The sequence below is a fragment of the Diadema antillarum genome, unplaced genomic scaffold, assembly GCF_040938485.1.
Source record: "Diadema antillarum isolate AM-2024a unplaced genomic scaffold, OU_Dant_1.0 seq00000383_RagTag, whole genome shotgun sequence".
NCBI lineage: Eukaryota > Metazoa > Echinodermata > Echinoidea > Diadematoida > Diadematidae > Diadema > Diadema antillarum.
In genome coordinates this window covers 1,534,060-1,606,148 of record NW_027271381.1, presented here as the reverse complement: position 1 = coordinate 1,606,148, position 72,089 = coordinate 1,534,060, and the positions used below count along the sequence as shown (strand labels likewise).

General features: G+C 38.4%; 1 protein-coding gene across 1 annotated transcript; it reads right to left on the bottom strand.

Annotated features, from left to right (window-relative positions):
• Positions 1–23,391: 23,391 nt before the first annotated feature.
• LOC139731731 (uncharacterized) lies at positions 23,392–51,356 on the bottom strand. Its single transcript, XM_071642610.1, has 5 exons — positions 51,066–51,356; positions 29,190–29,456; positions 27,355–27,387; positions 25,748–25,820; positions 23,392–23,983 (listed from the first exon to the last, which is right to left on the bottom strand). The coding sequence occupies exons 1-5, from the start codon at positions 51,184–51,186 to the stop codon at positions 23,392–23,394; spliced, it is 1,086 nt and encodes a 361-aa protein (XP_071498711.1). The 5' UTR covers positions 51,187–51,356.
• Between the last annotated feature and the right edge of the window lie 20,733 nt (positions 51,357–72,089).

Here is a 72,089-nt window from a genome sequence, read left to right as displayed (position 1 = left end):
GTCGCCTTGAGCTGTTAGGGGTCTTCAGAATCACCATTCTTATAACTATTGCCTAGTTATCAAGATATCAATACTTTAATTGGCAAGACATTTTGTTGTTCTTCCACTTTACAGTGGCCTACAGAAAAGAAGCAGCGCATGCACTTGTATAGCTAGATGTCAGTCTTGTCAACGTGAGAGGCGTATCGCCAACTTCGGTCCAAGCCACAAGCGTGATAAAATATACATTTAGGTCATAGTAAGGATAGTGTGTTATTTTCCCTTTCAATAGCGTGTACCGATAAGTTTGAAAAAGGATAAAGATGGATGTTTTACCATTACTAGTGTAGTTGTCATTTTCATTACAAGGTTAGTAAATAGTAACAATGGTATCACACAGTAAAGGTTTCTCAAAGTGTTCCATAACAGTTTTCCTGATTGATTATACTTTCTTTTTCTTTTCTTTTTTGTAATTTCATCTTTTTGATTACCTAGCCCACAATTGTCCAGCAGCTTGAAAAGTCTACGAGTCGAAAATTCAGGAAGTTTGGTGACATTGACCGCACATGGGCATATGCAGAGTCTCCTCCGGAGTTCCCGCAATATATCTGCAGAAATCGAGCAATCAGAACATCGGTATATGAATGGTCAGCAATACGCATATAATACATTATTCATACCAACATAAATGTACACACACACACACACACACGCACACACACACACACACACACACACACACAATGTTCACATACACACTATGGTCATGGTAAGTGTAAGGAAATTAATGTTTGATCAAACCTTTAACCTTCAAGTCAAATTGACGTTCACGCTGATGGATCAGGTCGAGCCGTTGGGATTGGGTAATTTTTATATTCTTATTAAGCATCTTTTCAATACTATATGTATCGAAGACATGACAATTTTTACTTTCAAATAGGTAAATGGAAAAACATGACAGTATATCAATGGTAGAAATAGTTTTAGATATAACTGGAATGAAGTACATATTTCGATAGAAAGTCAACAGAAGTATAATAACTTACCTAATCGCTTTTGATTTCCTGGTATAAAACAAAACATAAAAACAAACAGAGATCTCGTATTAGTTAACTACAAATTGCAACATATATATTCAGTTAGAAAATTTGTCCCAGAGATACCTGTAAAAATATCTTCTCTTATAATATTTTGTCTACTGCATGAAGATTGAATATATAACACAATATAGACAGCATCCAACTTCATTTCAATAAACATGACATGCGTTACTCTATATAGGTAAGAGTTGCCCATTCCAACGGATAAATCTTCATAATAATGCTACATGAGCCACGGCCACGATTTTACGTACAGCTTGTTAGGTGTATGATGGGTAAAACTTTATAATCATATATTAGACGACAAATCAAAGTCACAAAGACAGATGAGGTCAAAAATTGATAATGAATATGTACCCCTTCAATCCGATTTCAAATGCGATTAGATTGGTAAATATGTCTACTGTTGTTAGTTTTTACTTTCAATATTGATATTACCTTTACGTGCAGGTCTATCATTTCAATTTGCAGTTGCACATGAAAATACGCACTTTTTTCAGATGAAAAATGAATGTCAACTTTTAAGTTTAAGATCATCCATGTGACAAAATCAGTGAATAAGAACAAAGAAACGAGGTGCCACTTCGCAAAAAAAAATGAACGAAATAAGAACAAAACTTATACAATTATGGCGACTCACTGGCAGTACTGCACCCCACAAAAGACGACGCAATCGACGATGCATTAGCAGACCATGTACCAATGGAGTTGCTGCTGCAGTGAAGAGTTTGGCTATAATCTGAAAGTATCATACAGAATAATGTAGTACAGCTGTATACCACTAAAATCCACGTGACGATAAATTGATCCTAAGAAAGGTAACATATGGAAAATGTTTAGTCATTTCACTACTGGACTATCAAATGATTTTAAACCTTCTGACGCCTGCATATTGTAGGATACTGAAGAGATACTACAGTCATATTATGTAAAAATACTGTTAAAGTAAGTAATAATGAGCGTTCTGGGAGCTCATAATTTACGATCTGATATACCTTCCTGCCTATTTGATTGATCAAGGTAATTAAAGCATTTTATAGTGCAAGAAAAACACATTGCTTATAAAAACAGCATGTGGTAAATGGTGTTCATTAATGACGTCTTGTAGGCTACACAGATGTGACGTGATCGATGGTCATTGTTTCATTTCGTCAGGATTACTGCAAGATTATTCATGTAGGCCTATAAGAAATTAGTATGGTAAAACGTAATGCATGTAATAGATAAAGGAAATAATGTACATACTAACAAAGCAGACTTAGTTGATAAAAACAATGACCAGCACCCCTGCATAAATTACGTTATATGTGTTGTATACGTTGTGTGTTTTTCACTTCTTCTTAGCATGCATTTACATTCAAAAGTTCCTGTCAAAGATTTAATGTCTTTATACAGAGTTGATGGTGACCTTGATCTCCCGTGCGTGTGGTGCATATCTATACATCATAACGTCGAATTGAATAATGAGTAATGTTGTTCATAAAACTATCAATGTGTATGATTATGCAGGGGCGTCAATGCCCCCTCCCCCAACTGGAAATGTAAGTTTCGGGGATGTGCCAAAAATGACACCTAAACGGCTAAACAAAAATGGCATTTTGTAAGCAAACGTTAAGCTATTAAGCTGTTAAAACTTATCAAATGCTTTATGATATTCCATGTTTTATTACACCGAAAGAATGCACCAGATAGTGTTATAACAATTCCAGAAATGGAAAAGCTCCCTTAAGTAGGAGGGGGATCGAGACGCCCTTCCACGTATGCACCCTCTTCCCACCTGTCCCCCTCTATGGACTTTATACACATATTTAGTCAAGGCGCACACGCATGCAGAACAAGGGGTGACAGATATCATGATTTAGCCATTCACAATTTACCTGAATATTCATTTTTCTTATTTTTTTATCGAAGTTTCAAAACATTTCACTAAAAGTATGCCCAAATCGTAGATTCTCAACTCTCACATCCTCCTCCTGGTCGCCTCGCTCCCTCACACATACCCGCAAAGGTTTCGCAATCAATCGTGAAAATGGATCGACGCTCCTGGTAATTTGCACAGTGCTTCGAACAAAAACAAACAATAATGTAAAAAGCCCTTCATGGGGGTAAAGAATGCCAAGATACAGACTGTGACATCGCTTCACTGCCCGGAATTTGAATAAATGATGATAACTTAATGATAATAACTTTTTACACTTACCCAGTCCACACTTGTTCAAGAAGTTAACAAGCTTTGCATTAGACAGTTCTTCTATATTGTCGATATTGACTGGACAGTTGCAAGCGTCTACACAAAGACAAAAAATAGTAATAGCAGAACAGAGGAAATTCAATAAAAAATGTGCAGTAAAGAAATGAGTGATGAATGGATGACATGGATTACGAAATCTAGAAGAGTTTGAGCTGTTTCATGTTTCTACACCTACGATAGTCGTAACGTATGTCACGATCTGACGAGTCTTCAGTACGAGAGTTTCTATCTGTAAAGGGCATGGGCTTTTAAAGACGTATTCATTTCTTTGCATGCAAGAGAATGATTGAGGTGAGGCTGACCTATTTAATTTGTTCACTTATTTCTTATTGTTGATGGTAGTTAAAACAGGAGGCGATGAAGCAAGGAAGAAACAAGGAAGGGGGAGCTATTAGGAGCAAGTACCACAAACATCAACGAGAGGCGATAGATAAGGTCTTAAAATTCAAAGTTAGACCAGGTTCGATATGAGAACCAAATAAAACACAAAACCCCCCAAAACAAACAAAATCATAGACATGTATTTTAGCCTTCCGCAGTCATAGATATATAATAGAGGCTCATCCTCTGTGGCTTTAAGTAAGATAAGTCAACGTATTTTTGCGTAGACTATAGGAACTAGGTATAGAGATAGAATACAAGATATGATATCTCGCCTTCTCGACTTTTACTGGTCCCAGAAGACGAGAGCCGATGACGAGCTCTATCTCACCTTCACCCAGCCGAAAAGTTTGAGAAAGTGAGAAAATATCTCGTCTTGTCGCCTTCTTGGACCAATTAAGGAGTTCGAGATCACGAGATTTCGTATCTCGCCTTCCCTGGGTCACCTTCTCGGACTGTCGGACACAAAAATGTCCGGAATGCGAGGAATATTATCTTATCTTCTCTGTAGTACTCGTAAGCTTCCGTAAGCAAAGGTGGACCACTTCGCAAATCAGGAGTCATTTGGATTGCATGTTATGATCTGTCACTTTTAATCATTTTGATATGGGCTGATCCTGAAAGTGGTTACTGAGAGCATATCAAAATACCAAATTATGCCTTACTTGTGCCTTGGAACGGCCCTGCCGAAACAGCAAGAACGACCAACGTCGTCACGATGGCTGTCCAACCCATATTTACCGGAATGTTGAATGACCTAACCCTGCCAGTGTAATGGATCAAACAACAACAGTTCAAGTCTAAAACTCTAACTAATTTTTAGAAGCATGTATACAACTTGCAAATGTCTAAATTACAATGTCTTCAAACTTCGAAAGTATGATCTTTCGCGGTTATCGACAGATGAACGTTAAATTGTTAAATAGAAGATTGTTAATATTTGGAATTAAAAGAAATAATTTCTCAAGACTGTCCTACATTCCACAACGATAAAGAGCATATCTATGACGATAACGCAGGCCTCTTAATGACATGAAAAGCGACAAACATTTAATATTGCATAATTACAGTGACTAAAATGACTTCCTTGCCAAAAGACATCACGTATAGCCGAAACATTGTACAAATAACAAAGCGCTAGCTTAAGCGCTAGCTTTACTATTCAAACAATTCTGCAGTAATGATATTTTCGTTACAACACCCTGCAAAACAACGCAAGAACGACACAACCCATCAGTTATGAAGCTTAACTCCTTTCGTGCCAAAAGCGTGACTGAACATTGACACCGAAGAAGAAGAAGAAAAAGTAAAGATCTCGTAACGAGTAGACTGTTTTAAATAAAGAAAGGTAATCAGTCTTACGTGAACAGGCGAGTGTAAAACGTCTCGATAAGCGTTGAATTCTTCACTGATACTGGTATTGGTTTCTCAGACAATATACTGTCGTCCTGCTCACAGGGACATTATACAGTAGTCACGGTGCTTCCCACATTTATAACTCTGCTGCATTTACCATTTGTTCACTTGCATATTAAGAAATGTATTGATTTGCTTATGTAGAAAACATTTGGGGGAAACAATAATAAGCAATATTGATGTATTAGATTAATAAATTTCTGGCATCTGAGAGTACGAGTAGTGGCAATTTTTTGGATGAATGAGTAAATCTATATCACGTGAAACCTTTAATGCCAGATCAGCAAAGATGCTTATTTTTGGTCAGAGTTATTTCAGGCAATGTCTTATGGTAAAGAATTCGAAGTGAACAGTTTCTGGGAAACAATTGAGAATTCCATGGCTCTTTACATGACACAAATGAAATTATTATTAATATTATCATCTTCATTGTTATTATTATTATAATTATTATTACTATTATCATTATTAATATTATTATCATTATTGTTTTTATTATTATTGTTATTATTATTACTATCATCATCATCATTTATTCGGTATTTCCAAGACAATACAAGTGATAACAGATATAAAACAAACAAAACAAGCAAATACAAGGATTATGTCAGGCTTTCCCTGGTGCGCTTCCTAAGTTGCCGAGTTGGAAAAACGCAATCAAAATTACTATGGCCCTTTGGGCCTCTCCAACCAACTTAAGGAAGCACATTCGGGAATAGTTGAGACACACACTATAAAAAAAAAAAAAAAACTTAATACAAATAATTTCACATTGAGCATGTACACCAGGTAAATTATTGTACACAGGAACTAGAAATATCACTGTGGCGAATGGTATTCGTCCCCCCCCCCCCCCAAAAAAAAAAGTCAGTCCAGTGTTAAAAAAAAGAAGAAAAAGATGTTATCACGGTACATCTCTAAAAAAGACTGCAGTGCTCTATTCCCGCAGTGTCCGTCGATATTCGAGAAATCTTAACGAAGGCTTTGTACCCTCTATCGTGTCTATGAAATGGCGTCATGTTTCACTGTCTCTTCCAAGAAGCATAGGCCACGTAATAAAGAAACCAGGACTTCAATTTCAACCATTCACCAATGTACATCATGATTATATCACAGTGAAACATATCAAGTTCTTCTTCCTTTCGTTACTTTTATTTTGGGTTTGCTCTTCATTGTCCTTATGATATTGTGTCTTCTATAGTTTTCTTGTATAAATAGCGCCAGTGCACGTATAAACACCCGTGGAAAGTGCCATATAAATGCGAATATTGGTATTATATATGTAATATATATCTTATACATATATATATATATATATATATATATATATATATATATATGATATATATATATATATATATATATATATATATATATATATATCCCAGATGATATACCTTTGGGAGACAGTATGCAAAAATATGGAACATACTATGGTGTCGATTTGATTTTTTCTTTGAATTTATTACAGTAAGTCTGCTCATCAGTGTTACAAAAAAAATGGATTAAAACATTGAATTTTTTTTCTATCAAGAACAATCAAAGGTGTTAAAATATTTGACTCTGATAGACAACTTGCTAATTTCATTTTTGTCTGAATTGAATATTCTAACTCCCATAGAAACCTTACGGAGAAAAATGGAAGAAATATCATCTTAAAGAGAAAGTTCATCCTGATATGTTACTTTGCATGAAAACAGACAGATCAGAGATATAATCATGAATCAGTAAAAATTGGGGGAAGAAATATGACACGTTGTGAACTGCTGTCGCTTAGAGAGTGAAACAAATTGTCAATTCTGTGTGATGAGCATGATGAGAGCGTGGAGCAGCTCTCCGTTTGTATCATACTAAAAATGTCACCAATTTTCGTTTTCTCCCGAAAAAAAAGGAAATTAGCCAGACATGTTCTTGGTATTTGATAACAGTAATGTGTTTTTTTTCTCTGTGCCCATTCTATACTTGAGAAAATTAAAAAAGTGAAATTTTTTAACAAGTGTTTGGCCTTTATGTGTTTCTTATTATTATATTCGATATTACTGGTTAGGTTTGTGATTGTTCTTTTTTTTTAAGTGAAGGTCCAAAATTACATGTAACGTTTTCAGTCCTAAAAACAAGTCGTTCTTATTAAAAGAATATATATAATATCGGCTCTCCCGTCTTTTGCGCGCGTCACTGTGCATACTAATCGATTCTCTTAATCGATGAAAAAATTGAGTGGCGGATGTTGTTGTTGGTTTGAAGTAGTATCAAAATACAGCTGACTCTCAAAGAAAACAGCAATGCACTTCCAATTTATGCGCGACATCGAATAAACGTGTGCAATGCTATATTTTGAAGTACATGTAGTATGTCATACACGTTGTTGTGTTCTGAATGCATGAAAGTTAAAGAAGGCAGAATTTGCTTGTCACTTTCGACCAAACAATGACACTTGTAACTCTTTCAATTCGAGACGATATCCAAATTGAGATATCCACGGCATTATGACTGAAAAGAAAGTAATATAGGGAGTTTAAAAAGACAGTTGGTCGCTTGAGCTTTGTGGGCATAAGTTAATAATGATAATTCACAATATTTATAAAGCGCTTGTCACATTCAAATGTCTCTAAGTGCTGAGAAAAACCGTCTGTTGCGACATAGATTGTCGACCCAGTCTGCAAGAATCTTCAGTCTATTGAAGGAGGCAGACTTAATCAGAAGAAGAAGAAGAAGAAGAAGACCCGTCATAAATTGTCGCCTGGCGACAATTTATGATGTCGCCCGCCCTCGAAGCACATTTTTCTGGGTAATATTATTGTTGACATAGTCATTGAAATACCAAAACATAACTTACATGGCTACATCCATGCAAACAAGCCATGTAAAAAGTCACGGTGAGGTTTCAAGGAAGTGTGTATGTGTGCGCGCACATGATAACGGGGTGTCCGTTTGTGCGCGCGCGCGTGTGTGTGTGTGTGTGGTTAGTGTATATGATGGAAGAATGTGTTTATTATGTGTTTTGGCTGCGCATGGGGAGGTGTAAGCTGTTGCTGGCATAAACCTTATACACGTATTGATTTTATCAGCAGCTTTGAGTTTGATGAGTTTGTTTGACAGATTTGTATTAGTAGGCAGCGTACATGAATTCGGAGTGGTGCTTGCGAGCGGGTGGATGCTGCTTTTATGCATACGGTCCATTATGTCTTACGTATATCAACATTGGGAAGTCATTTCATCAGGAAGGAAGGTGATATCGGTTTGGGTGGGTGTGTGTGGGGGATGTGTGTGTGGGGGTGTGTGTATGTATGTGGGTTGGTGAATGTGGGTGTGGGATGATTAAGTTTTGGTTAATCGGGGGTTGGTGGGATGGGGATTTGATTTGAAGAAGGATAGTTATAAATGGTATGACAGAGTTTGGTAGGATTTAATATTTAGGATAGATGTAGATTTTTTCGGTGGGGGGGGGGGGGTGGTCGGGTTTTTTATGAATGATTTCATTCTAGATTTGTATAATGTATTTGTTTTTTTTTTATGTATATGCCCTTGTAAGTAAGAAGGAGTTACGTCATGATCCAAACCACGATATTCAAGGGATATAGGTTTGGTACATGTCAAAATATTATATAATATAATAACTTAAATAATTACTCCCCTTACTTATATCTTCAATCAATCTTTGTTAACTGGAAAAGTCCCTGAAAAGATGAAAATTGCTAGAGTCGCTTCAATATTTAAAAAGGGTGCTAAAGAATCGGTTAGCAATTACCGTCCAATATCTCTTTTAACTTCAATTTCAAAAATTTTGGAGAAGCTTGTTCACAAACGAACTCTTAGATTCCTTGTCAATTGTAATATTCTTTCAAATTCTCAGTTTGGATTCAGAAAACAGCATAGCACAACCCACGCTTTGTTAGCTTTCATTGATAAAGTAGCACATGCTTTAGACGACGCTTCCCATACCATCGGTGTTTTTCTCGACTTCTCGAAAGCGTTCGATACGATAGACCATGATATTTTGCTTTATAAGTTAAGCCATTACGGCATTCGTGGGACAGCTCTAGATTGGTTTAAAGACTACCTTACTAATAGAAAGCAATATGTTTATTTAAACGGTTACGAATCTCTCTTGAAAACAACTTCTTGTGGTGTCCCCCAGGGTTCCCTACTTGGCCCATTATTATTCATTTTGTACAGAAACGACCTCCAAAATTCGTCTCAGATTCTTTCTTTAATATGCTTTGCTGATGACACAAATTTATTTCTTTCACATCGTAACTCTAACACGCTTATACATAATTATGTTAAACAATGAACTGAAACTTGTTCAGTCCTGGATCCACGCAAATAAGTTGTCACTAAATATTGATAAGACGCATTATATGCTGTTCAGCAATTCTCTGCACTCTGTTTCTGATTATATTAAGATCAATGGTATCAATTTGAACCAGGTAGATAGTATCAAGTTTCTAGGACTTTACATTGATAGTGATCTATCCTGGAAAACTGATGTTTTTCTTCACATGTTCAAAAGAAACTACTCAGTTCACAATTATCCCACCTAGTCTTGGTGCCAAAGCCACTTTTTGGGCCTAACCTTGTTTTACCGTCCACCCACTGTTTTTAGATGGTTTTGCCCTATTTCGAGGGTGCTGAATCCGAATCTGGATGATGCAACTCTTGCATCCTTGAGGGTTTTGAGATATTCAAGATGGCCGCCAAAATGGCCGCCCAAACCGGAAATTCCCACGTAATTCCTTGTAAATGGTGAGAAATTAAGAACAATTGATGGTTTTACCCTATTTCGAGGGTGCTGAATCCAAATCTGGATGATGCAACTCTTGCATCCTTGTGGATTTTGAGATATTCAAGATGGCCGCCAAAATAACTGCCCAAACCGGAAATTCCTATGTATTCACTTCTAAATGGTGAGAAATTAAAAACAATTGATGCTTTTACCCTATTTCGAGGGCGCTGAATCCGAATCTGGATGATGCAAATCTTGCATCCTTCAGGATTTTCAGATATTTAAGATGGTCGCCAAAATGGCCGCCAAAACCAGAAATTCCCATGTATTTCCTTTTAAATGGTGAGAAATTGAAAACAATTGATGGTTTTACCCTATATCGATGGTGCTGAATCCGAATATGGATGATGCAACTCTTGCACCGTTGAGGGTTTTGAGATATTCAAGATGACCGCCAAAATGGCCGCCAAAACCGGAAATTCTCACGTATTTCATTCTCAATGGTTCAAAATTGAGAACAACTGATGGTTCTATCCTATTCCGATTTCAAAATGGCCGCCTAAACCACTTTCCACGTATTTCAATTTTAATGTTTCGCAATTGAGAACAATTTTATTGATGATTCTACCCTATTTCGATCACTGTGCTGAATGCGAATCTGGACGATACCACCCTTGCATCATTGAGAGTTTGGAGATATTCAAGATGGCCGCCGAAATGACCGCCAATTAAAACCAGATATTCTGATGTATTTCCTTCTAAATGGTAAGAAATTGAAAACAATTGATGGTTTTGCCCTGTTTGGAGGGTGCTGAATCCGAATATGGATGATGCATCTCCTGCATCCTTGAGGATTTTGAGATATTCAAGATGACCGCCAAAATGGCCGCCAAAACCGGAAATTCTCACGTATTTCATTCTCAATGGTTCAAAATTGAGAACAACTGATGGTTCTATCCTATTCCGATTTCAAAATGGCCGCCTAAACCACTTTCCACGTATTTCAATTTTAATGTTTCGCAATTGAGAACAATTTTATTGATGATTCTACCCTATTTCGATCACTGTGCTGAATGCGAATCTGGACGATACCACCCTTGCATCATTGAGAGTTTGGAGATATTCAAGATGGCCGCCAAAATGCTTGCCAGAATGGTGATAAATTGATAAAAATTGATGGTTTTACCCTATTTCAGGTTTTCGTCAACGGCAAAATCTAAACCCAACCATACTCTGCTGATAAACGAACGCATATATTGTACATCCCAGTTTGAACTTGCTGTACAGTGAAACCAGCTTTACCGGATATCTTGCAGTTTGTAAGATACAGCTGTGCCAGGAATGAATCCTGCAAGACTACAGATGAGGTTGAATATTTGAAAGATTACACTGTTTCATCTACATATCATGGATATGTTTTGAACACTAACAATCAGTGGACAAGACATACCCATCTCGATCATATTGTGATAGTGATGTAGAGAAGTTTACTGAGATTCCCAACATTACCTGTTTTAATCCATGAACAGTTTTAATCGTTTCATCCATGAACACTCACATTGGTTAATTGGTTTATATTGGTGGTCTAGATGACATTGTTGAAGACAAGAGTTGGACATTTTTTATAGTTCTGCTTTAAATTTTTCTTCAATATGATGTAATATCATAACAAACCTCGTATCTACAAAATGTCACATGTTCAGGAGAGAAAAACAAAAACAGAAACAAAAAGCAAACAAACATCGCAGCCAAAGCACTATAACAATTGATGAGAGAACATAAAATATCGTCGTGCGCATGGCAGATTGTCGTTAGCGCGCTTCCGTGCGCATGGCAGATTGTTGTTAGCGCACTTCCATGCGCATGGCAGAATGTTGTTAACCCTATGCGCACTCCCACACCCTAACGACAATCTGCCATGCGCACTCCCACACTGTAACGACAATCTGCCAGGCGCAGGGAAGCGCGCTAACGACAATCTGCCATGCGCACGACGCATTGTCGAGGGTGCTGAATAGGGTCTCAAAAATTTCAATATTGACAGTTATTTGGGCGGTCATCTTGGAATTCTCAAAACCCCCAAAACACAAGACTTGCATCAACCAGGTTCGGATTCAGCACCCTCAAAATAGGGTAAAACCATCAACTGTTTTCAATTTTACACCATTTAGAACGAATTAGGTGGCCTACATGGGAGTTTCCGTTTTTGGCGGCCATTTGGGGGCCATTTTGGCGGCCATCTTTACCATCTCAAAACCATCAAGGATGCAAGAGCTGTATCCTGCAGCTTCAAATTCAGCAAACTCAAAATAGGGTAAAACCATTAATTTGTTTTCAATTTTACACTATTTAGAAGGAAGAAGGGGGTCTACATATGAGTTTCCAGTTTTGGCGGTCATTTTGGTGGCATCTTTATTATCTCAAAACCCTTAAGGATACAAGAGTTTTATCAAGATTCTGATCCAGCACCCGCGAACTAGGGTAAAACCATCAACAGTTTTTCAATTTCTCACCATTTAGAAGGAAATACAGGGGAATTTCCGGTTTTGGCGGCCATTTTGGCGGCCATCTTGAATATCTCAGAACCCTTAACGATGCAAGAGTTGCATCATCCTGATTCGGATTCACCACCGTCGAAATTGCTTCGAACTATCAATTGTTTTCAATTACTCACCATTAAGAAGGAAATACATAGGAATTTCCGGTTTTGGCGGCCATTTTGGCGGTCATCTTGAATATCTCAGAACCCTTAACGATGCAAGAGTTGCATCATCCTGATTCGGATTCACCACCGTCGAAATTGCTTCGAACTATCAATTGTTTTCAATTACTCACCATTAAGAAGGAAATGCATAGGAATTTCCGGTTTGGGCGGCCATTTTGGCGGCCATCCTGAATAATATATCAAAATTCTCAAGGATGGAAGATTCGCATCAGCCAGATTCGGACTCAGCACCCTCGAAATAGCTTAGAACCATCAATTGTTTTGAACTTTTCACCATTTAGAAGGAAATACATAGGAATTTCCGGGTTTTGGCGGCCATTTTGGCGGCCATCTTGAATATCTCAATATCCTCAAGGATGCAAGAGTCGCATCAGCCAGATTCGGATTCAGCATCCTCGAAATAGCTTAGAACCATCAATTGTTTTCAATTTCTCACCATTTAGAAGGAAATACATATGAATTTCCGGTTTTGGCGGCCATTTTGGTGGCCATCTTGGATATCTCAAAATCCTTAAGGATGCAAGAGTTGCATCATCCAGGTTTGTATTCAGCACCCTCGAAATAGGGTGAAACCATCAATTGTTTTCAATTTCTCACCATTTAGAAGGAAATACATGGGAATTTCCGGTTTGGGCGGCCATTTTGGCGGCCATCTTGAATATCTCAAAACCCTCAAGGACGCAAGAGTTGCATCATGCAGATTCGGTTTCAGCACCCCCGAAATAGGGCAAAACCATCAAAAAACATTGGGTGGACGGTAAAACAAGGTTCAGCCTTTGGCACCCAGACTAACCCGCCAACGGGACGCTTATCACCTTCCACGTACTCGAACAATTTTCGCGATGAAAACAATTATGTATGCGGGACCGAAATACTGGGACGATCTCCCCTCTGAACTTACAGGTTGTTTATCACTATCATCCTTTAAATGCAAATTAAGACAGTATTTATTGAATAATTACATTAATTCAGCTCATTGAAATCTGTTTTGTGCTGTACAGGACTATCTCGCTGTACTGTACTCCAGGGTTGTTGTCATGTTAAACCAGCTGTTTGTGTCCTCAAATTCTGTCACTGTGTTTATGGCTTATTGTATTATTCTTCCTTCTTTAAGACAGCTGGGGCGAGGTAACAGCTGGTATCATAATTCTCTCTGCACTGTAACTGGTTGTTGAATGTCTTTTTTTTTGGGGGGGGGGGGAGGGGGGGATTTGCAGGTGCATGTGTTCCCTCCTTAATACACGCAATGTATAAATTTCTAATACTTTCTAAACCGTATCATTGTTACTATATATTGAGTCATATTCTTATTATTGCCAGAACGACAATGGTTCACCCGCCTACAGCATGTGGCTTATCCTACCCCAAATCTGCATTAGAGAAGAATTTGTTATGTAACTGTATAAATGTACTTTTTTTCTTTCCTCTATGTTTCGGTCATTGTTGTACCCGTGCTCCCCATCTTAATCTTTTACTCGATTTTAACTGGGACCTATACGCTCAACAAGCTCGCTTTTAAGTAGGTTCCTTCATATTTCTTTAGCATTCATTCACAGATTCCAAACTACATAGATCGACCACTATATATTTTATATATTTGCAATATTTTATGTATGTCTCCAGCTTGATATCATGTACTTCATTTAATTTTGTTATATTTGATGTATTTTTTCATCGAGAAATATGAAAATAAATTGAAATTGAATTGAAATTGAAAACTTTCTCGTGAAGAAATTGTTAGTAGGGTTGATTTATAATCGAGTTATCTATGTTGAAGTGAGATTTTTTGTAGTATGAATTGACAATTGTTTGTGTTTTGAATTGCATTTGTAACGTTTTTGTTCGTGTTACACCCAGAATGGGTTGATTTATAAATGATTCGAATGAAATCAATAAATATCAAGGAAAAAAAGTGTTGAGGTAATTTATTTGCATTATGAGAATTTGTTTGAGTGTTTGTTGGTGTTTGTTTATAATACGTACATGTATGTGTTGGCGGTGTGCATATGACAAAGAGTAGTGATATGGAAGCTGTAGTTAAGACTGATGGAAGAGTATGACTGCAGTGAAAAAAAAAATGAACAAAGACAGATAGCATTTAGGGAGGGTACCTCCCTTGTATGCCTTTTCTCTCGGTCTCTCTCTCTCCTAGCCCGCCTCACCGCTGAAAGTGACACCAACAATATTATTTTGAAATCAACGCTGCTGTGAACTCTATAAACACGTGCTCATACACGTTGAATGCATTTTCATTGCCACCAGTAGTGCCTGCTGCTAAAAAAAAAAAAAAAAATCGTTTGCACAAACATCAAAACACAAACACAAACAGACACACGTACACATACAGGCACACGTATACAGACAGACAAACAAACCACTACCACTATACAACCACCACCCATGCACATTTTCCACATTGTCTTATTATTATACTAAGTACTCCAAAAACACACACACACTGCTATACGCAACGCATACACAAGTCGCATATACACACCTACAAATCATACACAGCACATACTATGCAGCCCCCAACACACACACACACACACACACACACACACACACACATACTCATACACACACACACACACAAACACACACACACACACACACACACACACACACAATCACACACACACATACGCATAACTTACCAGTCATACCCACCCCACCAAAGCATAACACCGGAGCAACCACCCCAACCACATAATTCACAGAGCATGGCCGGCGACATTTTTTGATGGGGCAACAATTATTTTTGCCATCACAAATTGTCGCCATCAAGGTCAAAAATTGGGAACTGCTCAAGCATCAAAAATTGTCGCCAGACGACAATTTGTGACGGGGCGACAATTTATGCCGCCAACTCCGTCAAAAATTGTCGCCCCGAGCCGGGGGCGACAATTTATGTCGCAACAACCGTCATTGTAGCTTTCGAATATTGCAGATCCTTTATACTACATGTACTCATTCCACATGCTTTGTAAGGACAAATCCACCTTCATAAACATGTGGATTGAGAGACTACAGCAATTTTAACAGAACACATTGGTGAAAGTTTAAGTAAAATTGGACAATCCGTTCAAAAATTATGAATTTTTGAAGTTTTATATGAGGGATCGCTGGATGTTAAGACCACTACAGCTCGTGATGTCGTATGTAGGTCAATGTAAAAATATATATATATATAAAGAAAAATCAACATATTTTCTCTTTTTTCGCACAATAAAAGTGTTCATGACTTATCTCTTTCAGAAGGCAGTGGAGTAATATTACAAGCTGAGGGAAAGTGTACTTCTTCATGAAGTGAAATTTAGTGAAATTCTCTTTATATTTTCCTTATATCGTTCTACGCGTGTGACATCTTAAACTGTAGTAGTCTTCTCATCCAGCAGCGACTACACAGAAAATGAGAAAATTCATAACTTTTTAACGGATTTTCCGATTTTCCTCAAATTTTCGTTGATAAGTTCTATACTTATATTGCTGCACAATCTCAATTCACGTGTATAATATGAAGGTGAGCTTGTCTTTTAAGAAGTTGCATGACTGTGTGTTCCTGCGCAAATTTTACGAAATAGAGCGTGTAAGTGACGTAAAGATTTATGTCAGTATGAACGTTTGTGTGTGTGTGTGTGTGTGTGTGTGTGTGTGTTACTAAGCCTACATGCACAGCAAAACTTAGGAAAGAACACGAGCTACATCTCATTAGAGATCTAGACGTGATCTTTGTTGGCATTGAACAGAGGGGATGGGCTGTTATGGTTTAGGTAGGATTAAAGCCGAGTATAACATTAAAAGGTTGGAGTGGTAAAGTAAAATTTGAGATTGTTCATGGAGCCAATATTGTATGAAAAGTAATATTAATGTGCGGCTTCCACGAATGTTTGCTATCGATTGTCAGACCTAAGAACTTTGTTGATATAACTTTATCTAGAACTTCATGTTTCATACTCTTTTTACTGAGGAGACTTTTGGAGGAGTTACTGAATAATATGCACTTGAGAAGAATTAGAGACAATTCGTTTGATCTTATCCAGTAGAGCATGACCTGAAGGTATCCATCAAAGTATGAGAATCTGGAGTCGTCTGCAAACTTTATAAAAAAGACACAATGGAAGCATTTTCATGTCATTCATGTTCGTAATGAACAAGAGAGGTCCCATAGTAAATCGCCCTGAGGAGCGATGACGCAGTCGATAGATTGTTTGCGAGAAGACTGACCAAGTAGAGAAACATAGCTCCTGACGTTACAGTTCGTTATTCCGTATAGGTTCATTAATGTGAAAATGAAATGTAGTCCGTAATGCCAAAGAGCACCCTCTTTTAATTTTCGCATGAACTAACCTTTTTTTTTTTCTTTACAGATAAACGGTTCTTCAGAGTAATAAAATTTAATTTTGGATTAACAATCCCTCGGGATAACGGTTTTCTTATGTTTCTTGATTTTCATTGATGTCATTTTCAAATCATCCATAAAATATGCATTATGGATTCATAGTAAATCTTTCAAATACAGTTGAAGACAAAGTCAACATCATCTTGCAGTATTAACTGCCATTATTTCATACTTAAACATCAACATATCAATTAAAATCCCACCATCTTAACTAAAACATCAACAATTGTGATAAATCATTTTAAATCCAATCAACTAAACAATACATGTACTAATAAAACAATACTTTTGTGAATGCATCATAGTCCAAATAATATGTTGACATATGAAACGATATTTCACTTGAATGTGTAACCATGTAACTCACATTCCACCTTTATCAAAGTATGGGAAAAATGAATATATAACTAAAAAATGAAATCATTAGATAAGAGCCCTACACTGTAAATACATCGGTGTTAGATTTAACACCACGGGTGTTAACTCTAACACCGATCAAACTTCAATAGAGGACCACACCCACAGGTGTAGGATTGTGACGGTGTTAAAAAGTGTTCGCCTGGCACTTTGTGGTGTTAATTTGACACTGTGGCTGGTGATATTTTTGACACTGCGCTAGAGTTAATTCAATAATGACACCGCATGGTGTTGATTTGATATTGGTGGTGTTAATTTCAATGGTATAACACCCGTCCAGCTTCAATAGGGGACCACACCAACTGGTGTTATTGTGGTGTAAATGTCTTCACAGATTTTTTTCAAAAATCAAGTACTTTATGGGAAAATTCTTTATCGTCTTGCTGAAGTTCAAAATTAACAAAAAGTGCAGTAACTAAGAAACTATTCAAAAAACAATTTTAAATTTTGAAATGACACCCGGAGGTGTTAATCTAACACCATGAATGAGCACCGGAAATTTAACACCAGCTCGGTGTTTCATATTTAACACCGGACTTTTTGCAGTGTATAATCAACCCCGTCCCAACCGGAACAAATAATTATGTCGCATATGTGAATAAGAAATCTAATCCCATCCCCACCCACCCCAACACACAAAAACACCAACACATATACTCATACGCACAGACAGAAAGACAGACACACACACACACGCACACACACACACACACACACACACACACACACGTGCACACGCCACACACTCACCCGAAACTGTCTTCAATCCTGATGAAACACTTTAATACCAGTTTCCAAATTACCATAAATAATTAAGGATAACATAACTACACATCATGATATTAACAACGACAAAGCCTATCTATAAAATGGGCTTTATAGAATCTTAGCAATCTGACTAGTAAATTATAATGCATCGAATTTATAGGTTCACATTGAGCCATGTATATAGTCTTGTAGGTGTAACGGACGCATGACGGGGAAAAGGTTAAATTTCATGACTGTATACGGGCCCATTTTTACGAAACGAATGATGCACAGTCCTTTTTCGTGGATCTGTTGGATTTGGATGCTCTCGTTGTAACTTTGGAAACAGTCTAGAACCTACTCGCTTCTCACCAATCCACTCTGTCCTGCTCTTCGTTTGTGTAAAAATAATGTATCAAAAGAAAAAAAGTATTTTTCCATTTTATGAAATGTAATTTTAAATCATTTTTTAAAGCAATCCCCCTTTCCTTCATCTTATCTTCTTATGAATTTCCTCAATAGTAGGAATAACATCATCTAAATAGAAACATAATACATTTATTTCAAATTAAAATCATTGTATGTTAACATTTGATGTTTTGATTTTGTTTAATTTTCCAAATGCTTTATTTCATAATGTCTGATGTTCTCTCTAGTTTATTAATGTAAATGCAAATGCCAATGTTATTTTTCTTGTATGATATAGGAATAAATGTATTTAAAAGAGAGAGAAAAAAAGATTTCATATTAAGAAGGGCCTTCTCCTATAATCCCGATATAGATATCTTTCTACTTTGCATTTCGAATATCTGTCAACTCAAACGTGTCAATGATAATGTACCATAAAGGCTTGATATACGCACAATCTCAGCATGTAATGTTTATAATGTTTCTACCATTTGCTTACAAAAGGGAACCTTAATTTTTTTCCAACAAAGAAAAACTTAAAAATATTTTCATTTGTATGAATGATTTCATTAAAAAAAATGTACTGAAATTCTCTTACTTTTGTCAAGCGTTGTACTTCTCGGCTTAGAAAAATATTTGAAATTTCCTTCTTTTTTTAATGCAAATCATTGTGACCATCCTTAAAGTGTATAATTGCTGTGTGATTTTTATGAAAAGTTTCCTTGTGAATGGGACACCTTGAAACAAAATAATATTTTCACAGATTTTTCAACGAAATGCTGTAATCTTGATTAACCCAATAAAACATATATTTTTACCTCTTATTTCCCACTTTTTAAAATGGTATCACCTATCTTTCAAATTTTAACTACATTTTCACTAATCATAATCCTAAATTATAATATGTCACTGCTCTTGAATGACCGCTTTCCAAAATTTGCTTCACAAAATGAATATTTTCCCATACAAATCTTGATAAAGAAATCTCTGAAACTACTGACTTTGGAACCACCAAAGACTAAAGGCACTCACACACACGCGCATGCACACACACACACATATATATATACACACACACTCACACCAAGCACATACACACACAGACATGTATGAACACACAATATACCCAAGATGCACGTATACCTACTGACGAACCGGAATACAATTGTAATCTGTAATTCTGTTATTGAAGAAAAATAAGTATTTTTTGTCCTCCTCCGTATGCCACCTTTTCCCCTGTTCTATATACATTATCATTAGGATGAGCGTGTGTTTAGGAATGACGGGTCTTCAGAATAAGGAGCCTGATTTCACTTTCGGATTATCGATTATCGATTAGAGAACAGCACCCGAGGTGACTATACCGTCATGGAGCGTGGTCTTGCGTTCTAACTTGTTGATTTCGGCTGATCCTCTCTATAAACTGAAGCTATATCAGCTCTACAGGAGAGTCTTACACCTATTCGGTCCCTCAACCCTTCGATATGATTGTGTCACATCTCACTCCTCCCTTAGGAGCAATCCCTGTCTTGACTTATCGTGGGCCACAACCACTGAACGAACATGACGCAATTCCTTTGAAACAAATTGTAAATACATCAATTTTTATTTATTGGTTTATCATTGTCATTTTCATCATAACTATTGAATTGATACCACTTTATACAATCATCGTTACGCTTTTCATCATTCTTTTTACCAAAGAGTAGAATGTTGAGGCGGGGAAGCTTGTGACTGTCAATAGAAAATATGCTACATCAAATTTTGCTTTGTTTGTTTCAATTACCAGTGAATCGTGTAGCTAATTGGTATATACAGCGTTATCATCATCATGACATTACATAATACAATTGTACACACATCGACCGCAAGGTTATACGTACGATACACAGAACACATTATACCCTGTAGTTTTATCTACAATGAACCTACATGTTATTTCATGCATTCTACCGTAAGCATCATAAACGTTATATTCATTAAACAGCCATAATACTGGTTTATGGATGATGCGTTTTTCAAAGTATGTATATATTTCAAAGTGTACATAATGGATCATTTAGATTATTGAATAATTTTTATGACTTGACACGTCCGAAACACTTGAATGCTAATCATTGTTGTATATACAATAGTCGAGTGGTGCAATAAGCACTGACGCACTATAGTGCATGGTAGTTAAGGGATGGTATAGTATTGGGGGAGATGAGGATTCGGCTTTTAACTTTTTGCGAGATACCAAGAAAACACTAATTAAATATACTGCAGAGCATACCATTCTAAGAGGAATTCAAAGTTTATTTGATGAAAAACAGTTTTGCAATGGCAGAGGCATCTAAAAACAAACTAAAACAAAGCGATATTGATAAAAGATGGGTCCCACCTTTTATTAGGATTGCTCTATTGTGGATATCTCAGCCATTCCAAAACCAAATTTCATCAAATAAACAATGGATTCCTGTTGGAATTACATGCTCTTTCATATTTCATGAGAGGTTTCTTGTTATCTCACCCAAAAAGTGTTAGAAACGTTAAGTTAGGTCTTGACCAAAACTATACGATCCCGTTAAAACACTTTTGATCATTTATTTACTTATTTCGGACATTTATACAAAGGAGTTTGATAGGCGATAAAAAATGAAACAATACATAGCTCCATTGATAGTCACACATTAAAAGAGTGTTCAAAGGAACACATAAACATAATGATGGGTTGGTACATTAAAAAAAAAGTTTTGGTAGTCTTCCTCAACGTCATTTCATTAACCCCTTGCTTGCTTTCTTTGAGCGCCCATTGGCACAGAAAACCATGTACACACTGTCCGAAGTCAGTGGCACAGAAGATTGACCACAACAGTATTGGGTGACTTGTCACCAAAACAGCCTGATAGCGTCGACAAGTTTGATGAGGTGCATAATTTTGAACGTCAATGTTTTTCAAGTACATCATTGTATATTGATTGTGAGTTTCGGATCACAAAACAACTAACAAACATATCTCGGGAAATTTGTCGAAATCAGTCAAGAATTTCCGTACTATTCTGTCCAATTCGTTAAAATTATAAGAATCAGGCATTATGCCTTTGCGCACATTAACCTTCTGTTGAACTCTGGACGGGTTTTATGTAGATTTGGTGACTGTTTTCAGCAGTTTAAAATGTTGCGTGATCTCATTTATCCCACTTCAGATGAAACTTCCTGTATACGAACGCTTAAAAAGCATGATTAAGAAAAATCAGAAATGTTTGTTTTAAATATAATGTGCTTATAAGAGAAACTGAAGGCAGTTGACGAATACCATGTGATATTTCAAAAAAAATAATCACAATTCTTATAACAAAAAAATTCCATCAAAATCATCACTTCAACTTAGGAGTCTGTGACATTTTCACAGTACTGTGGCGGAGGGCAAAAGTTTTGAATTAATTTTCATAGTGATGTCATCGCCTCCAAGTCCCCTGTTAAATTGCACACTGATTTTCGTTTTTAAACCGACCTGAAAAAGAATATTTCTTATCGTTACTTCACGATCATATTAACCTATACACACCTTGTAGAGGTAAAGTTACGATGCTTTATTTCTATCATTTTGAAGACCAATCAGAGAGAAGTGAAACAATGGCATCACCGTTGGATTCGGTGTCCATGATGTGGTTTAGAACTAGATTGAGATTTCTTCCATGAATTTCTGATTGTGCACAGACCAACCTGCGTCCAGACATCTGTGTGTTGTTGATAAGCTTGCATAAAATGTTGCTTCTTTAACTCCGAGTGCCTTTTTAACATAACATTGGTAAGATACATAAATACAAACACAAAATTACACCCCCTTTTGCAAAGGGACCCAGAGAAAACTGGCTATAATGTTACACTCGTTTGTCTAGAAATTGTCTCATGGTAACGAAGCTCCCCTGATAAAGTGGCTCTCGGTAATTTACCGCACGTCCAATTTAAAAAGATATGTCACAAAAATTAGGTACGATTCCATCCTGCGTAATCTGCTCTGAATGAACCCAGTTGGAACTCGAGGACACCTAGGGATTTACGACTCTCATGATTGCCACACACACAGACACACACACACACACACACACACACGAGCACAGGTACAATATCACGTACATAACTCATTTGATGCCCCACGCATCCCCATATATCAACCTATCAACCACTAGCTGATCTTCCATGGGGTGCAATTGGATCCCAATTTGAGTTGGGACTACTTAACCGGGTTATACACTGTGTTCTTTGCGATGAATGAATGAAGCGGATCTTTTGAGTGTATAAGTTGCTGACTCTCTCACACACTGGGGCCTCAATTTAACGCGCTCTCCAAGGGACAAAGTGCTTTGCTTCTTACTAGAAATAATAATGATAATAATAATAATAATAATAATAAATGATAACGATAATAATAATAATAATAAATAATAATAATAATTACATATATAGTTTTGTTCTTGCTGTAATGACATTTCTATTTCTATCTGTGTTGTTTCATCATTTGAAGTTTTCGTTTGTTGTTTGATGAACTTCAATAAGGTGTATGATCTGCTATCATATTACCAGCCATTATATCATCATCATCATCATTATTATCATTATTATCATTATGCATTACCTACATTTCATCGTTTGTAAAGGACGTTGACAATCACATTTCCTTCGTCTGACAATTCGTCCTCTCCTGTATGGCGATTTTTCTTGGCATCCACGGAAGCCGGCGCACTCGGCATAATCATAATCGTTCGCGCGAGGAGCTTCCCGCTGAACTGGCCCCGATGTCTTCGTCTTCTGGTACCAAGTGTGTGATATTGCGCAGACTCTTGATGAGGATACTCATGAGATGTCGGCAGTCGGCTTTCCGGTAGCGCGGAGACACTGCGCGTAGTAATTCTGCGACTTTCCTCTGCTTCTTCTCTCTGGACTCGCACACCGTCGTCTCTCCCTATTCACCCTCTCACCATCACGTTCAAAAGCCCCCTTCTCAAAAGAACAGTCGCTACCTCTGGAACTTTCCATTTTACTTCTATGAGGACGATTGTCATAGGTTGAAATCGAAGCATTGGAAAGGGATGATTGAATGCTCCTACTTGTCTGGACTTCTGTGTGAGCAATGTGTCGGTCTTGAAGTGTGCATGGTGACTGAGGAGACTTCGTCTGGTTACTAGTTTTCGACTCAAGTGGCCGTGGATTACACCGAGGGTTTTCGGCAATGCTGTACTCCTCTTCGCTCTCCATAATAACTGCAGGGTATGTGGTAAAGGCAGCAACACCAGCACGTTGAAAGTGGTCGTACTGTCCATTGTCGGTACTAAAGTTTCCCCCGTCTTCATTTAAATTTGTTCCAGGGGTTGAAGAAATTCGTGACTCTACGGCCGTTACACATGGGGAACTTTTCTGGCTTGATTGGAATCCTTTGTTTTTGTACCTGCAGGAGCAAGGAAATATTGTTAGCTTCATGCAGTTTAATAGAGGACAGACCAGCCCAAACTCAGCAAATTAAAAAAAAAAAAAATCAGTCGCATCTTCTGTCCTCTAACTGACCAAATATCGAGGTGGTAACGCTAACAGACAAAACATATCTTACGCCATGCAATTACAATTACACTTACAATAACAATTACAATTACAATTACAATTGCATAATTAATGCTGATAACATTTATATAGGGCTCTTGCAAAATATAGTTGTTAGTTTTTACACAGCGTTTGACATCATATCATCATCTTTGCCTATGATAAGGAAGATCAATAACATTTTCAGGTAATCATGCAATCAATCTTTTAGAAATAAGGATTTATAAATGCTGGATATTGTCATGTATCACAAACAGTTACTTAATTTCCATGGCGGCCTCGGGAACACGAAAAAATCGTACACCAATAAGCCAAAAGCAAGTGAAAGGGAGAACAGAAATCATGGGATGCGAGTGGGAGTTAAAAGTAAGTTATATGCCTGTCAGTTGTTTGTGATTGGATCATGCAAATTTTGGTAATACGTCGATTTCTGCAGTATTAAAGCATATTGCAGTATACGAAAAAAAAAAACATTGCTTCTTGCAAAGCATTTATGTTAATATCTAGGTGTCACTCTGGATCACAGTCTGATCTATCGAGAGCATTTGGAGAGGGTTGTCGGTAAGCTCAAGACCAGGTCTAACATCATCCGCAAATTATAGCAGGAAACTGCTGGGGCTCTGATGCGCATACTCTCCGAGCTGCATGCCTCGCCCTTGTTCATTCAGTTACGGATTATTGTTCGCCAGTCTGGGCTGAGAGCAGCCAGCCAGGCAGGTCGATACGATCCTCCACTCTGCAATGAGTCTCTGGCACCATCAAGTCAACACCTATAACCTGTGACTGCCAACTCTGTCACACATAGCTCGACCCCTTCCCCTACGACGCCGGAAATGATCCGTAAGGCTGCCCTTCCCATCTACGAGGACTTAAGAACCTTCCAAATAAAATGCAAACCTTTCCGGTAGGCAGCGAAGTTCCTCCAAGAAAGCAATTTTAACTTGAACAAAGAATGTCAAAAATTATTGGAAGGATCTGATTTCCCCCCAACGAAGAACTCATCGAGGATCCTTCGTCAAAACCACCTGGATCTGATCTTCCAAGGAACAGTGGGTGTCCCTCAATAGGATCCGCACAACCCATGCCAGGACAGTCCACCACCTTCATCGGTGGAAGCTAATAGACAGCCCAGCCTGCGACTGTGGTTTCCCTGCCCGGACTGTGCTGCACGTTGTGCAAGTGTGCCCCTTCAGGTGTTGTCTGGTGCCCTTGAGGGAATTAAAGAAGCAACAGACAATGCCCTGGTCTGGCTTGGTAGCCTGGACTTACAACTGTAACCGTGCATCATAAGAAAAGAAGAAGAAGAATATAGACATTTGGTGTTTAGAGCTTAAGTATGGGGTTTCAGAGTTGGCAAAAAGAACTAATAAGTACATGATTATGCGAAAACTTTCTTTGGGAAGAGTGGGAAACAGCGTGGTCAGAGCGTTGTGCAATGACAAGAAATTCTTAACGGCATAGAAATAATCTTATTTCATAGATGATACATATGTCTTATGACATTGATGCTGCCATGTGGCCCATGTAATCAGGCATGCTAAAATGACTAAATGGAATGCGATGTGAGTATTTTTTAATCAGTTCTACGTAAAACTGGATTACTTCGAAACCTTACCTGTTACACAGGAAAATTGTGGCAATGCAGACGAGAAATAACATCAGCACAGCAACGACAATGGGGGCAGCAGCTGTGCGAGAATTGGATTGTTTGAAACAAATTTGGAAAAATGTGAATATACATGTACACTGAAATCATATTTTCATGTTATTGACCCATAATTATATACGATATGAGCAATAACGACGATGCGCACATAGCTACACGCAAACATACGCACAACGAGCGCACGCACACACACACACACACACACACACACACACGAAGAAACACGTACGTACCCTATACAAACACCAACAACAACTCGAGGCCGTACCACCACGGAAAATTGATATTTTATCAATATTTATCTTACAATACGAGAATGTTAAGTTTTATATTATTGTTGTTTTTGTAATAAAGCCACCATAAGCACACTTCATAGTGTATCGAACCGCATTATTATATTACTAGTATGCCCAGGGAGGTGGCCCACGGCCCATCTCCCTGTTTGGACCTGTTATGCCCTACTACTAATGAGTGCAGCCAGTTTATGTACACACTCTATGTAGACCACTGAGTCATTTCATGAATTGCGTCTGCATAACATCCCTGTGCATGCCCCTGACACACTTTGCCATATAAGGCCACCGGCTAATGAAAATTGCGTGTTTACTGTACGTATGTGAAGCCGCTCCCTTTCAACCTTTTAGTTTAAAGTAAGATTGTATTATATTGTTCCAATATTTCACACTTACTGTGCACTAGATCAGTGGCGGATCCAGAGGGGGCGCAACCGGCGCACGCCCCTTTATTTTTCGTCAAAAACAAAAGAAATAAAAAGAAAAAATGAAATGAAACCGGAAAGTGGAACCAGAAATATTATTTGCGCCCTCCCCTTTACAGAATTCCTGGATCCGCCCCTGCACTAGATTGTTTAAGTTCAATTCTGAAATTGGAAAATCTCTCTTGCTTGGAGGGGATACCCCCTCCCACACCCTCCCTCTCTGCTCTCCGTGTCCCTTTCCCTTGCCTTAGAAGTGCTTACACTTTTCAGATTGACAAAAATTCTGTATAATTCTGAGTGCACAATTACTTATCACTTAAATTCCACAAACTAAAAAATTCCCTCATGTACAAGGGGAATATCCCCTTTTAATTAGCCCTTCCTCGTTTAGATTCCCCCATTTCAGATCTATATTTTTTTAATTTCCCAAATATTCCATCAAATATAATATGCATATACGAGACATCTCAATTTCAATTTCAAAAAGGCAGAAGCTCCCTCTTTACGGGAAGGGTGGGGATGGCACTCTTCCCCGCGCCTTCTCCTTGCTCGCTCCCCCCCCCCTTGCATATACTAGTAGACTACGGCTATACTTTGAACATTATGAAACAGTTTTCCAAATTTTAAAGTATGCCACAAAATGTATACACCAGATCGTTTTTCATTCATTCATTCATTCATTCATTCATTCATTCATTCATTCATTCATTTTTTTTCATTCACAAAAGGAACATTTAAATATTTTACAGAAATTGAACACACTAAATATTACATCACAATATGGTACATTTATTTTGCAACAAATGCAGATAAGTGTCTGCACAAGAAACAAGATTACCTTGCTTGACTTTTGTGCCATCACCGAGGACTTCTGTAAAGAAATTAAAGGTGGTATCGACAGCTGCAGCGACAATAATCAAAATGGTAATGGTGATAACGAGGAAAATTGCGCATGTTATCATAATGAAGTATTTGAAGGGCTCTTGTTCGTAAATATAGGGCCTACTTACAATCATGAGTGATTAATCACGCATGATATGTCATTAAGAGTAATGTATCATAAGTATTATGTATTTTACGTGCTGTACGTGCGCCTGACGTTCCAAACTTTTTGTGATGATAAGACCTGCCTCTGTTTCGAGAGACTAGGGATAGGGAGGAGAGAGAAAGAAAGAAAGATCGGGGGATGATCTGGGTTGCAACAATATCGTAATGATATACGAAGCATTGCAATGGTATCGTACTGCTAACGTGCCGTGATCAGTCTGGCATCAAGACATTAAGGCCCATATGCAATATTAATGGAAGGGTTTCTGTTTCATTTATTACAGGTTTTCCCGGTCAATTTCATACTTTTGTCATTCCAATTCACGAATGTGCATTCAAATTCACATAGCGCACTTCCGCGAAAATAATCGGGCATTAAAATTCAGAATGCGAGCGATCATTTTATTTATGGGCGGTCTATTTCGTTTCCGTCAAATGAAATTCACGCATGTGTTCGGGTTTAATTTCCAAATGGCTGAGCACTGCAATTCCTACTTGTGCATTCAATTCACGCGATAGTCCCGATGACCTTGTTTGGGGGTTCAGTTTCATTTTAAGATGATCAATTTCTTACTTCTGCTATCGTTTATTTAATGAAGGAAATGGAATGTATTTTTGAAGGAGGGGCAGTGGCAGAGGATAGGGGAGAAAGGGGAGAAAGTAACTTGTATCAGCACACTGGTATAGGCACCACTCACAAAGGCTTCTTATATGATTACTCTGCAAAAAGTCGGGTGTCATATGAAACATCGAGCTGGTGTCAAATGTTAGGTGCTCATTTGTGTGTGTGTGTGTGTGTGTGTGTGTGTGTGTGTTAAATTTACACCTCCGGGTGTCACTTCAAAATATAACGCTTTCATTTTTTTTTTAAGAAAGGTAATTTTCCGATAAAGTACTACAAGAAAATTTTTGAAAAAAGAGGTTCATTTACACCACCTCATTGACACTGGGCGCATGTTACGATTTATACCATTGACATTAACACCAGCAATATCAAATCGGCACCATGTAGTTTCATTGTTAGATTAGCACCTGAGCAGTGTCAAAAATATCCCATCAGTGTCAAATCAACAACACGAATTAAGTGTCAAGTGAATACTATTCAATACCATCACTATTGACATTTGATCAGTGTGGATTAAACACCTATCGTGTTAAATCTAACGCCAATATTTTGCAGTGTATGTTTAAAGGTAATCAGTCTATATAACACTATTTTGATTAAATTGAATGCACTTAATTGGAACATGGTTGCATTTTCACGAATTTAAATGACCGACGAGATTCCATCGCCGCGGCGCGCTGACTTGGATTTAATTTGAATGCTCATTGCTGAAAGCATGCTCTTATCTTAGATATGAATGACGCAAATTAAAGATTGGTTGCTCCGATAGTGAATTTGAGTGACCGGATTTTGAATTTTATTTTGATTGATGCTTCAGTGCAGTGAATTGACCGGGGAAAACCCTATATCAAGACATCGAAGTATAACTATAACAACTAAGACAAACGGTGGATAATTTGAGAGACATGTAAATCGTAACTTTATAGAATGCTATCAACCTATAGGTTACGGAAGGTACTTGTAGGTCGGAGAGCCTCAATCAAATAAATAAAGGGCCTCACTGTACACTTGGATATGGGTTTGACCACCGCACTGCTGGTCGCGATTTCCTCCGCATGGAATACCGCACCACTTTTCGCAGTCTCTGCCGGCTGGTCCAGTGCAATTCGAATTGCTGCATTCACATCGCGTTCCATTAGAAAGTCCAGCATAAATAAAGCTTCGATTTGCGCACTCCGTCGTGCAATATGTGGTCGTCATATTGCTGTTATCAAAGCTGTCCTTTTTAAGCCTGCACGACGGTTTAAAACAGCCGAGGTATGTGAAACCTATATCAGATAGAAAACGTGGAAAGGTGACGAAATAAACAACGGAATGAAGAGCAATGATTGTTCTGACACTAAAAATGTACAATATTGTGTATCATTGTCACATGATTGAAATAGAATTAATCAAATTGAAGTCAAACTTAATACCAATTTGGAAATACGTCTAAATTGCTGAAGTGTAATCATTTAGCTCTAAATCCAAATAATGTGAAGCTATGATAATTGGTCCACATAAACGAGATGAAAAGCAACATACTAATGTAGTCATAGATAACACAATCATTGGACAAGTATCTTGTTGCAAATATCCTGGCGTTTACGTTGATCAATCCCTTGACTGGAATGAACATATTGATTATTTGTGCACAAATACCGTAAAAATGTGTATTTGTTAAAAAATAATTCGGTCTTTTATTTCTGATATTGCCCTTTTGTTTTATAAATTAATCATTCAAAGTAAACCAGATTATTGCGATGTTGTGTGGAGCAACAGAAACAAATGTCATATTAAAAGACTTCAAATTCTTCAACATATCACTGCGTACTGTACTAAATGTACAAGCTATAGGTTCCCTACTGAACTTTTATGCACATTACTATAACCATTGATAAATTGGATCAGAGACCAAATAAACTATACTTTACACATTTTATTATGTATTTTGCACACAACTTTTGTTCAAACATTTGTCAGATATGTTTAAATTCAAAATTTTCAGATCTGATGTAAAGAATTCATCTTTAAAATTTGTGCTACCTCGGATTAAGACTTGCTTTTAACATGGAAGTGTGACGTTATACATGGCATATTCTGGATCAACAAATTAGAATAACTTACCTTTTGAACTAAAACAAAAACCAACGTTCATATGAGCTTTGAAAATGCACGTAACTGAAACTGTTAATAGATAACTTTCCTCAGTTCTTTGCATGCACTTCTACGGTAGAGACTCCACCCCAAGCACGTTTTGATCTGGAGATTCTCCCGCTTGATATCCCTAGCAAACGGAAGACTCCAACTTGATGTGCGAGAAGCGCGAAGTTACTTGCGGCCGGGGTCCAGAGCTCGCTTGGGCCCTGGCAGCTCTAGAGTTCTTCATGCTCCCTCGTGCTTTCTAAGGCTTATTTTTTGACATATACGATGGCAATAAGTAAAAAAAGAAAATCATTTCAAGCGAGAGACACAGAGCCAGGGCGGGAGAAATTAAATCTCGACCGGGAGAACGGGAGATTTTGCAAAAATGGGCTTTTGGCGGGAGATCTCCCGTCGAAAGCGGGAGAGTTGGAGTCTGCTTCTCTCCTTACCTCCTCTCTTTCCCGAGTGCTAGTGGAGTAATTGTATATGGATATCTTTGATTGATCGTGTTTGCTTTTGTCTACATGTGTGCCGTAGTTTCATCACCATGTTTGTCTGTTTTCTAGGTTATGTTTTGTTTTTATGTGTGAGTTTTGTTTTTCATTTCTAATGTATTGATCTTATGCTGTGTATTTTCCTCACCGAAGAATAGTTTCCGGACTGAAATGAATGAAATGAAATGAAATGAAATAATAATTGAGATTATTCCTATTATTGTTATTCATATAGCTGATGATACGAAGATGTTCAATTTTAAGTATTGTTATGCCCTTACACTTATGCACTTACTGCTAATAAATGCAGCCATTTCCTGTAAGTTATGTATACCAGCGGATATGTCAATGTTTTGATTTGGTACAGCTCTAATGAAGGTCTATAGAATAGTTAGTATACCGGAAGCTTGACAGTAAACCATATTTAACTAGCTACACGCCTATTGATGCTTCCTCTTCTCGCACTGTGCTATATGTGTATATTATATCCGATACAGATAAGAGAGGCTGTATATGAACACGTAAAAAGAGAACTGTTTAGTATGCAAGTGTACATTGTAACTGGAGGTATACGGCAAATTTCGACGGAGAGGGAGACCAAGAAAAATTAATCTGAGAGGGGAAAGAACGAATGAGATTGCGCGTCCATGTTAAACAGAATTGGGGACATTAGTAGATTGGCCTATAATACACGATGATAATCACAACCCGCAATCTAATGATACGTGCGCATAATAGATGTTATACAACACCTCAGAATGATGTCGAATTGTGATTGGCCAAGAACATGTCACATGACATTCAATAGAAAATACCTATCAAACTCATTGAGAGTGACAGCCATACAATAGGCCCCTGGCATGGGCCTATAGCACGGCTCGAAGGTACTATAGCACGGCTTCGCGGGGGGCTACTAATGCATGGCCGCTCACAGAGTTCTGTGGCTCACACCCGTAGCAAAGCGCCAGCAAACTACATTGTACAGTGTACGTGCTGGCCGGCTGCGCTGCGCTGCCGGTAAGTCTCACAGACCAGGCGCGGCGCCGGCGGAGTACTGCAACGTTAAAGCCCAAACAAAGTTCTGGTACGACTGCAAAAGTTGTCAAATTTCGCTCCCAAATGTGAACGTATGCTTAGGAAATGTGCAGGATAACGATGTTATAACAAGATATTCGATGGGTAACGACGAAAATGCGAAATATTAACCAAAAAGGTTCAGTCAACCCTACTTACCGAAACGGGGTCAGGCTAAACTCGGACTCAGGGATAACTCGGCTTCGCTTTGATGACGGCGGGATGAGTTGTAATGGTTGTCCCTCTGTGTACAGTGTTGTCCTATGGGAGCGGCCTGTATAAACTAGCGCTTCGTGTTCTGGCTACTCGCAGTAATGGTCCGAGTTGTTACAACGCGCGCATCAAAAACCTCTTTTGCGCGCATGCAAAATTAGTGTGCGCCTATTAAGCACCTCTAAAACAATCAAAGGCGCTTGATAAACAACAACAAAAACTCCAAAGACCGCGCGTCTCAGCAACTGAGGACCGCGCGCTGTCATTTTTGTTTTGTTTTGTACAGGATTTACGTAATACGTTAGCACGCACTTTCCTGTCCATTCAGTTAGGCCTCATTTGGTATTATGCAGTCCAGGGGTGGTATTCTGAACACCGTTTTATCTCTGTTGTAACTTGTGTTGTAACTTGTGTTGTAAGTCTGTGAGTTACAACACCGCTAAAACAGTTGTAAATCGGTATTCTGAAAACTGTTTTAACGGTGTTGTAAGTCATGATAACCACGCCCATCGCAATAGTCATATCCAATAGGAAATATTGTTAGAAGTAGCATCTAAGACATTTCAACCAATAAGATTGCTCCCTTGGGCAAATGCGCCTTGCTTAACTCTGCGCGTTTTAACAAGCGCTCATTCTCTGGCGTGCGCACAAATAGGACAATGGCATGCGCAGGTAAAGAGAGCCAGGGATGAATACAACAGAAGCTTGATCATTATGCCTTCTTACCGGTTTTGACGTATAGTTGGTGCAGTAGGGGATTCGCAAAGCTATCTCAGATTGAGTCTTTTTATTTGAAATTTTGTTTAAAAAATAAGATATCTGGCGTTCATAAGAGGAACGCAAATTTCATGGTTTATGGGGAGCTAGACGCTTCTAAATTAAGTTGTGTCCTTGCAATGCCATGTCATTATCATTGTTATTTTATTATTATCATTGTTATTATTATTATTATTGTTGTTGTTGTTGTCACCGTAATCTTCACAAGATATCTCATGCAGATCAATATCACGTCAAATTCCATCATGGAACCTTTATAGACTTCTAATACTCTTCTCAAGATTCGCGCCATCCCCAGCAATAAATATTTTTCAAACACCCAAAGGTATACTGATAATGAATTCTTATTGGTGAAGATGGTGAAATCATAAAAGAATGTTTGATATTTTGAAAGATATGTTTGAAATGAATAGTGCTTAAAACAAACTGCCGACGGTGCCGGTAACCTTTCTGTTTGTGTTTTATCTATGTGCATAATTATACTACGCGTATGTACTTGCAATATGTTACCGTTACCAAATTTTGTATATGTGGAATGAGTTTACATTTTGTCAAACTGCTATATCTTTTGCCTTTCTGTACATACTACTACTACTACTACTACTACTACTACTACTACTACTACTACTTATTCGAGGGCATGTACTTGCTTCAGCCGATGCCAACTCGGGTTCCATAAACAAAGTTGCGCCTCCAAACCTCTCTATCTAACATGACTGTACATACATTGTTTTTATTTTTTTGTATATCTTTTTTATTTTGAACTCGCATACCACAATATTGAGTTAATGAATTATCTCACCATCTACCATAAGTTAAAACGAAAGTTACAACGGAGTTAAAACACCTTCCACCCTGTTTTATCTCAGAAGCATGAATTTGCACGGGGCATGACTTAAAACAGAAGATAAAACAGTTTTCAGAATACCATGTAATCTAATGGGTGTTCAGGTTTGCGCCCACTGTTACGCGCGTGCGCATACCCTAAGACAATGGTATGCGCAGGCAAAGAATGCGCAAGATAAAACACAAGTTACAACAGAAGTTACAACAGAAGTTACAACAGAGATAAAACGGTGTTCAGAATACCGATTTGTTACAACAGACTTACAACAGAGATAAAACGGTCTCAGAATACCACCCCAGTGTGGCCAGTAGAATGTGGCGATCACGAACTGCGTGTGAATTGTCTGAAGTAGGGTCGAATTTTTCCCGAGACCGAGTTAGTCTGGAGCCTTCTGGAATAAAAGTCGGTTTTCCTACTATTATTATTTTCCCCAAAATACTCCAAACCGACTCATCATTCCGGCAAACCGCGTCAGCCAGGTAAGTTTCTTAGTGGACTCTTTCGATATATTGCAAGAAAAAATGAAATGGTGCTAGACGGGTTCTCAAGCACTTACCGAAACTTAGTTTTCACTTTAACGTGTACGCGCAGTTACTTTACCTAGCTAGTTGCATGTATCGCGGCCTCAACACCTAGCGGTACTGCTGTGTTTTTACTTTTGACTCTGATCTGCTACGTGGACCACAGTGATCCCAACATCAAGATTTCATTTCAAGTTGAGAAACCGTAATTTGATTATTTTTCTGTGTTTTTATACAAAATCATTTTCGGAAATAGACAAAGTCTAGACCTACTACTAGATCTACCGACATCTCAGATCGACCTAAGTAACAGTCAGGCCTAACTCGATCTAACGTTAGCGTAGAATGGGTATAGACCCTGCGGAGTTCGTGATTCCTGTGACTGTGTGGTCGAATCATGACGAGTGTTTGAAAGCAGTACACGCAAGGTGGTTTACAATTCTCTGCCTAATTGTTACATTTATTTTTGGGCCTTCCTGAGTTGGCGGTCACTAATTTTGTATTGTGATTGTGGACAAGGTGTTGTATAAAACGAATAATTTATGATTTTGTTCGTGCATTGGGGCACGTAATACCGCACTCGGCGCGAGATTCGCCACTGGTCTATTCAACGCGGCGCTACGCGCCTTGTTGAATAGACCAGTGGCTCATCTCGCGCCTCGTGCGATATTCGTGCCCTATGCACTCACAACTCATAAATTATTCGTATATTATGTATGTGCATATAATGTGCCTGTGTGCAATGTCACAACCCCCTCGGATAGGACATAAAATGGAGGTCCCGTGTATGAGAGAGTAACAACTCATGCACGTAAAAGATCCCGCTTCATTCATTCATCGCAAAGAGCAGGGTGTTTAACCCGGTGAAGTGGTCCCATCTCACATCCAACTGGACCCCATGGAAGACCAGCTTAACTTAGCTGAATATGGGCTATCCAGCCATCTTCACAGATGGAAAAAGAACAAACAAACAAACCCCCCAAATCAGCCTGCTCGGGGACCGGTCGGCGAGTTTTTAGCCAATTTCGGTCGGACACCGACCGGTGACCGACCAGGCACCACTGATTTTTAGGACATCTAAAGTTTTAACGCAGTTTCAGCGGCAACTGACCAGTTTTCACTCGTTGCCCAAAATACGCTCGGTGTCCGAGCGGCAACCGCCCAGGCACTGACCTAATCGAGCGGCCACCGCCGAGCGATTTAGGAAACAAAAATAATAGAGACAAAAGTGACAAAAGCACAGAAGAAAACCAAGGGAATAGATAGAGCAGTCGCCGTCGAGCGATTTAGGGACTGAAGATAATAAAGATAAAATGACAGAAACACTGAAGGAAAATAGATAGGGGAGAGAAGCCAGGGCAATGTGGAAGAAGCAGGGGGAGGAATCAGGCAAGGAAACCCCACCAACATATAAAAATCAGCATCTCAACATCTCGGCAACCAACATGAGGGACATGGAAGACAGGAATAACCACTTTGGGGCAAAAGAGATGAAAGCTATAGTGTCGATCATTATGTAGATTTAGTAATATATGGTTTGGTTATATTATTCATTACAGGCCTATTGAATGAAGAAGTAATGAATGACAAGAGATAGGGAAATATAAGTATGAAATTAGATAGGAATAGAAAAATATACCAGTACTGTAAAATATAGAAGCAAACAAAGATCATTTTTGAAATTTTTTTCTGTTCTTATTTCTGTTCCATCTTGGGTTTCCTCCCTTTTGTTTGAGTTCCTAATTTCTACTCTCTAAAAAAATCGAGTGAAAATATTCACTCTTGAAGGAGTGATTACAAAAAAAAGAGTGAATTTAGAGTGAAATTGGTGTGAATTTCGAGTGAAAACGTTCATTTTCACTCATTTTGGAGTGACCTCAGGGATCACTCGAAGATTTTGGAGTGATCCCTGACGTCACTCTAAAACGAGTGAAAATGAACATTATTTTCACTCGAAATTCACTCCAATTTCACTCTAAATTCACTCTTTTTTTTTGTATTCACTCCTTCAAGAGTGAAAATTTTCACTCAATTTTTTTAGAGAGTAGTTATCTGTGGTTTCACATGGCTGAGGTTTGGTAGTTGGTAATTTAACTCTCAAATATTTTGACTCGAGGTTTATCTTAATTATTTGATCATGACATCACAAATCACATAGGTACATAAATAAACGAGGAAGCTCGTGAGAAATTTCCGGGAGAGACCGGCGTGCGGCCGCTGGTACGCCTATATACGGGACACCGGTAGATAACCTATCGATCACCCGTCGGTCGCTGGCCGGTGGCTGGTGGGAGATCGTCCAGTTGCCAATGGGGCGTCCCTCGGTGACTGCTCAGTCTCTGCGCGGAGAAGATCCCCATTATTTCTCAATTTTTTACCTAAAATCGACCGGTGACCGACGGGAAATCGACAGGGCATCGCTCGGGTATCGCTCGCTCAAATGTTGTTAGTTGGTGCTCAACATCGCTAAAAATCGCTAAATGTCGCTTATGGCAGAGGCGAACCCTGATTTTCGCCAACATTCGTCAGAAAAGTCGGCGAATTCCAAATTTGCAACATTCGTAGGCAAGCGCGCCGGAACACTTCTGGGATTGTTTTTTGTTTTTGTTGTTGTTGTTGTTGTTGTTTTCTTTTTGGGTTTTGTTTGTTTGTTTGTTTGTTGTTGTTGTTTGTTTGTTTGGTTTGTTTTGTTTTTGTTTTTGTTTTTTTTTTTTTTTGGGGGGGGGGCACATTAGTGACGGTGGGAGGGTGTGGGAGGGGGATACCCTCCTCCCATGGTAGGGATTTTTGTAAAAACAGAGTGGTTTATATAAAAGTCGCGTTTACAGAGAATTTTAAATCAATTTTCTAGGGAAACAAACAATGTAAAAAAAAATCACTGCGAAGGAAACGATTCATTTTACTATAAGTACGTGCAGACCGATCGAGCGACTCATGGGCGTCACCAGGGGGGATGCGTTGGGTGCGAACGCACCCCCTTCAGATCCTTAAAAAAAAAAACCTCAACGCCGGACGCTAAATAATTATTCTTTTCTATTCTTTTTTTTTTTTTTTTTTTTTTTTTACTATTTTGCACCAGGGATACACACACACAAAAAAAAAAAAATCGTCGGCAAAAACAATTCGCACCCCTGGTTCTGGCAGCATTGATTTTATACATATCTATTAGTATTCTACAGTGTTTACTATTTATCGACCGTACTGTACATCCGTACGATACGGAGCACTTATACACGTTTGCATGTACGTGTGCTACTTACAAGTATTTAGGGTCTATGTAAGTTACTTCTGACAAATCCATATTGCCAGCCCAAGAGCGAGCCTTAGCCTCATTAAAAAAAAAAAAAAAAAATGGAGGGGCAAGCATATTTTAGTTTTGCCCCTCCCCCATAATTAATAATTCCCGAAATGAGAAGATTTTCTTGCTTTTGAAAGAAAACAAAAATGTTGCCCCCATAAAAATATTGGAAGGCAAGCGCACCATTTGCCCCACCCCACATAATCATAATTCCCGCGGTGGAAAGATTTTCTTGCTTTTTTGTTAGAATTCAAGAAATCTGTCCAATTATTTCACCCAAAAGCAGTGGCGTAACTACGGGGGGGGGGGGGTGCGCCCCCTCCCAATCCGCTGGTTTAAAAAAAAAAGATTTACCGAAATAATAGTTCAAGACAGTGTTAGTAAACTGCTTTTGAATGAAAGGGTGATCCAGAAATAAGATATTTTTCTATGATTTCTTTTAACCATAATTAAATAGGTATATAGTGTGAAACATTGTTCAAAAAGCCCGGACCCGACAAAGATTGCGATTCCTAGTTGGCATTCTGCATATAAGCAGGATGTGCACAGTGTACTCAGTACATCCGAACGAAGAGTCGCTACAATGTTGCGCAATGTGATGTAGAATGTACACCTTTGTACCTTACGCTTCGTTATATCGAAGCTAGATCATTGATTTTGCAGTGTTGCTTTATACATAGGCTTACCAGTCTATATAAAAATGTCTTGCATTGCCAATAAAAAGACTTGACCTGGGATAATTCCTAGCATTTCCATGTATATAATACACACACACAAACAAACACGCACAATTAGTTTAGGGGATGCTCTAAAGTGCCGATTTTGGACATCCTTTCCCCGCTTGGTCACTTCGACGCCACCTCGCTGGTCATACCTCCCCCAGTCATGAACATAAACCCACACCCTTGACTACCAGTGGCGGATCCAGGGGGAGGGGCGCACCGGGCGTCCCCCCCTTAATTTCCAAAGCGAAAAAAAAATAATAAAATAGCTGCAAACGGCAGTTTTTGGACAGTAAAATGTCAAAATTTTCAAGCTCGCTCGCTCGCTCCTCTCGCTTGCATTTAGTCGTAATGAAATTCTCCTGAAGTTGCTGCCAGTAATTGCCGGCAGTTGCGCCTGGTGCGCCCCCCTTAATTTCCAAAGCGAAAAAATATAGCTACAAACGGCAGTTTGGGGACTGTAAAATGTCAAAATTTTCAAGCTCCCTCGCTCCGTTCGCTCGCTCCGTTCGCTCGCATTTAATCTTTATGCCATTCTTCTGATGTTGCTGCCAGTAATTACTGACAGCAACATCAGGAGAATGGCAATTTTTGCCTGCAGTTGCGCCCGGTGCGCCCCCCCTTAATTTCCAAAGCGAAAAAATATGGCTAAGAACGGCAGTTTTTGGACTGTAAAGTGTAAAATTTTCAAGCTCGCTCTCTTCGCTTGCTCGCATTTAATTGTTACGCAATTCACCTGATGTTGCTGCCAGTAATTGCCAGCAGTTCCGCCCGGTGCCCCTTCCCCTTAATTTCCAAAGCGAAAAAGTATGGCTAAGAACGGCAGTTTTGGGACTGTAAAATGTAAAATTTTCAAGCTCGCTCGTTCCGCTCGCTCGAATGTAATCATTATGCTCTCCTGAAATTGCTGCCAGTATTTGCCAGCAGTTGCGCCCGATGCGCCCCCTTAAATTCAAAGCGAAGAAATATAGCTCCAAACGGCAGTTTATTTGTTTTTTACTGTAAAATGTCAAAATTTTCAAGCTGGCTCGCTCGCTCGCTCGCATTTAATTTTTACGCAATTCTCCTGATGTTGCTGCCAGTAATTGCCGGCAGTTGCGCCCGGTGCGCCCTCCCCCCCCCCCCCACACCTCCTTTATTTCCAAAGCTAAAAAATATGGTTCCAAATGGCAGTTTTTTGACAGTAAAATGTCAAAATTTTCAAGCTCGCTCGCATTTAATTGTTATGCCATTCACCTGATGTTGCTGCCAGTAATTGCCAGCAGTTGCGCCCGGTGCGCCCCCCTTAATTTACAAAGCAAAAAAATATGGCTACAAATGGCAGTTTTGGGACTGTAAAATGTCAAAATTTTCAAGCTCGCTCTCTTCGCTCGCTCGCATTTAATTGTTATGCAATTCTCCTGATGTTGCTGTCAGTAATTACCGGCAGTTGCGCCCGGTGCGCCCCCCCCCCTTTATTTCCAAAGCGAAAAAATATGGCTCCAAATGGCAGTTTTTGGACTGTAAAATGTCAAAATTTTCAAGCTCGCTCGCTCGCTCGCTCGCATTTAATTGTTATGCAATTCTCCTGATGTTGCTGCCAGTAATTACCGGCAGTTGCGCCCGGTGCGCCCCCCCCCCCTTTATTTCCAAAGCGAAAAAATATGGCTCCAAATGGCAGTTTTTGGACTGTAAAATGTCAAAATTTTCAAGCTCGCTCTCTTCGCTCGCTCGCATTTAATTGCTATGCCATTCACCTCATGTTGCTGCCAGTAATTGCCAGCAGTTGCGCCCGGTGCCCCCCCTAATTTCCAAAGCAAATAAATATGGCTACAAACGGCAGTTTTTGTGCTGTAAAATGTCAAAATTTTCAAGCTCGCTCGCTCGCTCGCTCGCATTTAATTGTTATGCAATTCTCCTGATGTTGCTACCAGTGATTACCGAGAGTTGCGCCCGTTGCGCCCCCACCCCTCCTTTATTTCCCCAAAGCGAAAAAATATGGCTCCAAATGGCAGTTTTGGGACTGTAAAATGTCAAAATTTCCAAACTCGCTCTCTTTGCTCGCTCGCATTTAATTATTATGCAATTCACCTCACGTTGCTGCCAGTAATTGCCAGCAGTTGCGCCCGGTGCGCCCCCCCTTTATTTAAAGAGCAAAAAAATATGGCTACAAACGGCAGTTTTTGGACTGTAAAATGTCAAAATTTTCAAGCTCGCTCGCTCCCCTCGCTCGCATGTAGTCGTTATGCCATTCTCCTGATATCGCTGCCAGTGATTTGTCGTTTCACACCGTCATTCCATAATCCATTTATAGGGGGTACAACCCCCTCCGGCACTTCCACACCCTCCCCCTCCCCCCACCCTTGCTCGCTCCCTCGCATACTAACCCCCCCCCCCCCCCCCCCAAGATGAAATCATAGCTATACGCCGGTGCCCTTTCCCCGCTTGGTTTCCCTCAAAAAACAGTAAAAGTCTAGGGATTGAGAGCTTCCTATATTCCAAATGTCTGTCCAAAGAATCTCGTAAACATAAGTGTCAAAACGCACCCCCCTTGAAAAAAAGCTGGTGACGCCCCTGGCGACTGTATAGACTTGCCCGTCTGATCAACTAAATTTTGTATTACGCTGCTATTGACTCAAAATAACAGAAGTCACAGTTGTCAAGCAACATCTTTTAATAAACATTTATTTATACACATTTATATGCGCGAACGGCGAGAGCGAGAGCTCAGAATCATCGTAAATTTTCGTTTCTCATGAACGTACGTACATTGATAGCCGCTTCTAACTAAAATGCATTATTAATGTGCCGAAACTGTTGGAAATGTTCATTTTAAAGTCAAAGATGAGTGCATTGCGTGCATATGCTATAGTCACCGCCAGCAAGCATTGGTGAGCCACTTTCACTTTACCATTCGGTTTTAGTCTGAAATAAATTCATTAAAAGCTTTTTCTTATATTGGTAGAAAACATAGAAGGAAAGGACAAATGAAAGGGTTCTAAAGGTATGTTCCAAGGGATGATACACTCGTCGAAGGACGCGAGGCTACCATATAAGGTGAACTTTTAAGTAAAGTGTTATACAATAATGTATAATACAAGTGTATTAGTGTATTATAATGTTCACATTTTCATATTTGTCAGTTATGAAATTGATGATATTCAAACAAGAAAAGTGCCTTTATTATTAGTTTTTTAAATGTGTGTGTGTGTGGGGGGGGGGGGGGGGGGGGCAAAAACCTGTTTTGCCCCCCCCCCCCCCTTCTTCCGGCGCCCTTGTTCGTAAGCATTCGCCGCTCAGTGAGTTGCCTCCTTTACGGATCTTTGCGGAAAAGGTTTATAAGAATAAATACACCATTAGTTCTTTCTCGTTTCAGAAAAAAATCATTCGAATTGTGGCGTTTGTCATAACATTAGGCCTATTCATTAGCGAAGGAAATAGCTTCTAATTATTGCGACGCTGTCCCATCTCTGCCCTCGGAAAGAGACTTCACGAACTTGCGGCGCGTGCTCCTAAAATAAATTGATTGCGTTCTGTTGTTAGTCGCTGCCTGCACGCAACGATAATTCAGACAATTACATGGAGAATGGACCTTTTCTGGTTTTAAAATAATGCGTGATTTTGCCCATTGTTTAGTTCGGTGTAAAAAGAAAAATGTTATTTCCACGCAATTTCGTCTCTGTTTTTCCTTGTTTTTAGGCCAGAAAATTATTATCTCGCTATAAACGGAACTTCAAATTCCTATAGGCTAACACGCAAAGTTAGTTGGGACCGGACGATTTATTTCGTTATAAGCGGATTCTTGTTGTATCCGATCTCGTTCTAACGGAATTCCCATGTATAATGATTATGTAATACTTTTTTCCCCTGTGAAATTGTGCTTTTGAATTGTTTTGGGACGTATACTGTAGCTTTTCATGAAGTGAATCAAGAAAAAAAATCATATGAAATAAAAGACATGGGTTTCCTTCGTTTTCCAATCACATGCTGCAGAAATATGTACATGAACATAATCATTAAAAAAGTGAGCAGCAATATTTATACATTTACATAACCATGAAAAGAATGCCTCATGAGTGTCAGGATATTCCGATAATCCCGTCATGGTGGTGACGATGGAGTTCTGTCCTCTTGTTTTGTCCGGAGCACAAAAGAGAGTCAGTACATATCAACGGATTCTTATTTCTCAAACGTAACTCTCCTTTTGTGATTGTGTATAGTGATAGGATTTTCTATCATCTGCTTCGTTCGTGAGGTCACTCATCTTTGTTTTAAAATCTGAGCCTCGCAGCCACAAGTTCTATCTAGAGGTTTTGTTGGTTTTATTATGCAACGTCACATTTTATAAAATACATGTACTGTGATATACAATTGTTATTAAACTTATAACAGCTGAAGCTCTATGGAAGTGAAGTTGAAAGTGTGGAATGAAGAACGGAAATCAACCCTATCTTGTAAATGATGGTGTCAATGGTGACACGACATTTGCTCCTTCGACAGTTACTCCGGTCTTCTCTCCAAGGACTTAGGGTTAGTGTTGCGAAAGGGTTCTAGGTTTAATTTGATGTGAGGATTAGGATTAGGGTTTGGGTTAAAGGACTCGTATAGTTTTGGTTGAGACCTAATTTCAGGTTTTTAACATTTTTGAGTGAGATAATGAGAAATCTCTTACAAAATATTAAAGAGCATGTAATTCCAAGAGGAATTCAACGTTTATTTGATGAAAATTGGTTATGAAATGGCAGAGATACCCAAAACAGAGCAATACTAATAAAATGTGGGACCCACATTTTATTACGTTCGCTTTGTTTTACTTTGTTTTTTGATGTCTCAGCCATTCCAAAACCGATTTTCATAAAAAAAAAACTTTGAATTCCTCTTAGAATGGCATGCTCTATATCATTTCATAAGTAGTTTCTTGGTATCTCACAAAAAGTTAAAAGCCAAATCCTCAGCTCCACCAATACTGTACCATCCCTTTAAGTTTGTAGATAAAATTTATGTTTGGCTAAGGGTACTAATGGGAGCAATTGTCACAGGAGCAAATGTCATGGAACCGGTGTCAATATCAAGATAAAACTGGTTGAACATCCACGCTCTTCAAATCTTTATTCTGACACTACGAGCCCGCTGTTTGTGGGTGAAATTGATTACGGCAACTCCGATAACTGTTTTTTTTTTTATATCTTTTTGTTTTTTTTTCGTTTTAATTGTTTTTTATGTCTATGGTGCGATCAAATATCTTACTGAACCACCTGTCGCATTATCTTAGACAGAAAGTACACTTCCTATGAAAATGTTGAACACTTAACTTTGCAATATGGATAACTTTATATCATTTGGAAGTGGGCTCCTTCACTTCCCCGTCATAAAGACTATTTGCTACCTTCCCGTAGTCAGATTTTCACGCGCGAATTTTGTCATTCTCATCTACTGAACACGGCGCCTTGTAGAACTGAACGCTATCGTAGATTCACTATTCCATCTGAAGTCCGCCTTCTTAATGAACAATTATTGTTATATTTTATTCAGATTCGTTCTCTACTGCGTTTAAAATTTGTCCTTTACTACCTTTCTCACGTGATGTATCTTTTTTTTTTTTTTTTGGTCTTTTTCATTTTCTCCATCCCCTCTGTGTTTACAAAATCAGTTTGCGGTATTTAACGTATAAAAGTGTTTTTGGCATTTATAGTTCAGTTTGGTATTTTTTGCTTATTCACATAATACTCATTATATCTCTATCATTTTCTGTATTCTATCGCTGTCGATTGCCTTATTTTTTCTTTTTAATTATTTTGCTTATTTATCTTCAACTTGCACTTAATTCAAGAAATGGGCACATTTTATATACTTTTCGATTTTCAGGTTTCACTGTGAATTTTGAAAGAACCTCACAGCTTGGTTCTCTTGTAAATTTCCACTTTCTTGCACGTCTTGTCTTACGCTTTCTTTCTCCATTCTTCTCTATTCTATTTATCCTCTCCGACTGATTCTTTTAAGCTACATTACTAGTATTTTTACTCTTTTTGATGCATGAACCATATAGATATGTTTGTGTATATGATATAGGTTTTCCCACCCAACTTCATCAGATTTGCATTCGATTTAACGATGCGGTCATTCAAGTTTGAGTGAATTTGAATGATCACCGAGATCGACATTCAAAAAGGTAACTAGTTCATTCAATTAATTTCATCAGCATGCGATTTCATGAGTTTCTCACACAAGAGTATAAGAAGGGCATTCAAATTAAAAATGCAAGTTCAACACGTTCAATTTGCATCAGCACCGCCGTGGAAAGCGTTAAGGAATTCGAAATTCTCTATATAAGGCAAACGATTACAAAGTATGGGCCGTCTTTTTCGTTGTTGCCTTTATTCCTTGTATTTACTCAGCTGTTAGAATGATTTAGAATGCAAACTTGATATACCTTGAAATGTGATTTTTTACTCATACTATATAGCTAATAACTCGTATAACCTCACTTTCAAACATATACATTTACACTTTATTCATACACACGATTTTAGCCGCTGCTACTATACCTAGAGTATGAGTGAACATATCGAATACAGACAAAATTTGTGGATGAAGCACGACCTTGACAACTAGCAAAACTGGCGATATAACCCTTTGGTGAAATAGGTCTATTTTCAACTGATCCGATTACGGCAACTTATGATACGGACAAGGGGAACTGAGGAATGGACAGCTGATGGAATCAAAATGGATCAATATGGCTTTGGACGTATAGGACCCTTAAGATATAAAATTCTGAGACATCATGGCTATTTCCTAAATGTTACATCTATACTGTTAGGGATGAATTTATTGAAAGTGACAGAAAGGTCGACAGGAAAGAAATAAATCCAATATAATTAAGATAATTATATGAGACTTTAAAATGAAAATGAAATTGTATCATCCAATCCTATGAGAGTGAAAAAAGGGCCCGTGGAAGCTGTGTATGTTGATAGAATTCGAATGTTCAAAGTGCGAAGTCGTGTTCCTATATAAATGAAATTGAAACTGGCATTTGGCACTAATTTGGACGTCTATCCAGCTGGCGTGAAATTGAATGCCAACCTTGAGTCGTTAAATTGAATGAATTTCTCTTGATTTGAATTAAATAAAATCTAAAATGAATGACATGAAATGGAATTGAATACTCAAAGAATTAAAATGAACCATGAGAGGAGAGCAGTGACCAAAATCGCTTAAATTTGAACTCTTTTTCATTAATTCGAATGCAAATCTGATGATATTGGGAGGGAAAACCAATAGTTTAATTTAGAATGTATCATTATGTATAAACATACAAAATCTTCTTCGATGCGAATTGTGTTACATCTTTGAGTAATGAATTAACATAATTGCAACATTTGATGTAATTTTTGTCAATGTTAGATTCATGTTTACATGAGAGAGCCCCCCCCCCAAAAAAAAAAAAAAAAAAAACATTTTTCGTAGTGTCTCCATCATCTGAGCGTGGGTGCAGTTGTTGAATTTGTAGCTGCAGTTGTATCGCTACTTGCGAGCGCCATGCAGTGTGAATCATAAGCGCATTAACTCGCATTAACAACTGCTATTAGTTTATGCTATTACATGAGAAAATGAGCTTAATGTCTGACAATTGATTCAAGAAAGTGTTCTCTGGCTGATGCAAACACCATGCATAATATACTGTGTATTGTATGTTTGTATGTTTCTTTCGAGGTGAAATAATGAGGCAGAAACTTGAAAGATAAAAAATGTAAAGATGTATGTATTATTTATTTATCTATTCCGTCATATTTAAACAGGGTAGTCCCCTCAGTTTCTCAACTGGTTTCCAGGGGAGCCCTGGATACTTTTTTTTTCACAGAATGCATAAATATATTTGTATGAAAAACACCTCACGTTGTAATGACTACTGACATGTACATGTTATTCCTTGCTACCTAGGACCTATATGCATCATTCCTTAAAATGCATGTCGAATTTATACTTTTGTACATTCTGTTGAAAGAAGTGAAAATAAAACCTTTGAATTGAGTTGAAGTGAATTGAAAGCACCAATTTCCACCAATCCCACGAAGTTCCTCGGAGATTTTATATATTTTCACATGATGGGTGAAAAAAATGCATTCTTTGTGGATATATTTCCTTGTATATTTCCTTCAGTCCTGATGGTGAACAACACATTGATAGTATTTCAAACTTAGAATCCTGTATATGCTATGTCCGTTCTTGGATGTCCAAACATAAGTTAATGCTTAATGATGGAAAGACTGAGTTTCTTGTTGTTGGGACACCAAGACAAGTAGCAAAGCTGGATATTAGTAAGATATCAGTTGGAGATTTGGAAGTTAAACCATCGAGATCTGTGAAAAACCTGGGTGTATGGCTTGATTCTCGTTTAAACATGGAGAAGCATATATCAACCACATGCAAGTCTGCTTTTTATATGTTGCATAACTTGCGTCACATTCGTAGATATTTGAGCCAGGAAGACGCTGAAACTCTTGTTCACGCATTCATTAGCAATAGGCTTGATTATTGTAATGGGCTATTGTTTGGTTTACCAGATTCACAGATAACCAAGCTTCAGCGTGTGCAGAATGCATGTGCGAGACTTGTGTCCAGTTCGTCAAAATGTTCACATTATTACACCTGTTTTGAAGAAGTTACATTGGTTGCCAGTAAGACAGAGAATTGTATTTAAGATTTTGATACTTGTTTATAAAGTATTGCATGGTCAAGCACCTGGTTATTTATCAGAATTGATATCAATGAAATCACACTCATATTCTCATAATTTACGAAGTACACAGGATAAGTTGCTTCTAAAGCAATCTCACTTAAAAACGAAAGTAACTTTTGGGGATTGTGCCTTCAGCTGTGCTGCTCCAAAACTTTGGAATAAATTACCTGAGAAACTGAGGAAGGCATCATCACTTGTTGTCTTCAAATCTTTATTGAAAACTTATCTTTTTTCAGAAGCCTTTGATTGATTTGTTATTTATTTTTCGTGTGTCTAATCAGTGACAGGAGCTCTGTTACATCACAGCGCAGTAGAGTATATTTACATAGTAGCTGCGCTATACAAATTTGTCTAATTATTATCATCATATCGTTTTTTTCATGTCAGTTATAAGATTTAGATAATAGTTGCCAAGGTAATGCTCTAATCAAGGCATGGTCATATCAATTTAATGTTGGCTGATTTATCCATGCAGGGGCGAGAGATATTGGGCGTGTAACACAACGTACAATAACCTATACACGTTAATTAAGGAAAAATTTTGAAATAGCAAGTATTAGATTCCAGTTATTTATATGTTATTGATTGTGATGCTCTATATAGGAAATATCATTTTGGGATACCGTATCGAGAAGCAGATCTGAAGCGGACATGAATAGAAGTTCACTTTTAAAAACACAAGACTGGTTCTCGAAAAAAGAAAACAAGGGCAGCCTGCAAAAAAATCCTTCTCAAATCTTTAGTGGAAGAAATTCAAAATTGATTGAGAATTCGCATTTGAAAAGAGGATGATAGTAAACTATGCTAAATATTTTAGTGCCGAAGAAAATTCTGCATATTTGTTATAATTTTGACAAAAAACCCAGCTTAAAGAAATCAAATGTATTTGCTGAATTATAGATGGTTGTGATTAGTTTATTTTAAACCGATAAGGTAGCCGGAGAGATGCAGACACTGGCGTAGCCAGGGGGGGGGGGGGGCGATGGGGGCGATCGCCCCCCCTAAGATTTGGACCGGGGATTTGGGAGGCGGAAAAAAAAATGCGTGTATACTGTATGCATGCACATGAAGCGCGGGTCTCCTTTGCAACCTTTCATCAAATAAGATATTTTTTTTTAATATTTCACTCAAAGTGTGCACCAGATCGTTGAATTTCAATTCAAAATATGCAAAATCTCTCGTGCTTGGGAGGGGGATACCCCCTCCCAAACCCTCCCCCTCTGTGCCTCTTTCCCTAGCTTAGTACACTTTTTATATTTACAAAAAATTATGAATAATTCCGAGTGCACAAGACTTATCACTTATATTCCGAAAACTCAAGGTTCCCTCATGTTTAAGGGGAATTTCCCCTTTTAATCGACACTTTCCTCCCTCAATCCTCCCCCCAATCAGTTTGTGTGTGTGTGTCATTTCCCAAATGTTGATTCCATCAAATATGCGTAGACGAGATATCTCAATTTCAACCTTAAAAAGGCAAAAGCTCCAAGGGTGGGGAAGGGTGGTTAAGGGTGGGGATAACACTCGCCCACGCCTTCTCCCTGCTCGCCCGCCCCTCCCCCCCCCCCCTTCCGCCATGCATAGAAGTAGACTGTGGCTATACCCAGATCGCTTTATTTCAATTCTAAAAACGCAAAAGCTCCGCGAGCGGGAGGAGGAATCCCCCTTCCCCGAAGCTCTACCTCACTAGACTTTATACATACACACAGATGGTGCACATTCGGAATAAGAGCTAAATTCCGTGATTTTATCACTTCGATGAAAAAGTATTGCACCAAAAATTTGCAACAGATCGCTGAATTTCAGGTCTGAAAACGCAAAATCACCTTCGTGTGATGGGAGGGGATATGCGCCTATCTACACCCTCGTGTGCATGCTTTTTCTGTTTGACTGCTGAACAGACGGTGTTCATGATATTCAGTGTAAGAATTAATACAAGAAGATTATTTAAATGATACCATTTTATAGGCAAATTGTTCAAAAATAATCTACACTAAAATATACTGCTGCCTTAAACAAGTGGGACTGTTTCACGTCGATAAAACGCGCAAAAACATGCATCAAATTGCACCATTTGCAACATCAAAATGCAAAAATTTCTCAACGTGGGAGGGGGGACACCTCCTCCCACACCCTCCCCTCCCCCTTCACTCGCTCCGCTCGCTCGGGTTCAGTCGCGTTCATGATATTCAGTGAAAAGAATTAATACAAGAAGTGTATTTAACTTATACCATTTTATAGGCAAATTGTTCAAAAATAATCTACACTAAAATATACTGCTACCTTAAACAAGTGGGACTGTTTCACGTCGATAAAACGCGCAAAAATATGCATCTAATTGCACCATTTGCAACATCAAAATGCAAAAAGTTCTGACCGTGGGAGGGGGACACCCCCTCCCACACCCTCCCCTCCCCCCTCGCTCGCTCCGCTCGCTCGGGTTCAGTCGCGTTCATGATATTCAGTGAAAAGAAGTAATACAAGAAGTGTATTTAAATTGTGGCAAATTGTTCAATGATAATCTACATCAAAATATACTGCAACCTTAAACAAGTGGGACTGTTTCAACTCGTTAAAACACGCAAAAACATGCATCAAATTGCACCATTTGCAGCATCAAAATGCAAAAAGTTCTCACCGTGGGAGGGGGGACACCCCCCTCCCACACCCTCCCCTCCCCCTTCACTCGCTCCGCTCGCTCGGGTTCAGTCGCGTTCATGATATTCAGTGAAAAGTTCGCTCCCTCGCAGACTAACCGCCCCCCCCCTAAGATGAAATCCTGGCTACGCCGTTGGATGCAGATATATGTGATTTATAAATACATATATATCTATTCCCAATAATCCTATCGGAAGGCTATGTCCATGAATTCTTACCGTTAGATATCTCATGAAGATGGTAGGTTTTGACAAAAGTGAGGCTAGATGATCTGACTCGTGAATCTTAAGTAACCTCTTTCTTTTCAAACGAGGCTCAATTACTCTTTCCAGAGGAAATTTTTCGTCATAGTTTCAAAGATGTGGGCTGACATAATCATTTTGCTGTTGAATAATCATTCCCCTATTTCATTCTTGAATCTTTATTATAAATTGATTGCACAGGTGATCAGTATTAGACTGAAGTAAAGTATTCAATGAATATTCTGATGTATAAGACAGTCAAAGATTTATGAAGGGGTCTACATAATAGGCGTTAACGTCCGATTACATGAGAGAAATAATGTATCTTTGCCCAGTACCATTAACAAAACTGTATTAATATAGATATAGTAATATGAATAAAATTTGATTTACAGAATTATAGCTTGTTTGTTAGGTTTTAGGTGGTATATAATATGCAAAAGGGATGCATTCAATCTTATAACTTCTCGATGATTTTGCAAACGCTAAATCATACCAGGACCTGGAGTCGGTTTCATGAAAGTCTTCAGAGAGACTTTTCGTTCATAAGACACACTTATGAGAGACTTCATGAAATAGATTTTACATCTCTTTGAAAGTCTCTCATAGCAACATGTGAGCAACATTGGCCACTCTTAGATTTATGTCAAGACTTTTATGTGATGACTTTATGAAACGGACTTTTAAGAGACCGTTGAAAGGTGTATTATTCCTTCTCTTTTTTATCAGAGCTTTCGATTTTATTTTCATGAATGTCATTAATTATGGATCAGAAGACAATATCTATACGTCTCCTGAAACAATTTACTATCACTAATAACTATTTAGTTTTATAATGTGGATTTTTAAGAAATGATTCCAAGTAAAGTGTTTCATTTCTATTTAAAAATCTTATGAAATTTTATATGAATAAAAGATAGCTTAAAGACTAATACCTATTAAATTTCACAATTTTACATGGGCAATACCATTTTAATCGATAAGAATTTTGCTCTTCTCTTTAAATCTAGACCAAGCTCTAACATAGGCTTACACAATACCGAAGAAAAGTTAAAATGGCTAAAAAATATGACCTTATATAAAAGCGCTTGAGAATAAGACCTATACGTTATCAATGTCGACTGCATCACGACTTACGTCACAAAGCAGGGAATACTTGTGAAGAAAGAAGATAAATGTGGTACCTACCGTCTACTTGCCATTTACTGACGCTAACATTGTGGCAATCCGGTGAAGCTTGTTCGCCGCCGACTTCGACGACCAGAGTTTGAATGAGCAAATGGAATCCTAAACAAACTGTTGCCTTCATTCTAAAATCTTCAGTGTAACACAGCTGCTCCAGATCGCGACAGAATGAGAAAGAACTGAAATTTAGAGGAGATATAACTGATATGCTGTGGTATAAGTGGTGAAATGAGAAATTACCTCCCAAGACAAAGTAGAGAGTCTTTTTCGTGTTGCTCTGTAGTCTCAAAATGCGAGTTCTGTCTGAGTTAGTGAATAAATCTTACCGAACTTGAAATATCGCTCTCTCAAGATGAGTCAAGCACGTGTTAATAAAAGAAAGCATGTCAGTGTCTGTCGTGACTTTGTCTCGTTGAAATTTGAACTTCAACATGCATCACGCGCAACTTACGAAAGTTTCGATGTCCATATTAGGATATAGTGCGTCCACAAGACAAAATCATCATCAAGACTGTGCTTTTCGCAGTTTTTGCTTATTGACACCAGATTTATTTTCATGTAGTCGAAACCATATAGGTACCGATGTATTATTGAACTATTGGTCTCAAAGGTGTTTAATCGTGCAATCTTTTTACCCTTGAGCGTGTTTTGTCGTGTCGTAATGAAGATTCATCAACGTGATTTGCTTTTAAACAATAATAACGGGGCGATGGAAATTTGATTTATATTGCCATACAAAATTTTGTCAACTTTTGTAATTGCATATCCCGAATAGATATAGCAACACGAGAAAACTCCTTTTCAAAAGTGCACCACTGAACTTAAACAAAATGTAAACCGAGCGATATATTGCAAAGACAAAGCTCAAATCCAGAGCGTTATTCTTTTGTTCCTTTGGTTTAAAAGCATGGAGAAAACTGAATAGGGAACTTTTTCACAACATCTCACCATATAATGTGTGTGCATCAAGTGAGAGCGTCTTTAATTCAAAGGAATAATCATGCAGAGACTCAGTTAGATGGACATCTTAAATGCCACGCTCATAAAAATGTTCATTTACTGTACATCTTACTTTATTGCACGTAACAATTAAAATAGACTGCTCAATATCCCAAAGAAAACATCAAGTGACGGAGATTGTCGAGTGGTGAATTGCGATGTCCAAAGCTATCCCTCCTTATCACGTGCGTATTGTAAGGTCCCCCCCCCCCGTATGTAAAGTTCATTGGGCCTACATTGTCGACAACACACCTTCCTTACCCTATAGACCTTAAGTACACTGTTATCATTTGCAAACAAATTATATCATTTACATACAAACACACTTATGTGTGTGGGTTTGTATTGTGTGTGAAAATCGAATAAGAACACAGCATTTGTGTATACTTCCACTGCATGCATGTCACTATACTAAGTATCTCGACGGGTATTATATTACAATAACCATGATAACGTAGATGTTTGTATTCTGCACGATGGCTGTATATAAAGCGGGGTGGGGCTATGCAGAATTTGAGCATGGATCCGTATATATACATATATTTTTTCATGATTCTTTACAATATCAATAAACAATGCAACATGTAACCCTTAGGCAGCCATCCTAAAAAGCAGGAGACACAAAGAACAGACAAAAAAATAGGTAGAAGACTAATGCCAAAAAATACAGTAAAAAGATATTCCAAAATAATATCTCATTGAATCAACAAATACAAACTTTTCATCAACAATATTATATTCATAAACGATTAATGTATACAATCATGTGCATTTATATACAGTAATATATACCTATAATGTACATTGTTTTATGAATATGTTGCTTATGAAATATTTATATGATGTATTTACATTTAAATCGTATGAATACATTTATTCATTCATACACATGCATTCCCCTCTCCTTACTCAGCGTTTCAACTCATACAAAGGAAAGGATGTCAGTGCAAAGGGAATCACGAGGTGTATAACTGGATGTAGGGATGAGTGATTCTCGATTGCGCATCGTGATTCAATCGACGATAATTTAGGGAAAAAAAATGTGATGCTCCACAGTACTCCATCTCATAAAATTGCGCCAAAAGAATATCAATTGTCTATAAGACGACTGAATGAACGGGAATCGGCTTCCCATTATGACAGTCTTCGATTTATACCCTACGCCTATCAACAAGTAGGCCTATATAGGGAGACATAATTATTACACCACATATAATATCAATTATGGTATGAAGAAGTTGATATGGCTCTACTTTTATATTCAGAGATTGCAGATAACAAACAAACAAACAACTGACAGCCTTTTCCGACCGATTCTGTAGACGCGTGTCCAATGAACTCCAGGAGGAATTCAGCTTGCAAATTATACTTTTAGATCGAAAAGCAGAGAATTCTGATGAAAATCGCAAGACAAATAGGCCTACACGAATCCTAGCGTTTGCAAAATCCCAACAGGGACGGTATACGCGACAGGGCCCCTTCGCCAAGGGAGAGCTCTCCAGACCGAAGACTTCCTCTGATTTAAGGCCGTGTCACACCTTTCCGGGCAATCTATGAGGTCTTCTTGCGAGTAGGGATTTTCCAGCACGCAGGAGAATTTTCTCCGGGCAGACAAGAATGTTTGCGAGTTTCGCTTGTGTCTTACCTGCTAGACGCGTGCTACAGGGCCTTTTTTGGCTGCGGGTAAATAGGACCTGCGTGCGCAACTCCGGGTAATTATAAGGGTGAGATACGTACTAGGTACTGTCATGTGCGGGTCATCTGCGGGGACCTCCGGGTTGCAATTTTTGTCGCGCAAGTTGCACGCAAGACTTACCAGCAAATGTGTGACGCGGCCTTAAGAATAGATTTCCTCTCCTCTGCTGTTTCTACTGTGACAAAAAAAAACTGTCTATAGGGCTTTTTACACTTGTAGAATTTTGCTTAGCCCCGGACCAACGGTGGGGCTAAGGGGGGGCCTTAGCCCCACCGTTGATACGGGACTATCCTTAGCCCACTTTCTGTTTACACTCGTTTTTGCCAAAGTGGGCTAGCCCCACCGATAGTACGGTACTATCTGGCCCTGCAAAATAGCAGGGGTTAGCACCACAATTGCGGTGCTAGCACCGCAATTGCGGTGCCAAGCAAGTGAGTGTAAACAGAACGAAAAAATAATCCTGGGCTAAGCGACGGAGACGAAATCCGACCCTCACTGACCAATCAGAAACGAGGTAAACAAGTGCTGCCGGCGCGTGCGTGTACGTGTACAGTACACAGCGTAATTATGAATATTCATGTGGTTTGGAAAGTCCGGGGCTAAGAAATACGAGTGTAAAAAGGTCAGTTTTCTCCTTAGCCCCGGACAAGAGATAGTACGGGACTAATTGGCGAGTGTAAAAAGCTGAAAAAATTGGTACGGGACTAACGATAGTCCTGGGTCAGAGAAAGTCCGGGGTTAAGAAACACAAGTGTAAAAAGCCCTTATGATTACGTGCCATGCTGTCTCGAAAGTGAAAACGAGATACAATGTAGCATCAATTGCACTGCCATGCAGACTATAGGAGATCACATGCAGCTTTAATACGAGTATTGTTTTTTTAATTAGTTCTTATCTCCATTAGTAGACAAACGTTTTGATTTCAATTTCTGTCTTTAATCATATCACCGGTATCGAATGTCTCATCTGAAGCAAACAATAAATCTATTGTGTGGAGAGTGGTTGTTATAGATCATCAACCTTATCAATTTCATTACAATACAGCAACTTGCGAAAAATTGACTGGGAAGGAAGATGTTTTTCGAAATAGCAACGCAATAGAAAACAAATATCGTTATCACTGCTATCTACACTTCTTAAGCCTATACCCTTGACAGACATGAATGTAAGAATGACCTAATTCCACTGTTTCTTTCATATCTCTTCCCATTGGGTTGTTTTAGGTAGCTCGCATATTTTCTAAATCTGTTTAATCGGTAAACCAAACTGTTATCTTTTACTACACAAATATGATAATGATAAAAACCAGATACCAGGGAAGGGAATACGTTTATGGTGTTTGTTTCCGCTTGTCTATTCTTACTCACATCATATTCTGTGCACCAACACGTGCATGAAGGTTCATGTAAATTTACTCACGTATCCATTGTTATGAACATAATAAACATATATCAACATGTTTCATTTAAAAGCACTTGCAAAACTCATGATGTCGTCAACGCAAATCCAAAGTCAGACATACCGAGCTTGAGCACTTGGTAGTGGCATTTAGAACCACGAGGGGAGGGGTATTGGCATTGGGAGACATGAAGACACCGAGCCATGCCTCCTCTTCGATGACACAGACAAATGCAAACAGAACGAAATGCACACATTTCCCCAAATCTGTATAATAATACAATGATTATAAAAATTATGCACGGCTCGACACTAGCGGTAACCCGATGGTCCGGGGCCACCAGAAATAGATGTCAGGCCACCTCTTTTTAAGAAATTTTACGTTTTGGTGGACCGATCAGGCTACCAAAACTTATGAATGTGTACATTGTTAGTGTGTATTTTCGCATCTAGAAAAGGGGAGGCGGCTCAGTGCTTAACAAATGCAGGCGTTTTTGCCTGGCAGGGGTGCCAGATAGCAGGTTAAGTCTGAATTCATGGCTAAACGTAGGGTTTTTGATTATTTTTAACAATTTTCTAATGTTTCTCTTTATAATACCTAGTCACAGTACGGTGTTCTTGAAGCTCTTTTTCGTACCTGCCAATTTTCAAATATACAATGGTTTATCTAATCCTTTCACAGTTTTAGCAAATGACTACTTTTTGTTTTCTTTTTCTTCATTTCTCGGGTCCTCAAATTTCATTGTTGGGCAACAACAACAGCAACATCTACAACAACAAATTTATTATTTTTTTTTCCGAAAGAAAAGGTTGGTGTAGAGCCTTGATTATATAAGTATATATACACATTTATACATTTCAGGGCCGGCGCAACCAGGGCGGCGAGTCCCCCCCCCCCCCCCCCCCCCCCCCATTTTTTTTTTTTTAATGGTATAATACATACTGGGGGGACTAACAACTTGACCCAGCACTCCCTTCTTTCTTTTTTTTTTACCCCGGAAGTAGCTCCAGAAAATTAATCTTAAACATAAACTGCCCCTCCCCACTTTTGATAACTCAGCGCCGGCCCTGTATATCTCTTTAGCCCAAGAAATGCCAAGCGGTAATCAGAATTCTTTCTGTGGAATCACTGTGTCATACAACGGGAACTGAAAAAGCCACTTGTTATAGGTGCAAAAGCTAAAACTGGTGACATATACAAAATTACGGTTTATCACTGATCCACTCAGGACCTTTAAAAACAGTAACCGGTGACATTTGTACTATAAAAATCATTGCATTTACTTTTGTAATACCTTTAAGTTACTTTTCATCCATAACAGAGAGAAAAGGGGAAGAAACTTATGCCTCATGCCTCACCCCTTCCATGATTTAGTTGAAGAGTACAACAAACAAATATGCTAAAATTCAGAAAATTTCAGAAAGAGTCCGGCATATCTGCTGTCAGTCAAGACTAGTATCGGTTGAGCAGTGCTGTCAATATTACGCCCACCACTGAACATCCCACATCTGATACAGTGAAGGCCTCTTGTATCATTAAGCCTACTACCTTACCAACATTCCACGACTTATTGATGTGACATTAGTAATTTTGTCATATACCGTTTTATTTAAGACAAAGCTTTCTTGTGTGTTATAAGAAACCCTTTAGACTCCGTGACACCTTCTTTTACATGGAAGGGAACCTAAACTAAGGAAACCCACATTAATCAGTCATATCCATAATTATGCACAAACAACAATCACCTCCGCGGTACATAACAGTCTTGCGGTAGTTCCCATATTGAGGGGGTGGTTAAAGTGTCATGTTACTTCAGAAAAGGAAACCGTTAATTATACAAATTATTTCCGATTGATAAATGCGATAATTTTATTGAAAATGATGATACAAGTCGAGAAAAAAAAAAAACCAGGCAAAAAGTGCATTGGCGTTGGTCACTGCGTTCAGATTGGAATATTGTGTAATTCATACATTGTAATCTTTGGTTTTTTTATAGAAATAGTTGATTTCTGCCTTGCCAGAATGAGTTGGTTTAAAGATATACGATATGTCTGTTCGTTTTAAGGGAGGAATTTGCGATCGTACATGGTCCGCATCACAAAACGTGTATTCTTTGGTTGGTATCAATTCAGCTTTATTCATATTTGTTTGCAATTATGTCTGCATGTGTATTTTCGAAACATCGTATCTACACGATGCCTATCTATACCTTCAAACGCGTAAACTTCTCTCCACGCAATTTATTTTTACATCTCGGAATAAACATCTGGTTTCTCGAAATTTACGTGTTTTTTTCCTATAGTAAGATTGGTACTTTTTTTTGATAATTCTTTATTCGAATTTCGTTCAATTTCATATCACAGAGACAGAAACGTTCACAGAAACAAAAACAAAACATCATACCAAGACAAACTGCATTATACACAAATATTGTACAAAATAACGTCAATCTTACACTACATAAGGACAATAAAAACCAATAAGGACAATATAACCAATAAAATGGATGATCTTCGAATCAGTGAAAACGTCCCCGACAGTGTGGTTGAAGTGCCAGATTTCTCTCTGGTCAGGGCTGACAGAACGACAGAATCGGGGAAAAGGAAAGGAGGAGGTTTATGTCTGTACATCAATCAGAAATGGTGCAGTAATTGGACAGAAAAGAGTCAGATATGTTCCCCGGACATAGAACTACTTGCGGTCGGCCTGCTGTCATTTTACCTTCCCAGAGAGTTCCCACAAATCTTTGTCATTCTTGTCTACATTCACCCTCGTGCAGGCGTCAACACAGCATGCGAAGTTGTTTTAGAGAAGGTCAACGAATGTCAAGCCTATTCACCAACGGCGCCCATCTTTGTTACTGGCGATTTTAATCAATGCAGTTTGGATAACACTCTTCCGAATTTCGACCAATATACATCGACATTCCGACGAGAGCAGGGTCGACCCTCGATCTCTGCTACGGTAACATTCCAGACGCTTACACCAGCAAAGCATGCCATCAATAATGGGAGGATCTGATCATATGAATATTCAACTCATCCCAGTTTATAAACAGAAATTGAAGCGAGCGTCGGTGGTCACTAGGCAACGGTACATCTGGCCAGATGAGTCAGCAGAGCGTCTGCGAGCTTGCCTTGACTGCACAGATTTGAATGTCTTTTTGAATGCATCCGACACGCTCTATGAGGCTACAGAAGTTGTCACGGACTACGTAAACTTTTGTGTTGATGTTAAAGAACAAGTTCACCTTCATATACATGTGGATTAAGTGAATGCAGCAATATTAGTAGAACACATCAGTGAAAGTTTGGGGAAAATCGGACAATCCGTTCAAAAGTTATGAATTTTTAAAGTATCTACGTGGTCACTGCTGGATGAGAAGACTAATACAGTGTATGATGTCATATGCGTACAACCATAGAAAGAAAATAAAAAGAGAATTTAATAAAACTTTACTTTTTGAATAAAGTGCACATTTCTTCGACTTGTGCTTGTTACTGACATATTATGTTAAGGGTAATATTATTTCCCCTGCCTTCTGAAAGACAGAAGTCAAGTGTTCTTTTGTTATGCGAGGAAAGTGAAAATATGTTGAATTTTCTTTATTCTTTCTTTATATCGTTGTACTCATATGACATCACAAGCTATAGTAGTCTTCTCATCCAGCCCTGAGTGAGCAGAAACTTCACAAATTCATAACTTTTGAACGGATTGTCCAATTTTCCTCAAACTCTTAATGACGTGCTCTACTAATATTGCTGCATTCACTCAACCCACATGTCTATGAAGGTGAACTTGTCCTTTAATGTCCCACGTAGAATGTCAAGAGTCTACCCAAACAACAAACCGTGGGTATCGAAAGAATTGAGAGGCCTACTGCACAAGAAGAGCAATGAACTTAACAATGGTAATTTAGAAGAGGTAGCAAATGTACAAAGGCAAATTAAAGAGAACGTTTGGGTGTGTAAAGAAGATTTTAAAAGGAAGATCGAGAAAGATTTTGCAGAAAATGATTTGAAGGCTGGTTGGCAAAATTTGCAAATTCTGACAGATTATAAACAAAAATCTCGAGTACCACATGCCCTCGTATCTCAGTCAATTGTTGAAGAATTGAATGAAATTTACTGCAGATTTGACCGAGATGATTTTGTCAACGCTGATTATGAACTTGTTCAGGAAATGAAAGCAGTTATAGGCACCCAGGCAAATGGAGTTGCAGTTTTTTAACACGATGTCAGGTTGGTTTCTGGAAAGGTTAAAACTCAAAAGGCTCCCGGTCCTGATCGTCTCAGCAATAAAGTTTTGCGGGTATGTAAAGACAAGCTGGCAGGCGTGTATACATACTTATTTCAGAAATGTCTTGACACTGGTATACTGCCAAATTTATGGAAAAGTTCATTCGTTGTCCCAGTACCAAAAGCGAAAAACTCACATGAATTAAACGATTTCAGACCAATTGCACTCACAAGTTCTGTCAGGAAATGTTTTGAGAAGATCTTGCTGAAGCTTTTGTTGAAAGAAACAGAAACTTATTTAGACACAATGCAGTTTGCATACAGGGGTATACAGGTCAGTGGAAGATGCCGTTTTGTTGTACTTGCATAATGCCCTGCAGCACTTGGACTCACCTGGGACATAATATGTATGATCAACTTTTTTTTTTAATTTTTCTAGCGCTTTTAATACAATAGTGCCGTATATGTTAACACAGAAATCGGCTGACATGGGTGTCAATCCTCACATCACGTTGTTAATTCATAACTTCTTGTTGAATAGATCACAGAGAGTCAAAGTTGGTCATTATATTATCTCCGATGCTCGCACTGTCAGTATTGGCGTGCCACAGGGATGTGTTCTCTCGCCTGTTTTATTTTCTTTGTATACTAGTAGGTGACGAGTGCCTGGCTATCAAATATGCTGATGATACAGTCATCTCAGGGTATTTGAATACAAACAATGTGAACAGCTGCATCTCAGAAATCGATCGATTTGTTCAGTGGTGTGACTCACATAATCTTCACCTGAATGTTAACAAAAACCAAGGAAATGGTAATGGATTTGAGAAAGAACTGTGAACATGTAACTCTTTGTATCCATGATAGCCCTGTTGAGGGTGCACGTCACGAGACCGACACCCACGAGTCATACAGCCCACAAGTTATACAGCTCACAAGTCATACAGCCCACGAGTCATACAGCCCACAAGTCATACAGCCCACCAGTTATACAGCTCACGAGTTCGACACTGAGTAAATAAAGCCCACGAGTTCGACATCAAGTATAATAAGCCCAGGAATTATACGGCTCACGAGACCGACACTACGCACAGAAGGCTCATGAGACCGACACTAGGCAAACAAAGCTCACGAGACCGACACTACACTTAAAAGGCCCACGAGACCGACGCTACGCATACAAGGCTCACGAGACCGACATTACGCAAAAGAGGTTCACGAGACCGACACTAAGCAAAGAAGGCCCACGAGACCGACAGGATGAACAGCGCCACCTATAGACCAATAAATTGTATAGGGTGTCCTGATAATGGCATAAGGAAGATATGAGAGATGGAAAAGAAGAGTTGCCAGGGTGTTACCCCTTCAGCTGCCCCCCCCCCCCCCCCGAAATGATCAGAATCTTTAATTGTGTTTGCGTGGGTGTGTGTTTGTGAAAAAAGTGAACAAAATTCAGTAAAAGCGTGCAACAGATCTTTCCACATTAACTAAAGATGCCAAGACACCCTCGTTTGCATGTTAACCCTTTGACCTCTTTTATATATTCCTACTCCCAGCCCCCCCCCCAAATAAAAGAGAGAAAGAGAGAGAGAGAGAGAGAGAAAGAGATCTGCCTTTGGTGATTGTTATTATATTCTAGTGGGAGGCATTTTATAGAGTAAAAATCGGCATGATTCGAGTATGCTTATGATTTGAATAGAGAAAAAACGGCTTGTAAGAAAAATTGTTAGTGCAATTCAATCTAATCTGTATAAACAAAGTGGCTACCAAAATCATTACGTTTTTATTCTTGTAGGTGGTTGCTTGTGGAAAACTCGTCACAGAACTGGCAAATTAACATCACTTAAATTACATGATGAGAAGGTGGAGCTGCAGACAAGAATTTAATACAAGTCAACGAATTAGGAAGAAAATAAAGCATATACATTTTGTTTAATGCAAATACAATACATTGAATTGATGAGAGATAAGTGGTCTTAGCTATACTTCACGGATTTTGGGATCTTATGAGATTCTGTTGTACTATGATGTTAATCAGCATTGGCTCGAAAAATCAGATTATCAAGGAAAAAATATCACGAAATGTGATGGCAGTAAATGATTAAAAAATGACAATTTCTCATATAGGTCCTATATGATATATACATATTCGATTCGGATTCGGAAAAAAAAAGATGCATCCATGAAAACAGCTATTGTATTTCACGAAAAATGTACTGTTTTGGAGGAGAATAACACAAGCCACAAATCGAGGTGACTCCCTGCGATATGAAACGTTTTAATCAGTTGAATTACATACATTATAGTTACAGAGAAAATTACAAATAGATCTTACTCCAAAACGTCTAAGCACGGGGGTAGGATATCTAATATAGCCTAAGAAAATAGTGAATAGAGAAAGAGAAGAGGTAAAAAGTACATCCTGTCCATCTTCTAGCTAAAAACTAGGAAAGCCTATTAAAAGTAGCACGGTGGCATTATCAAAGCTCTAAAATTAATCCATACATTGTTCTTATCCTCTTTTTTTTGTCTTCTCCTTTTTTTTTTGGGGGGGGGGGGGCATGAAGAATGCAATTCTATTTTTCTAATTGATAACAATGTCGCTCCCTGACATACCTGCCCCCTGGAAGTATGTGGAAATACATATTTGATGTCGTTCATTATGTAGATGGTTACCATCTTTCACTTGATAGCGTGACGAAATTGCACCCGCCAGTATGTTATTTTTCCGTTCATGGAACACCCTGTACAGGTAATTGACATGTAGATGGCGCTGTTTATCTTGTCGGTCTCGTGGGCCTTCTTTGCCTACTGTCGGTCTCGTGGGCTTTCTTTGCTTAGTGTCGGTCTCGTGAGCCTTTTTTGCTTAGTGTCGGTCTCGTGGGCCTTCTTTGCCTACTGTCGGTCTCGTGGGCTTTCTTTGCTTAGTGTCGGTCTCGTGAGCCTCTGTTGCTTAGTGTCGGTCTCATGAGCCTTTTGTGCCTAGTGTCGAACTCATGGGCTGTATGACTCCTGAGCCGTATAACTCATGGGCTGTATGACTCATGGACCTTTTATTGATGTCCGTCTCGTGGACCGTATGACTCGTGGGTGTCGGTCTCGTGGGATGACCCCCCTGTTGAACAGGTTTCCGAATACAAGTACCTTGGCACAAAGCTCTCTAATGATTTGGACTGGACAGCAAATACACTGATGATTTTAAAAAAGGCAAATCAAAGGCTTTTTTTTTCATCAGGCAGTTGAGCAAACTGAGGCTGGATAGAACACTGATGGTTCTTTTCTACAAGTCCTTTATCCAATCTATTGTCATGTATAACTTGATTTGTTTTTATGGCAATCTTACACAAAAGGACAAGGCCAGAATCGATAGATCGCTAAAGTGTGCGCAAAAGATCATTGGGTTGGAATTGCCAGTGGTCACAGGATTTATACCTGGAAAGAATGATGGTCAAAGTAAACAAGATAATGACCGATTTAGCACACCCTCTGTACGGTTACTATTGCCTGAACAGATCAGGTATCAGACTCTGTCCTCCTCGCACAAAGCGTACCCGTTTTAGAAGTTCTTTTGTCCCGGATTCCATTCACACGTATAATGCCAGAGTAATTAGGCCTAGATAAGTTTTTATGATTAGTTTTTGGTGTATTTTCTTTTATTATTATATACTCCCGCATATCCAAAGAGTATAAGAAGGTATATAGGAATTGTGTGCGGTTGGTCGGGCGGTCGGGCGGTTCGTCGCAAAGTTTGCGTCGCGAACTTTTTCTACAGTTCTGAATTAATTCTGATGAAATTTGGGGTATATGGTGATATTGAGTGATAATTTTTATAAGTTGAAGTAAATGAATTTAAATTTGGCGTATATGATGAAAGTGAGGTGTAGATTTGCAGGATATGTTTCTCCTGTGTGTTTGTTGGAGAAAGGATTGTTATGGTAATTTTAATTTTTCCAATATTTTGTGGAGTGAATTATTCCCACAGTATCTAAGTTATGTTATTTTAAATCTGGAATATGTAATGATTTACAGGTGTAGTTATGTAAGACAAATTTTGTGTTATTTTGATAAGGCGCTGCCATGGTAATGGTTTATTTTGTTACGACCAAAATCACTCTGAGAATGATCGCACAAAAAATACAATCAAGTAATGTTCAGGCGGTTTATTAACGGTGATATTTTGGGTACAGACTCGTAATCGGTTTCACGTCAGTAGAATACTGATCAATAAAAACAATTACGAATCGGTAATGGAATCACTTACATGCATCCAAATCTTAAATCACAAAGTCCCTACAGTTCCCTGGTAGTGTCCAGATACGATGTTCGATGCACAGATGAATGATCCCCGATGCACCGATGAATGCTACCTCCGACATAAATCCAGAGGCGCAGGTTGCGATAATCCTCGGTATAAATCCGGGGTAAAGATCCAGGATATACACCACGTCCACGGCGAAATGTGTAGAATCCAATGTTATGATCGACCGCGTCCAGTCGATGCGTTGAATGACGATTCGCTCAATAATGTACAGCTAGGAATCCAGCCCGTCACAGCTTTTCCGTAGCAATGTCCATTGACACAAAAATGGAGTCTATCTCCATTGTAGGCAAATCAATTATCTGCAGGCAAAATGTCTCCCAGGCCTTATCTCCACAAACATAACAGGTCAGCAGGTAACACAGGACTGACTATAACAAGTCGCTTCAGAGCCAGAAGTGACGTAACTCTCAGAGCAGAGGTGTTGGGTACTCTGCCTACTGCAGAATTTCTCCGGCTTTTATATCCATTCACCCCCTTCTAGCATATTCTGTAACTCTCTCCAACCTGGGGCCACACACCTGAACATTCTAGCAAGTCCAAGTTCCAGGAATCCTGGATGACTCACTGCCTAACTACGTGCATAACATCATTGCCAAAATTAACTACCAATCACATTAGGCTACAGGGACTGTGCATGACTCAGCCAAATATGTAAGCACTTCCTAGAACATTCTGGATTGAGTGAAATACCTTTCTAAACTGAATGAGCTATAATGTATTTCCTGTTACATGCATGTACTGTAGCTACATTGTATACCACCCAGAAAATTCTCCACTTATCTGGTCAGCCCGTATGTACTATATCTAGTCTATACCAAATAGAATGTTCTCCATTAACCTGGCCAACCTGTGTACATGCACATTAAAACAACCATGCATGCAGTACATCATACATGTACATAACTACCAGTGTGTACATTTGTGACAATATGTATATATATATATTTAATTTTTTGGAGTGAATCATAAGAATATATATTGGGATATTGTAGGTGATATATTGTTTGGTGTATAATGATGATGCATGAAAGGATATTAATGAATATATTTATGAGATGAATGATTATATGAAAGTGATATACAGCTGTATGTTAATAGTTTTTGTATAGTTGTAAATGTCGGGTTAATGTATTATGTTAGTATGGTGCATACGTTACCGTATGTTGATATGAGTGAGTTTCATTTGTACTATCCCAAAATCATATGTCCGTAGTGCACCTGTGATGTATTGAATGTTTATTTTGTTGCGATATCCAATGCACAAAGAATTTCCAGAGTGGACAATAAAGTAATCAATCAATCAAAATTAATGCACTAACACCAACATTGTGCGAACTAATGTCAAACTTACATTGTAACTCTTTGGTACGTCACACACACACACACACACACACACACACAGAGATAGGTAATGAGGTATATGTCATTTCATCCCGTGAGTGTGTGTGTGTGTGTTAGAGGGTACGCCCTATACATGTAATAGGATATTGCTTTCTAGCTCATTTAATATCCATATGAACAAAATTGATAACCCAAACGATGACCACTGTATGAATATGATTATCTGCTACTAATTCATGAGTGATGTGTATGTCACAAGAACAATGATATCAATGAGAATGTATATCGTTATCATTTCTGTATAATTGATGAAATAAGGACATTATTCCTTCTCTAAACTCTAGAAATATAGTATTCTTGCATAGATACCAAAAATCTTACTTGATTATAACAATCAATGATGAAACAGAAATGGAGTCAGTCGTTAATTGGATCAGCGTTAAGAAGTCGATGTGCAGGTTTAGTACGGTCAATATTTTAAAACTGTCAAACATAATTTCGCATGTCTTACTTACATTGAGGTGAATTATTCATTAACAGAATCTGTATTAATCGAGGCTCTAAGCCTATTGCCTTGAGGTGAAAGAACTGATTATTTGAGAAACATGTATAGTTCAACAAAATATGCAATTTTCATACAAAAGACATTTCCAACATTTTGATCGAAGTAGCTGTCTAATAATTTCATCAAGCCTGCACACATACTTGACGGCAAAATGGTAACGATTGAAATATTGTTCTTAAAGGGAATTTTTTATCCTGATTTCTTAAATATCATAACACATTCACAACATATTGAATTCTTGAAACTTTAGGTTCACATAGAAAGTTTTTAATGAGAAATACGTCTGGCATTTTGAATGATGTGAGTTTTAGGTGGTATCGTATACTAGGTTCTCATTCATAGATGTTTTCTGTGGCCACAGTCACGACACGAGATTCCATTTTCGAGGGATTGTAGACTGTCTCCGATTCCCTCCGCTCCTGATGGCAAGGTGAAACCACCGTCATGTCCTTGTGTATGCTGTGGTAGAATGCTCCATGATCTTCCAGTGATTTTGGGATAGGAGCTATTGCTAAATCAGAGCCAACTTGTTCATCCAGCTCATCGTGACTGTTGGCGAATTCGAAAATGCAGTAGGCATGTGGTTGAGTCGTGGAATGGGATGCGTGACTGACAATTAGGTTATCTTCAATCCCCTCTCGTTCTAACTCAAAGTACATGTCGGGTTGACTACGCTCTTCTTCGGATCGAGCCATTGGCCATGCTGGCAGCGGATCGTTTGTTAGGGCCGGGCGGGTAGGCTGCAGGGCGGGGCGGGTAGGTTCGGGAAAAGGTGCATCCACGGTGGGTGCATCATTTGTTTGATTTGCCTGCACGTGGTCAGCTCTTGATCTACTCCTCGAACGTAATTCGCACCTACATAACCGCGTTAACAGAAAATATAACAGAAGTATGCTAACGTTAAACGTATTTCCTTTATTACGTTATTGCTACTGAAGAAGAAACTGCGGTTCGAAAAATAAAATCATAAATTTGTAATTGCATAAGACTGAAGTTCCGATAACGTCTTCAAAGGTCTGGCACCAAGCAACTGTCATAATGCTCTGCAATTCTTTTCCGTGGTCAACACGTCCAACCTTTTGAAGCAGAAATAAGACTATAAACCCTTCTAGTACAAATTAAAAACAAAACAAAACAAAAAACCTTGCGTAGTCCCGTGGCTAAACGTCATACCATGCATCGAATGTTTGATTTGTGTGTTAATCTGACATATTTTGTATATTTACAGTGTATACATGAATTTCGTTAATTTTGTGACTCCGTAACTACCTAAAACAGTATCAAACAGTTGATGACCACCATCATATAGCTAAACATGACATGTTCAAATCAATGGAAAGTACGCCTGTAAACAGACACAAAAAATAAAGTCTTATCAGTTTGCAATACGCACTGTTCATTACTCTAGTATACATAGTGCTCTTACAGGTGCTGGTCAGTCTGCACTCGCGAGAGGAATCAAAGTGTTTTTCATCTACTTACAGAACATCCACTTAAAATGTTAATGGCTTTGGGTCTGAACACGTTACATATCCCACTGTTAGAGTTTCAAGTAACAAAAGAAAAACAAGAAAGTTTATTGTTATGTTACGTCAGAGACGCAACAGACTGTCAAAACATTCTCCCGGCAATATTCATACATTCTTATATCTCATGAATTTGTTTGCAAACTCACCGTCTGACAACGGCGTAAACCATCACGATTCCCACAAGTATACCCAAGGCCACGGTCGAATACAGGTATATGTCGTGATCTGTTGAAGATATGGTATACATTCTTTCATGCATACGCCTATACCCACACATACAGACACGCACATACACATGCACACGCAAGTGTGTGTGTGTGTGTGTGTGTGTGTGCGTTTGCGGGGTGTATATGGCCTACATTCATGACAGAAAATATATGTAGCTATGCACGAGCTTATTTAAAACATAGTAGACGCACAATTTGCAGTCACAAGTGTATACCTTTATGCCAACTTTCTTCGTCGAAATTACGATTTATCCATGTCTTTGGCAGACTGTTCTCTGTACGAAATATAAGATATGCTTCTGGATACTCGCGCGCACTGTTTTAAGTGCAGAAAAATAATTAAATATTTTTTTCACAATTTTTCTTTATCAGATAAGATTAACTTTTGCAATTTTTCAATTGTTGATTTCGTAGTATAATTATGTAAACTCTTTCATTTTTACCTCTGACACTGCTTTCACCTCACATTTTAACCTCTAACATTTATACCTCTGACATATTCACTACTGACATTTTTACCTCTGACGTTTTCCCCTGAAACGTATACCTCTGATATTTTTGCCTTTTATATTGTTACCTCTGATATTTTTACTTCTTACATTTTTACTTCTGAAATTACCTCGGACATAATATCTACCCCTAAAATTTTCACCTCTGATATCTTCACTTCTGACATTTTTACCCTGATATTTTTACCTCTGGCATTATTACCGCGGACATCTTTACTTTTGACACTTTTACCTCTGGCATTATTACCCTGATATTTTTACCTCTGACATTATTACCGCGGACATCTTTACTTTTGACACTTTTACCTCTGGCATTATTACCGCGGACATCTTTACTTTACTTATGACACTTTTACCTCTGACATTCATACCTGGCACAAAAGCAAACAAGGCAAAACAATAAGAAAAGATGTCACTTTGATACGCTCGGCCCTATCACTTTACCGACTTAAACTCGGTCATATCCCTTAACCGACTTAAACTCGGTCCTATTCCTTCACCGACTTATCAACGATGAATCCTTGGGGAGGTAGATTATTTTCTTTCTTTAGTTATAGGGTAGTGCGAAGATGGTCTTCTTCAAATATTTTGAATCAACCACATTTCTTAGGGTGCACTTTCTAATTTTTCTTATTGACTCCATATCAACGGCAGTGAAGGTAACTCGGGAATGGTCTCTCATTTGCAAGCATTCTCATCTTACTGATGTTAAATCACTTACGGCTGTCAGAACTTTCGTTGCCTCTCCCGCCAAGATCACATGAGGTTACTCTCGTTTGGTAGATTACTTCGTGTGCAAGAACAAGAACGAAATTAATCAAATATTTGAGACACTTCACGAAAACAAAACCATGCATTGAGATGATAAACGAATGGTTATTATCTTCAGCAATAATTTCTCACAACGTCTGGACACACAATAAATCTGTTTTGTGTATGGGTATGATTTATACGAGAGCTTGTTCTTCGTAGCCTTAAATTCGTCAATTTCACGTTTAAAATTACAGTGATGATGTTTCTATTGACTTAAGGGCAATTATTTATCTCATGTTCACATTCGGTTCACGTGCATGTCAACAGTTGCTCTCACTCCTCTTTAGAATATCTTTCAGCTATACGGAAATTAACTTCAAAGCTCACGAACATTTATTTGATACATGAACCTACAATATGGAAACCCTTTTTTCAATCAGGAGGTCTGCAAACGGATGTTGCTCGCTAAAAATCAGAAACGTCTGTTAGGACCATATTGAAGTCCTTTGATAGACAGAAATCTCGTCTTTCTTTTCTGCTCCCTCTCCTTTCTAGAATGATCTATAACGTTTTGTATATAAACTCATGCTTTTCTGTGAATCATGCACTCATTTACGTCATCATATTGAATGTCAGGCGAACCTTTCAAGGCATGTTTTTTTTTCCCCTTTTTATCATTCAATCCGTTTGTATATTATATTCTAATGCATGATATATTTGCAATACGCAACATACTTCTTTCAAAGTGTTAGAAATGTACATTTTGTATGTTTTATTCGTTTGTTGAAAGCACGTTATTTTGTTATACTATAAAATTAGTGTTGATGTGTGACATCGATGAATTTTCACGTCTGCTACCTACTGCTTAATATAGCCTTTGACGACAACATTGATGAATCTTTATGAATTGAAAGAAAATTATTTAGTAAGTGGTTCCTATTCTTACCCACATAAATCCAATCAGATATCTTATGATTATAACCTTGACTGATATCGCAGAAGCGCAGAATCATAACGTTAATGATGCAGGCTTTAGATTTTTAATATCGGTAGATGATATCCACCCTTTCAACTCACATAAGGTATGTCATTTGCTAATTGCGAAAAGCACTCAAATATTTTATGTGAGCATGAAATGAACGTCCACCATAATACAAACCAATCATATAGGTCTGCTCATTACAGTAGTTATTGTAAAATGCATATTATGTGACGGCCTGCGCCACTTTAAACGTAATATAAAATTGCAATAAAATATTTATCACTATACAAAGCATTTTATGCCTTGAATAATATAACTTTGGTGACTCACTTTGGTGAACAGAGGCTGCCTTGGAACCTCCACAAAACTCTGTTAAATCACCCGAGCAGGGAACACCGCAAACATCTGCGCTTAGTGTTCTTATACACGAATATTCACAGGAACATGAACAGCTCGATCCGTTGTGAATGGCGGCAAACTTGAATTCGCGACTTCTGCAAATCTGGATACATTCAGGGACTGCAGGTGTATTGTAAACTTTGGTTTCCCTGCCCTTTAAAACACAACTTAGATCAAGGCAGCCAATATCCTTGGTTCCTATTGAAACACAGAGAAAAATTAACAAGAACTGTCTTTAGAGCAGCTTCATAATGCGATGTCACAGCTGGAATATCTCAATGGCTGTCCTGCTTTGAACCTAATGGCAAAATATTTTATGAGATGGATCGAGGAATTGCTTTACTGTGGATTATATATGTAATTGATGATGTGGCATTATGTCATTAAGACTGAATGTATGGCTTTAAGACTAAAAGGTTACTTTCTGCTCATTTCCCTCAAATACATTGTTCAAATCAAAACAAAACGAAACAAAACAAAAAGGTCACCGACGTGACTTAAGAATCCAGCCATGTTTCGGGAATGATGATTCTCTTTTTCAGGAACGTCACTGCATGCCCCGGTGACGGAGAGGCGGTTAAGCATGCCCTTGGGAAATCGTCAGACTAAGTTTTAGTGATAACAGAAGTTGTTGACGATGGAGTTGTTCATATTATCAAACAGCATATTAGTTTTTGGATATCAAGAACATGGGCAATCAGCAATCTATATCTTGTTTAACCATTTTATCAAAATCCTCCCTGCCTCGCCGCAATATCTTCCCTGATAGCTACCTGATGAAATATTCTTTGAAATGAAATGAAATGAAATGAAATGAAATGAAATGAAATGAAATGAAATGAAATGAAATGAAATGAAATGAAATGAAATGAAATGAAATGAAATGAAATTTATTCATATTCCACATGGTGGACATTATATGATAGAATATACAGGGTATAAGACATAGTGGACATTGTATCAAAACTATACACAGTATGTTACATGTATATACAAGATATAGTGATATTCTGAGATAGAATAACACCATATACAAATGTGGAGGGGACTACTTAGAAGCACTGCTTGTTAAATGTAGTCCCCGTACAGATTATAGACAAAATGATATCAAAGATAAGGCTGAGTGAAATATAACAAACACACCATAATTATATACACTATTTACAAGGGCACATGAACCGTACTACGGATATACAAACAAGTCATGTATATGTTACAAAGCACAAGTTTATGTATAAAGTGTTTACAGTGTACATTATATACAGTGTACCATTAGAGTAATGAATGAAACAGAAGATAACCTTCCGAGTATACTTAATGAAGTACTTCTAGAAAACATTGATTTAAATATACATACGTTTGATTATGATGATGATGAAACGACAGGCTTTGTTTGCATGAGTGATTTGACTTCAAATCGCATAATATGTCCTGTCTATGTATTTCACCACGTCTGCACATTTTATAGCCTTACTCATACGTCCCACGCAAACATACCCAGGAATGCACTTACACAAATACAGTCATGTATAACTTCCCCTTTTACTGCATACAAAACCGTCACACTCAAGACTCAAAGACTATAGCGGCGACTAATTCCTGCACAAATGACAAAGACATAAATGCAAGGATTCCAAATCTGGATGGCAGCAATCATCGCATTTCTTGCAGCATCTTGACATGTATTAGTGCTTGGTATAACAGTTTATAACAGTAGTCACGTGACAAGTATATAACTATCTGCAAAGGATAATTATCATGTGACACGGTACATTTTCTTGCATCAAACTTGAAGGAGGAAGTGTTGTGGCTCTATATATTATGGCATATAGTAGCAATCATGTGAAGCTTCACTTGAGAGCTACATGCGTGGGGTTCCTAATAGTAATACGGATGAGAGTCTTGGTGTGAAAACGCAAAGCGCCAACAGACAGAAGTAGTCATGTGATATGTGTAGCCCACTATGGACATAATATGTCATATGACACAACAATAACATTGTAAGCTTAAAGCTAAACATATGTACGCGAAAGGACTCAATATTCATCTTCAACCATTTGGACTTTTGC

Bases quoted from the DNA above. Each gene is read 5' to 3' on its own strand.
- LOC139731731 (XM_071642610.1), bottom strand. From the start codon at position 51,186: ATGAAGGCAACAGTTTGTTTAGGATTCCATTTGCTCATTCAAACTCTG. The intron at 27,388-29,189 runs GTGAGGCCCTTT...ATTTCTTTACAG, and splicing joins AACCCATATCCAAGTGTACA to AAGTCCTCGGTGATGGCACA. The intron at 23,984-25,747 runs GTAAGGTTTCGA...TTGCTCCTGCAG, and splicing joins ACAATTTTCCTGTGTAACAG to GTACAAAAACAAAGGATTCC.